Source organism: Manduca sexta, chromosome 10, assembly GCF_014839805.1.
Source record: "Manduca sexta isolate Smith_Timp_Sample1 chromosome 10, JHU_Msex_v1.0, whole genome shotgun sequence".
Classification (NCBI taxonomy): domain Eukaryota; kingdom Metazoa; phylum Arthropoda; class Insecta; order Lepidoptera; family Sphingidae; genus Manduca; species Manduca sexta.
Genome location: NC_051124.1, coordinates 10471420 through 10543508, shown reverse-complemented (window position 1 = coordinate 10543508; position 72089 = coordinate 10471420). Strand labels below are relative to the sequence as shown.

Sequence of the window (72089 nt, the reverse complement as noted above, 5' to 3'; positions counted from 1 at the left end):
AGAATCGTAACAAATGGACAACGCCGGTTGATCCACCTAAAGTAGGGGACCTCGTTTTAATAAAAGAGGAGAATGTCTCCTGTCCTTTTTTAAATGGAAGAGAGGGAGAGTTTTAGAACTCTTACCCTGGGATTGGATGGGTTATTCGAATTGTCAGGTTAAAGACTGCCTCAGGAATTTACTGAGGCCTGTAGTAAAATTGCGAAGTTGCCGCTGGATTAGTTTCCAGTGATAAAGTTTTTTCTTACCATTCCGATGTTTCTTGTAATGGTTAATTACTTATTATATTTATATTGCGTCCTTATGTTTTAGAATGGTAGTATAACTTTCAAAGAAAGGGGCTTGTTGTGTTATTTGATAAAGGCTTTTCACAGCCTTTCTCGGGCGGCTGGATGTTTAATTTTTATTAGTTCATTATTTGGAAGCGCGGACAGATTCGGCCAAATTAATTTACACACAACACAACACACATAAATATATATATAGTATGTATTCGAATATAAAATCTTTTCGGTGGGGGTAAAAGAAACTGTCAAATATTATTAAAAAAGAAGAATGACATTACTTTTGTTGAAGAAAAAATTACTGTCGGCAAAGAGAATTATAATTTATAAATCGGAACAAAAGGGGCTCCCGGGAGCACATGCATTAAGAACAAGGAAATTGGGGTGAGTTTGTTTAGCTATATATTAGTATGTATGTATAAGACCACACAGGATCGAGAAGTCCGCACGTTGGCCGAAGAAAAATTTATGTATTAACATCTATTACATAACAAAACACTTGAAAATACTTACCATAAAAAGATTCATACGTTGTGCAGTTCGGGCATTCTGTATGAGAAAATAATATTGGTACAATATCGAGTTACCGTGTGATACTTTAACAGAGACAAATATGTATCAGAAGTATCGACAAACGACTAATATATATTGTAATTTATTTAAATAATTATATTCTTAAAGAAGCTTTAAAAAGGGTCTTCAAATCTCTGAATTAGTAGCATTTTATTAGTAAGCAAAGGTTATGTAAAATATAAAAAAAACTCACCCGTCTTTCCGAATGTAATGTGTTTAAAAAAACTGGATTTGTGATATCTATACGAAGATGTATTGTAGTAAAATTGTAGCCCTAATAGCATAATTATAACAACTGGACACAAAGTGCATAAAATCTTGCTATGATGCGTATCCATTTGCAAGTAAATTGTTATTCTTCATGGCATCCCCTCAAGCATCTATTTGTGGGAAGGAACTTCATGTAAATCAATACATCAATGATGTAGTTTCTTTACTGCACACACACACTTAACATCGTTGTTCCCGAAGGGGTAAGCAGAGGTGAAACCAGGGCACCCACTTTTTGCCTGTAGGTATGTTCCGTCTCATGATGTGATAGAGGGGGAGACTATAATCATCATATCGGGCACGAATTCCTGACTCCGTGCTGACTCATCATACAAATCCAAAATTACTATCCTATCCGGGATTCGAACCCAGGACCTCAGGGTCGATATAACTGTACAACTAAGCCACCGAGGCAGTTTTATTATTGTAATTATATGTAAGTTCATTTACAACTTACAAGTAAAAAAAACGTATTGTAATGACCAAATATTTACCTCCTTTTACTTAACTCTATTCAATTTAGTTAATTTTCCATGTAACTCAATGCACAGGCTTTTAGTGGATACATAGAAAATATTATTTTTAAAATCTTTCTAAACAATTTACAGATGTACAAACAAATTGATATGCAATTTTCACGAATGCATCTACTTATTATTCAAGATTCGAGTAAATTTGAAGATAGATATGTGTTTAGACTTCAGATTGAAATGAATTATTATTCACAAACATTAAATCCACTATCGGTATATCGGGAAAGCTGGTGTATTTAGTAAAATGTTTGTTAATACTACGTGCAAATTGTATTGAAAACGTTTCCAAGTTAAAGTGATACAAAGTTATTCCGTTAATTCAAACTTGCTTAACTGACGCCTCGGTAAAATGACGATCGACTGCATAAATTATAACAATGATGCCTATTTGTTATTAAATATATCGGATGAACAGTTTTGATATTGTTTTACGTTACTTCCGATATTGTATATATATTACCAAACTTACGATTTTAGGGTTCCATTTACTGATTACTTATTTCGATATATGTTTTAATTTTATACAATAGATTTAATCATACAGGTATCAGATCTTTATTGCTTAGTTATACCTAGATAGGTAAAGCAGTTTGATAGATTACCCTATTACCTATTAAGTAATCCATAAAAATGTAGTCTACTTCTGAGCTGAGTTATCCCATCTTGCGAACTATTTATAAATAAAAGAGCAGAACTCTATTTGTAGTTTTGGTCTTGAAATTATTTATGCAACAACATTTAAATATTAAAACCATGGTTATAAAACAAAGAACTTAATTTGTAACTTAATATGAATCAAATTTAATAACAGTTAAATTATAATTGCGAATCTCGTCAGAAACAAATGACAGGATTATGGCGCCTCTCGCTGAACATCTAAAATTGTATGGTTCGTTTGTTTACACAATAAATTCTTAGTAATTATACCATTTTCCTCCTTCCCAACATTGGCTTTAACAATAAAAAGGGATTAATATTTAAGATGCTCGAAATTATATTACGGGGCCAATAAAGAATTGCTTGTTTTATTTTAAGAAAATTTGATGTAATAAATTCTATTTATATTCAAGATTATTTTTCCTGTCTACTTTGTTTATTCATGTTTAAAATTGGATGGTTTTTTCCACAACGAGACACGTCCCATTACTTCGACGATGAATATATAGAATTCCATAATTGGCCTTTTTCATTATGGGCAGCAAAAACTGGAAAAATAATGTCCTAGCGTTTGTCGCTATTTGCAACAATAAAACGATGATAGCATTGGAATACGAGACGAATTCCTCCATTTCCGTCCGACGTCCCGATTCCCGGACGTTGGTTCCTGTGCCGGGAATTAATTCGGAGAACAATCGCCCTGACACAATGCTGACGACTGCGCCTTGAGATAATTCCGATGGACAAAGCTATTTGTACCTTTGTACTTGCAGACGATTTATTATGAACATTATAACTTGTTTTTCTATTACAACTTATTTTTGAGTTGCAATTGGTATTTTATAAAGTCGAGCTGTATACTGTTTTGTCTACAGAATGAATTTGATATTGGACCCGCTGTTTCACAGTTGAAATTGTGTAAATGAGATTACAAGAGGGTCATATCTGTAATTATTTGACTTATTTTTACAGTTGCAAGTAGGATCTTGATGAAAATTTAAAGAAATTGTTATATCTATTTACATTATTTTCATATGTTAGTTTAATTTTTCATATTTGTAGTGAACTGCGGAGACGACATGAATCATATTTAAAAATTTGTCAACATTTACATTGGAACCTTGTTTTACTAACATCCTCCGGCGAAAGAAACATTGTCGCTGTTGTAATTTATTAATATTTGTTATAACTTAACTCATCATGTGCTTTGTACCTTTTCGAAAATTATTAAAAACATTATTTGTACGCACTGTTTCTACAAGTGAGTTATTTTCAAGATATAATTCTTGTTTGTATTAGATATCTTGAGGTTATTTTTTTACTTTTAAATAGACGATAATTTACGTAACATTCCCAAGAGCATTTAAGTCTAAAAAATCGTCTTCCGAGAAATCTTCCATAATTCCTACAATTTACATTTTAACATTTACTGTCAATCTCTTTTAATTGTCTTCGTTTGTATTCTTTGCTTCTTCTCTTTTGTTTGTTATTATCATTATTTTCACATCGCCTACATCATGTTTTAACTTATTCTTGATTTTTTCTACTGATGCGTTATATTCCTAATTCCCAATACTAATCAGCGGTATTTATTTGTATTATTATAGATAGAGAACGAATACCCCTATCATTTCATGAATGCTTGGACACAGTCCCGGAGTCCCGCCGTAAACCCAGGAGGTGGATTATATTAATAATTAGTATATTAATATGTTTTTTCATTATCATCTATCATACGAGTATCCAAAATAAATTATTTCTTAAGCATATTGTAAGGTCAAATGAAGATTTAACGACTGATTTTCGTAAGTAACTTTTATGTACACTATTGTAATATTGCACTATTGCATTGACCATATATTCTTGAAAGGTCAGTATAAAGCAGAAACTATTGTTTGCACTACATCAATAGCGGACCATGATATGGTCATTACAGGGATCACACCCTCAGTAAATTGCATTCCTAACATATCAAGACAAAGATTACAAATTCGTTATGACTCTATAATAGAAGAGCTCTCTAATTTTGACTGGTCAATACTGGAATCCGTTCAAAACGTAAATACACAAACAACTATGTTTATAGACATGCTAAGTAAATTCATTGACCAACACTCAAAGCACATTAAAATTAGCCGATCTAAAGTGATATTAAAACCCTGGATGACCCAAGGTCTAATACGATGTTCACAAGTCCGAGATAAACTACATCTCGAATGTAGAAAGTTTCCAAATGATGAGACTAAAAAGACTATATACAAGCGATATCGGAATTTTTACAGTGACTTAATAAGAAAGCTTAAAAACCAACATGAATCTGAACTATTAAAACAACATATAAAAAAATCCTAAGAAACTATGGCAAACAATTAACAACATAACTCATAGAGCTAAGAAAACCCATACTACATCTTCCGATCTACTCAATACTAGAAATACTCCAAAGGAGTCTATAAATTTCTGCAACCACTACTTTGCTACAGTAGGAAATGAGCTGGCGGAAAAAACATTAAAGGATCTAAACACAACCGAAAGACAATTGGCCTCCTTTGTTAAAATTAACAGCAGGCATCCCGGCTCGTTTTTCATGGAGCTAACGGACTATAACGAAGTATCAACAATAATTATGAGCTTGAAGACTGATAGTGCTCCAGGCATAGACGGTATTTCAAATAAAGTCCTAAAGTCGATTATCAATCTCATCACAAAACCCCTTACTGATCTAATAAACCTAAGTCTGTCCACTGGTGTAGTTCCAGAAGCGTGGAAAACTGCCATTATTAGCCCAATCTACAAAGGAGGTGACTCTGACAAACCTATCAACTATCGCCCAATATCTCTGTTACCAAGTTTCTCAAAAGTCCTTGAGAAAGTTGTCAGCAAAAGACTTGTTAAGTATTTGGATGAATGTAATATCCTTAATAGATCCCAATTCGGTTTTCGGCGCAATAAATCAACAGAAAATGCCGTAGTTCTACTAACAGATACAGTCGGTAGCATCCTTGACCGCGGTGATTCGTGTATTGGAGTCTTTCTAGACCTGGCTAAAGCCTTTGATACAGTATCTACTAAAATACTTTTAAGAAAACTTGAGAATATTGGTATCAGAGGTGTTCCTTTAGATTGGTTCAGGAGCTACTTAACAGGAAGGAAGCAGTCCGTTAGGATTGGCGAATGGACCAGTGACACTGCTGACATATCTTTCGGGGTCCCCCAAGGTAGTGTTCTTGGTCCTACCTTATTTCTTATCTACCTTAATGATATTGCATCACTAAAACTTAATAATGCTGAAATCATATGCTACGCTGATGATACAGCTATACTGTTTCACGACAAGAATGGGAGGCAATGTTATGAAACTGCGACGGCTGGTATGGCAGTAGTAGCCAATTGGCTCCATCACAACCTTTTAACCTTGAACATCGACAAAACAGGGTATATATACTTCCACAAAACATCAGCCTCGGATTATGGTAGCCATTCTGCTATCACTGTGCACACATGTACCAGCGGCTTCGATTCCTCTAGAACAAATTGCAACTGTGCAGGTGTACGTAGGCTGCAGGCCGTAAAATATCTTGGAGTCTTATTAGACGAAAAGCTTACGTTTAAGGAGCATATCCGAAGCATGTCAGTGCGAACAAGAAAACTTATCAATGTTTTCAGACAATTGAGAGAAGTTGCAGATCAAACTCTCTTGAAAAATATTTACACTTCACTTTGTGAATCCGTTTTAATTTACTGTATGCAAGCATGGGGAGGGGCTGCCATGTCGACATTAATTGTATTAGAAAGAGCCCAGCGGTCACTTCTGAAGGTAATGTTGAAAAAGCCGTATCGTTTCCCAACCTCCCAACTGTACGCAGATGCACAGGTTCTTAGTGTCAGACAACTGTACATACTGAAAATAGCTCTCACAACTCACAAATTTGTTCTTAACCAACCCAACTATAAAGAATTGCTGAAACGCAGACAGTTTAAGGCGCATGTACCAAAACTCAAAACTACCTTTGCCAGGCGTTTTTCTCTTTTTCTATCTCCATATGTTTACAATAGAATTCAGAAATCTTGCTGCATTAAAACAAAAACTATACGAGAAGCGAAAAAAACAGTCAAAAGAATGCTTCTGAATTTGAATCATGATGATACTGAGAGACTTTTGAAAGTTGAGATTTAAACGATTGCGTTTTTCACATAAATACATACATATACCTACACACACTCACACATACACTTACACTCACACTTACACACACGCACACACCCCGAGGCTCCTACTTCTGCACGTCGTCCACTTTAAATTTTTCAACTGTGTTTTTAGTTTTAAATTTCTGTATAATTATTTATTTGTGTTAGAATTTTTATTGTTTTTGTTTTCCTTTTTAATTTTATTCAAATGTATGTTCTACAATTTAGATGGTATATGGTTTGTCCTATTAAACTTTGTTTTTGATGTCCACGATACAGGCATAGCCTAGTGTGGACATCGTTGCTAATTGGTATAATTTGTGTAACTTTTTGGAAAATAAATTTATTTCTTATTTCTTTATTTCTTATAATAATAATTTTTAGGCAGTATTGAAGGGACTGGAATATATATTGCAAATATATAGGTTATATTGGACAATTAATAGTTTTAAATAATTTAACTAAGGAGTAAGGACCTCAATAATTTTAATACCGCTAATATTTGGAGAATGCTGTTTTTAGATTTGAGAAAAGTATGAGTAAAAGTGTGCTAAACACGAAATCTAACTATTCTGTTTTATGAGGTAGCGTGACCGAATAAAGTATTGTTTTTAACAAGGCCCACCACTCATGTCTTTTAATTTCTTTTTTGTGTTATAGTGCAAAAACCTACTACGATTTTCCCATAAAAAGATTATAAGAATATTTTAAAATTAGGTGGACCTTCTAGGTTTCCGTTACATCATTATATTTATTCAACTTTCGGAACAAAATACCATAGAATCTTCTAGAAAAGAAATTGACTCAAGGCGATTTCCTTTTCTAAGTTTATTCACTGCAGCCACGGAACAAGCCCGATCTAGTTACATGGAATGGGAAATCAATGCATCGGTAATGAAGCAGCGATTCACTGGAAATTCCAGCTCCTGGTGAACTCGGCCTTCGTCGGGGACAAAAGCGCGCATATTAAATTCTCCAAATCTTACATTGAAAATTCTATGTTAGAGCTTGATTGTGTTTGCGGTTGAATCATTCGGTTCGGCGTTTATTAGTCAGTTTTAAAAGATTCTTTGGGAATTTGAAATTCATTCTCTATTATCGCTGTGCTTTCAATTTCCCATATATCTATTGTTACTGGGTGTTGTTGGACTGAAAGTATTTCACAATGTTGGGTACCTATGCCACTAGAAATATACTACTATACGGTTAGCCATCAAAAGTCACAGTGCCTTTAGCTATCGGTTAGGTTGTTAATTGAAAATCTCGTAGGCCAGCTAAGTGAGAGCCTTTTTTCTCGTCACCGGTAAGGATCGCGACGTGTTCTTTTCATAGAAAATATTTGTAAATTCTTTTTTATTTTTTCCTTGCCTACCAGCCCGAGCTGGCTATTTTTAATTAATTTTATTCTCAATATAAAAGTTTGTAGTCATGTTAATGGCTTGTTATAATAATAATTATACTATGTTAATTATTATGTTATGAAGTGTTTGCTTCATGTTTGTGATATTAACTTAAAATAATGGCGATGATTAACAAAATAATAATTTACACAATTTATTTTTAGCCATAAAAAGACACGTAGGCAAGAATATTTCGACGTTAGATGTTAACAATGGGTTAGTTGCTGACAATTTGAAACATATTGCCGAGGATATCCAAGAAAAGAATATAACTATGACAACAACAACACCTAGGATAGTTTATCTAAATACAGACAACATAAAATATAATACAGATGCTACATCACCTGCCGCGAATAATTTTATTGACGGTAGGTAAAGTTAGTGAAGAATTGTGGATAAGAATTTGGAGATATGTTTTAATTTTAATGGAAAACTTTTGTTTTAGAGGAACTAAAATTGTTAATGGAGCAAAACCAACAATTGCCTGTTTGTGGGCCATTCTTAGAAAAAAATGGTAAGATATATATCTTTGACGAATAAAATCTATGTTAGGCTAGGATTAAAAACTCAGAACAATGACAAACTGAGCAGTACGGGCAGTCCTCGTACTTACGGCATGTTAGGTTCTCGAAATACGCGACGTAAGTCGAGACATAATTTTTTCATACGTTTACATGGGTTAGGGCTAAGTTCCACAAGGACTCAAAATAAAAATAAAACTGCATTTTCAAAAGCAAGTTCTTTAAATAATTATGCACTTCTGATATCAGTAGTTATTTTTGGTATATGTGTGTAACTTTGTTAATAAGCGACAAATGAATTCTCCTATGCCAGAAATCAAAACAATTGACGTATTCTTGAGGAATAGTGTCAAAACATAGTTCGACATAACTCGATACGACGTAAATCGAAACGAAGTAAGTCGAGGAGAACGAACAAAATTAGGTCGACAATACTATCAGTGATGAGATATAAGATTTTAGTAAATAGACGATTTTATAATTTCCGATACCCACAAGTCGTCTCTCCTTTTATAACTGTATTATTCTCATTTGGAATATAAAATTATCAGTCCTGTATACTGCTACTGTCCTATTGCTGGGCACGGGTCTCCTTTATTACTCAGAAGTCCACCACGTTGGCCTGGTGAGGATTGGCAAACTTTACATACCCTCAAAATTCTTCATTTCAAATGAGAGAACTTTCCAGTTGTGGAAATTTCTTCATGCTGTTTTTCTCCAACGTGAAGGCACGCGATTATTCTCAAAGAATACACACAACAACAACAACTTACAACTTTATAAAAGTCAGAGGTGCGTGCCCTTAGGTTTCGAACCTGCGGTCTCAGCATTTTGTTTCACTCCCAACTAGGTTATCAGCGCTCATTAAATATATTATTACCTTATTATTATATGTATATGATTAATGTTTTAGATTTTTTTTACTGACTACATTCGTCCCATTTTTAGAAAACGATGAAATGAAAAACCTCAAAAGAAGATTAGCGCATAACTTGTTTTCGGAAGTCAAAATGGGAGGGTATTTTTTTCCGAAAAAATGTCGTTCGAACCATAAAGTCGCAATATTAGTGCCTTACCGGTAAGTATTAATAATATAATGTATCTAATTACTTTTTTATATTAACCTAGTTTAATAACTTAGTCAGTTATAGGAGAGTCCGCCTCTATAAGTACCATCGCAATGACTATTTCGGGCGCCAAGCAGCAGCGTGTAGTCCCTGTTGTGTTCCGGCATGAATGACATTGTTGCCAGTGTAGCTACTGGACATAATAAGACTTAAGGCTTAATGTCTTAGGATGGCGAGCGCAGTGGAATACCAAACAATACTTTGTAATTCAAGGTGTTGGATGGTGTTTCTACTGTTTATGGACGGTCGTATCGCATTCGCTTACCATCAGGCAAACGGCAAGCTCGTCTTGTCATTCAAAACAATAAAAAAAGTATAGTAACTAGCAACTCATAATCAAAAGATCCAAGATTAAAGGACATTAAAATTTCTTTTCAGAAATCGCGAAAGGAATCTAGCGGTGTTCGTTTACTATATGCATACATTTCTGATGAAACAAGATCTGGAATACAGGATATTTGTTATTGAACAAGCTGGTATGATTGCCGTACTATACCTATTTATCCAATCCTTAATTTTGGATCGGCATAGCCGTGGGCATGTTACGACAAATCTCCTTAAAACAGTATGGAAAAAAAAATATTACTGGTTCGGTAGATAGATATTATTATTGGTCTTTTATCGAATCTGTAGTGAATGGACACTGGCTTCGGAAAAACATATTTTTTAATAAGCTCAATATTACTAAAAATAAATGCAACAACAAATATTACGTCCTAGCTAATATATTAGGTGTAAAATATATTTAAAATCATCTAAGTTCACAATTCACTATTCAAAGTTAGGCTCTACACCTTGCAAATAAATTAAACGAAAAGTCAAACATAACACCATTTACGTACGCAAACAGAATATACAATAATAATGTACTGCAGTATATAAGTACATATCAGTGGGTACTATGGGCGTAGCCAGCGGAAGGTTTAGCCGCTCACTCTTCCGAAATAAAGTCTATTCATCTAACGATTGATTGATGTTAGACTAACAAACTTCTGTTATGTTTTTTTAAATATGAATGACATTTAATGCACATTTTTAACGACTTTAAAAAAGGCAGGAGGTTATCAATTCGGCGTGTATTTTTTTGATTTATTTCTTGTACCCTGCGTTACTAAAACCTAGCTACGCCCGTGATAGGTACGTATTCTATCTCCTTAGGTCAGACACAGTTCAGATAAAAGGTATCACATTCACAAGTTTATCAAGCTAATGGAAAAAGCGACGTGCTCCAAGTTCCATTATCAGTATTACTTCGACAACTGATATCCATCAGAATATGGCGATAAAATCCGTTAAATACGAATGTGTGTCGATCTGTTCGTATTAAGGTATTGATAGAGCACTTTGCTCTCTGTTGGTATTGACAGAGCTTAATACATGGTGTTTGTTGCTGACTAAAATATATATTTTTTTAATAATTACGACAGGAATGTTTTTTTTTATAAAAATAAAGAAGGCTAAATTAGGATACCGCTGTAGATTTATAGGGTTATGGAGTGTTTAAAGTTAATATAAATTAAACTAGTTGTTAAAGCGGCGATAGCCTAGCAAAAAGCGGCGATAGCCTAGTTGGGTGTGGAACGGACTGCCGAGACGAATGTCCGCAGGTTCAAATCCCCAAGGGCACACACCTCTGACTTTTCTAAAAAAATCATGTGTGTATTCTTTGTGAATTTATCGTTCGCTTTAACGGTGAAGGAAAACATTGTGAGGAAACCTGCACATCTGAGAAGTTCTCTATAGGAATTTCGAAGGTGTGTGAAGTCTACCAATCCGCACTAGGCCAGCGTGGTAGACTAAGGCCTAATCCCTCTCAGTAGTAGAGGAGGCCCGTGCTCAGCAGTGGGCAAGTATATAATACAGGGCTGATATTATAAACTAATTGTTAACAGAAATTTGTTGGTGGTAGGATATATTTTATATCCGCCCGGATAGCGATCTTCGTACAGAAGGTGTTAAAACCCGCCATAGTGGCCGACGCGTAACGCGTTCCGAGATCAGCATGTGTTATACGGTTCCAAAAGGCCGGCATAATTGTGTCGACTGTCGAGGGTAATCATCTCTCGTCAGTCGACATTCTATTGAACCCTAATCCACTTACCATCAGGTGCAGTGAGGTTACTACCCTACCCATATAAAAAAACTAACCTAACCTAACTTAACCTAACCATGTAGTGCTATTTTATTTTTGCCGTAAAAAGGAAAATATGCTCCAGTGGTATAAATAAACTTCTATTTTTTAAGGTGGTGAGTTATTCAACAGAGGGAAGCTGTTTAATATCGGATTTACAGAGATGATGAAATATAATGACTGGCATTGCGTGGTGCTGCACGACGTGGACATCTTGCCTCTTAATAAAGGCATTCTTTACACGTGTCCGCCATACCCGCGGCATATGGTCGGCACTGTTTTTGAGAAGTCTAATCTGTTAGTAAATGTGTTTTTATTGTTTATATTTCTTGCTTACATATGCCATATAAATGGTCTACCTACAGCACGACATTAGGAAGAAAGAAAAAATATTTTATTGGTCACGGACATAAGACACATACAAAAGAATTAAATAAAAAAAAGAACACTTTAAAATTATAAACATTATCCAATTAAATCATTTTATATACTTAAGTAGGTAATATGTAATACAATGTGATGCAGCATGCTGTGGCCGTGACGGGTAGGTGGACACTCAGCACAATGCTGTGCTACGGCTTGGGCACACAGCAGATTTACACACTATTTTTGACTACTACAGATTGCATTGTAATAGAGTCGTGGTGTAGGCAGGACATTTTGTCTACATTACTATTGGGCTGGCCAATTCGGACTTTACAATTACTGTTCGACAAATAAATAATATGATGTAAATAACAGATTTACTGTTGCGTTAAAACTATAGAAAAAATATTGACAAAGTTTCCATTTCGATTTAGAGATGACATGATAATATAATACAATATAATACCAGTCCTATACCACGTACTGCCCACTGATGGAGACTTGCCTCGTTAATTACTGAGGGTTTTATTCCATAGTCCACCACGCTGACCTAGCATAGACTGGCAGACTTCACATACCTTAAAAAATATTTTCGGGGAATACTCATGTATGTTTCCTCAAGATGTTTTCCCTCATCGTTAAAGCGAACGATAATTGATAAACAACATCGAAAAGTTAGAGGTGTGTGCCTTGGGTTTTAAACCTGTGGTTATGCGTCTCGGAAGACGTGTTATCTTACATAAGTACCTACAATTTATTGTTAAATGACATAAATTCCTTTGTTTCAGTACTTATGGTCAATACCGTAATTTTTTCGGTGGAGCATCGGTTTTGTCTGTGCAGCATTATAAGCAAATAAACGGCTACTCGAATCTGTACTGGGGATGGGGCGGCGAGGACAACGATATGTACTGGAGGTGCGGTTCATGGAGTTCTTAGATTATTCACCAATATTATTATTTTCTGCGGCTGGTTTACAAAACTGTCCTAGCCGCTAACTACACGTAAATAATAATATCAGCCCTGTATCATATACTGTCTCACTAGTGGGCACGGGCCGTCTCTACTACTGGGAGGGATTAGGCCTTATTCCATCACACTGGTCTGGTGTGGCTTGGTAGATTTCAAAATTCCTATAGTCTTATTGTACTTCTAAGGTATGCAGGTTTCCTCACGATGTTTTCCTTCACCATTTAAGTGAGCGATAATTCACGAAGATTACAAACATAATTTTAGAAAAGTCAGACGAGTGTGCCCTTGTGATTTGATTTGTCCATTCCACACCTAACTAGGCTATCGCCGCGTTAATCGTGAGAATAAACTTACAAAAATAAATCAGCTGTAAGCATGTTTCAAAAATATTTTGATTGGTCAATTTTTGCTAGGTTGTGGTTCCAACGTAGCATTCAAAAACCTTTGTAGGAACCAGCCATTAAAATCAATATAAGAGTTCGTACGGATTTTGTGAGATAATTAATTGTTCTTTAATTGTCAACAAAAGCTGCTCGCCCTTGAGAGTGAGTTTAATTGGTACGAAATAAAGACTATATTTGTTAAGTAAGCTTATGACAGCCCTACAATAAATGATCTTACTCGTATCACGGGGCATTTTATGTATTTATATTTGGTCTACAGAATTCTCTCTGAAAAACTGCAAATAGTTAGCTACAGCAAGAATTTGGCGCGGTACACATCTTTGCCACGTCCTGAATCGCCCAGGAATATTTACAGGTATGTATTGTACCTACATCTCTATTACGTAACCTAAAAGTTACGTAATAGAGATGTGACATAAGCAACAAGTAAGTAGTAGCATCTTATTTCTAAAATTTTTATTAAATTTTAATTAATATCTCGTATTTTACCATACATACTTATATTTTATAAATACAAAATTTGCTTATATACTTTAATTAATTTATGTAAGTATGTGTTAAGATTTAAGTGCGATGAATTAAACACAATAAATTTTTGATAAATGTATTTCATAAAAAGTCAAGTACCCAATTGAAAAATCAACCATAAGAAAACTTAAGATAGTTGTAAAACATGATAACTGTTTACAGATTTCAACTATTAAAATTTGCTGTGGCGCGGCTAAAGACAGACGGTCTCTCAAACCTGGTGTATAAAGTGATTTGGACAAAGCATCGCCATCTCTACACTCATATTCTGGCTGATGTGAACCCTTTGAAGGAAAACATTATGGATGTGTACCGAAAAATGTTTAATTAAATAAATTTAATAACACAATATAAACTCACGTAATAGGCCAATGAAACAGGCGCCTAAATCATTTTATCAAAGTATTTTATCGTGAAAATCGGAAACTTCTTAGGATTACTATATTAATCAAAAGAGTCATAAATGATTAATTTTACACGTAAATCTAAATATAAATATATGACAAAAGTTGTTTTTTGTTTTATTAAACCCCGTTAAAGATTTGGGAACGAAGTGCCTACAAAAATGTTAAATTAAATCTTATTAAAATTCTATATATTTTCAACACCTATCAATAATAAAATAAAAACTGTCTTATAATGTCAATACGATTTTAAATTTGATAAGTTTAGTAATTACTAATTCATTCTTGTTTTCATAGATACGTTTAGTCGTTAAATTCTTTGGAAGTCTGTAAATATTTACAAATGTTTACTAACATCTTTTGACGCGAACATATTGTTAGCACCAGTAAAATGTATTCACAGTAGTGTCATCATGTATTTTGTGCCTGTTAGAAAATTTATGAAAATAATTATACACCGTGGTTCTACAAGTAAGTATTTATAATTTTTTTTCTGATCAGGTCTTCAGACATGTTATACTGCTTCAATAAATATTCTCTTATTTATTTTTATTAGAGATACTATTAGATAATACATATAGTACATTTTTTAATACAAAGGTATTCTGTATTAAAGCGTACCTTTTGAAGATATAATAGCTTGCATAAAGTTATAGATCGACATAAAAATAGGTTGTTAAGAGTAATTATTGTAACCAAAAAACATTAAATAAAGTAAATAATTCAAGGATACATAGATAGGTTCTTTTTATAAGAGAGTTAATATGATATTGTGAATTTATGAACTCCAGACTCCTTATACAACGTTGCTCAAATAGTTCTGTAGAAAAAAATATTTTGATAACAACCCTTTCTTCACTGTAATACATCTACGGGTATAATGTGCAAATGCCACAGGTCCAGGGTTCAACGGCCCTTAAAACCTTATATTTACTAAGTATTTCGTGTATTGTGACCTAAAAAAAACTGTCACCAGAAAAAATCTATACAGCTAGGTGTTGATTTTTTGTGTTGCCCTATTCGTTTTGCCACGAGCCATTTACGATGTATGTCTATGTGTAGTACATCTTTTAATAATTAGATCTATCATCTATATCCAACTCTTATCTAACTTTTATGTAACTCTAGTACATTAATAAATTGTGAAGCCGTTTTATACACGTCGATCAAAAAAAAGTTTTTATCAATAAAATTTTAAATTTCCGTTCATGTTTTAGAGAGAGAACGAATCTCTATTCCGCCAAACGGATGCCTGGAACCAGACCCGGAATCCCTTCGTAGATATCCTCGGAGATGGCAGTTGCTAATCATCATGATATTAGCATTTCTGTACATTGTATTTTACCGCAATAGTACTCCAAATACTCTATTTATAATACAAAATATGTCCACAAATATTATTAATCGTAAGTATTTAATTGATAAATGAATCACTATCCTTCTAATACTATAAATGCAAAAGTTTTTGAGGATGGATGTATGTATGTTTGTTCCTCATTCAAGAAAAAACTACTGAACGGATTTGGATTAAACTTTACAGTAATATTGTTTATACATCAGAATAACATATAGGCTACAATTTATAATGATTTTTGTAATTTGGTCATAAAATAACGATACATATCAAGTAAGTCGGAAAAAAAAGAATCGTAGAAACCTCCTTCACGCGCGCGAAGCCGCGAGCACAAGTTAGTAGAATATATTTTTCTGTGTATACAACTGCTCTATAGTCCTTAGACGTAGTTTTACATATTCTATATACATAGTGTATGTACATTATTTTATTTTCAATACGAATGATATTTCCAGCCTATCTCTATTCTTTTTAGGAAACAAAGGACAGGTAGTTAAGGAGTCAAACGCAAAGATGGATAGTGGGAATGGATCAACTGTCGATATTCTGAAAAATATAGGTGAGACCATAAAATATGTAAATAAAAGAAGCTATTATTACAACAACGAAAAGATTTTTTGCTGTTAAATAGAAATCTATATCTATACTATTATATAAAGCTGAAGAGTTTGTTTGTTTGTTTGAACGCGCTAATCTCAGGAACTACCGGTCCAAACTGAAAAATTCTTTTTGCATTGGATAGCCCTTTGTTCGTGGAGTGCTATAGGCTATATATCATCACGCTATACCCAATAGGAGCGGAGCAGTAATGGCTAATCTCAGGAACTACCGGTCCAAACTGAAAAATTCTTTTTGCGTTGGATAGCCCTTTGTTCGTGGAGTGCTATAGGCCATATATCATCATGCTATACTCAATAGGAGCGGAGCAGTAATGGCTAATCTCAGGAACTACCGGTCCAAACTGAAAAAATATTTTTGCGTTGGATAGCCTTTTGTTCGTGAAGTGCTATAGGCTATATATCATCACGCTATACCCAATAGGAGCGGAGCAGTAATGGCTTATCTCAGGAACTACCGATTAGAACTGAAAAATTCTTTTTGTGTTGAATAGCCCTTTGTTTGTGGAATGCTCTAAGTTATATATCATCACGTTATGACCAATAGGAGCGGAGCAGTAATGGCTAATCTCAGGAACTACCAGTTTGAACTGAAAAAATCGTTTTGTGTTGGATAGCCCTTTATTTGTGGAGTGCTATAGGCTATATATCATCACGCTATGACCAATAGGAGCGGAGCAGTAATGAAACATGTTGCAAAATAGGGGACAATTTATTAGTTTTGAGAGCTTCCGTTGCGTGCGCTGCGTAAACGGTTAAAGTTATGCAACAATGAAGTATGACGGGATTGTTCCTCTTAAAAAGTTCTAAAAAATATATTATAGAACAAAGTCCCCCGCTGCATCTGTCTGCCTGAACGTGTTAAACTCAAAAACTACCCAACGTATTAAGATGAAAGGACATTGTCGAAAACGGCCCCAGAACCAACAAAGGTGTGACTAGCACCCTAATTATTTATGTATTTTTGTATACTATTTGCAAATATGAGTATAAAACGGACAAGCTGCTACATCCAAAATGAATATATAAAAATATTGTAACGACTTAAAGTCAAAGTCGCCGACATGTTTACAACTAATTGTGTATAGAGATGTACCGGTTCGACAAAACGATAAATCTAATTACCGATAATTAATTATTGAAACATTTTAATATATTTGATTGGTGAGGCGATATGTTCTTTAATTATTATAATAATATTTAATCGAGCAGCGGATGCGTCTCAAATAAATAAGTAGTTAGTTTTAGGACTAAATTGATTATAGATCAAGTCGTCTATGAAAAAAGGTTTTATTTTAGTTTTTAATTCATATTGATTTACTTTGTTTATTTATATTCTATATTAGCGATCCGCCCTGGCTTCGTACAGATAGCAGAGCATAATATATTATGCGAACATTTATTTTTATGTCGTACAAAATATTTATGAATTATACATATAAAAGTAGTGTTCTTCTCTCCCCCTCCATCCGGGGGCCTCAAACTCTCTCCATATTAAATTACTATCGGATCCGCCCGTGTGAAAGATTTTCCGGGATAAGAGTCCCACTAAATATTTTTCCGAACAAAAATAACTCTATGTTGAATAAAATCGATTTTTGTATAAATGATCGATTTAATCGATCCAGAATCTAGTCGAGTAGTATCCCTAATTCTTACTTCATTTTTAAATTCAATTTAATGTCACTTACACTTCACTCATCAGAGAAAAATAAACTAGACTCTCACATTCCATATAATATATTATAATTCTCTGACTCTCACTATATCATTGACGATTCGGCTATTATAAAGACTCTGTGCGATTGATTACGATATCGACATACACTGGCTGTGATTTCTGGACTTTGTGAACTGATGTAACAATTTACCTGGCATTGATAACGGATACGAAATGGAAATTGCTTTTTGCATTAATTGCGGCTCTGCTGGCGGATCCATGGTGTTGGAGAACGAGCAGATTCGCCATTGTATACAACAATGGACAGCGCCTTGTTTGGTAAGCACATTTTTCTTTAATCGTACAAGTTTAACTGCCGCCAAACTTCTAGTTCGCTCCTCAGTTCCTGTTCTTGGTAACTGCGTGGAGACAGCGAACAGAGTCTGTATACTACCTTCTACACACTTTAGCATGTGGCTGTGGCAACTCAAGAGCAAACTAGCAAGTATATTGTTGATTAAAAAATGTGTGTCATATGCTTGAAGGTTTCTTACATTTAATTCAGCTGGAAGATTTGAATACATAAATCTGCTTTCCGTATGACACAATATTAATATATTGCCATTATAATTTGAGCATAATGCGTTTGTTTTTTTTTTCAGGTTGTGTAGCCCTTGATCTTATATGTACAGCATGTTGGACCACGGCACAAGAGCCTATACATACTTCAGCTGTAACAATGTTAGTAGAAGCTGCGTGCTCTGTAATAGAATGTTGGAGCTCCGGACTCGGTGATTGTAATTGGCAAAACTGAAATGATAAATAATACCATAACAACCCTCCTGCACAATACTCAGATAATATTTTATAAAACAATGTAGGTGATGAGGAAATAAATAATATGAACTAAAAATATTTTTTTATTTGTTTAATTTAATCCTACATGCCCTAAGAGTCTACCAAAAGTGTGTAAAATATGCCATGCTTCTGATAAAGCGTGAATGCTCAACAGTGCGCCTCTGTCTGTCTCTTCGGGGAATACGTACGACGTACGTATGTATAGAAAATACATAAAATCTGAAGGGTACTCTTAGAGGATGTAAATACTATAACTTCATAATTAGGTACCTTTTTACTTATAAAAAATTATACGAATCAAGTCTTAAAATAGCCTGATTTAAGTAAAAAATAATCAAGATACCTACATAGTGATGAATCTTTAGGGCTTATATATCTTTAGGGCTTATATATGATAGGTACTTATGTCAATAAAAAGCATATTTAAAGCGTAAATGATAGGACTATAAATCTACCTTGAACATTGAAAAGCTTTCAATGTTTACTATCAATTATAACCTCAAAATCTCATCGTTTTTGGATTGATGCGATATCGCAGCTTGTCCGTTTTATAAATAATATGTCATGAGAATTTATTAATGATTCTAAATATTACAAACATTTTTCCATTGCTGTTGGTTCCAGGGCGAATTATGTATGGGCACAGAACAATGTCCTTTGGTATGGAGACAGTTTGAGACCCCGGGAAGAACATAGGCTCCCGGGAAACTACTACTTTTATAACGGAAAACATTAGCCTGAAAAACTTTATAACGCGGGTGGAGCCGCGGGCAAAAGCTAGTATATAGATATAAATAATATAGATGATAGAGTTACAAAAAATCGGTTACGTATATTTAAATAAAATTGGATTATTTTATTCAGGATCCAATGTCGAATTTAATCTTTTTCTCAGAGCCAGAGCGATTCATTATGGTAAATAAAGGATTTCCAGTATGCGGGTCTATGATGGAACAAAATAGTAAGGAAAAATAAAATCATATGTATTAATTTATGTACTTATAATATCTTAATCAGACAGATATGCATTTTGAGGCTTGAAGGAACCAAATTTTTTTTGTACTGTAGAACATTATTGTAAATTAATTAGGCAATGTTATTAAGAACCTATCTTGAACCTAGAATGCCTCTAGAGTCTAGACTCTACTGAATCTAGATTCAGTATAGTAGATTTGCAAATAGTTAAAAGTATTAAGTACTAAAAAGCTTGTGTGCTAACTGCTACAAGTAATGCGCAAAATGCATATGCTCTTGAAGTAAGAGATGGATATCGTCGTGTCGTCAACATAATTCACTTTAAACTATCTTCTTTTTAGATACAAACGAATATAACAAAACCGATAACAGAGTAAAAGACAATTGGATCTCTAAAGTGGCGTTAGGAGGTTATTACAACCCGAAAAAATGTCGTTCAAGACATAAAGTTGCTATTTTGGTGCCTTACCGGTATGAAATTATACTTTTGATTCTAAAGCCTTCATGTTTGTTTTTTCTATATTATTTGCTAAAAAATCCTTTATAAAGCTACCACCAACTAATAAGTTCAGTAACATTTTTAACTATCTGATCCAAACTTAATAAATAAATAAAATAAAAAAAAATAAAAAGCCTTTTATTTCTTGCTAATTCACTAATAAAATTACAATAAAATACCATTAGAATTTAGAAAAACTTAACAATTACATTATTATTATTTAGTAAATAAATTATTAATTTATAAAACTAAACTTCACTTATTAAATAAATATTATTATCATTATTCCAAACTTAGTAGGCTATTTATTATATGAGCACGGGATTGTGACTCCACTACGCCTGATGGTGGCAGTGGTGAGGGTCGAAAGGTAACCCGAGACAAAAAAACTGCCTTAGCCAACATATCGTGGCCAATTTCACAGAAAACAAAAACTAAGACAAACCTAAATAAATCGAAAAGGGAAGCCGGTAGGAATCGGACTGTAAGAACGCTTCGCCACTGGTAATTGGAGTGGAGGCCAGTAGAATGTCGACTGACGCGAGATGATTACTCATCGGCAGTATACACAATTATGCCGGCCTATTGGAACCGCATATACGAAAAATTAACAGTATTAATAACGACTTCAGAAATATGTGTAAGTGCTGTTCCAGGAATCGAGAAAAGAATCTAGCGGTATTCACGAATCACATGCATCCGTTTCTTATAAAACAGCAACTGGAATACAGAATATTTATTATCGAACAAGCTGGTATGTATAACATGTAACCTATGCTCACTGATGTAGAGACAATAGGGTAACTAACTACTTTTTTGAAATACATTTGTCAAAAATGTATGTAATCAAAAGCATTTTCATAATCAACGCAATAATAAATAAGTTAAGCTTTGAAGTTTAATGGAAGGGGTAGCTGTCAAATAAATGTTATAGCAAACTGTGACGTCACCGAGTGTCACCGTTTACAACGCTGTGTCCGGGAAAAGATATAGCGCGATAAGCCTACAACACCCCCATTTATGGTCACAACAATATTCAATGAAAAGCTGCTTTATTTTCCATCATATTAATGTTGATTTCACAGAAGAATTTCTTTTATTTTTGTATTATTTTCTGTTACAAATAAAATAATTTACCAAATGACACATATCAACTTTACTTTTAAGGAAAAGGAGTATATATAGTAGGTAATTTACTAATTACCAAATCATTAATTCGTTTATTTTTGAAGGTAAGGAGGTATTCAACAGGGGGAAGCTGTTCAACATCGCCTTCGTGGAGATGATGAAGTACAACGACTGGCATTGCGTGGTGCTGCACGACGTGGACTTGTTGCCTCAGGGCGACAGGATCCTGTACACGTGCCCGACATTTCCTCGGCATATGTGCGGCACAGTTCTTGAGAAGGCTAAACTGTTTGTATATTTAAAAAAGAATTCATCTCGATAGATCTGTAATAATTCGTATTTAAGAACAATGTTATGTTCGATCCCCTATCACATCATGGAACGGAATGCACAGGGCGGAAAGTAGGTGTATCTGTTGCGTCTCTGTCTATCCCTTCAGGGATAAAAGGCATGTGTGCGTTCAATTTTTTTATAATCGACCCAAGAAAATATATTTTTATGGCTATTATTAAATTTATCTTTCATAACTGGCTGTACCATTCTCAAATGTATTTTTAAAGCCGACTATGGAAAAAAGGCCATGAATCCTAGGATATAGTAATAGTGTATTTCTACGAAATTCGAGCGATCGTAGATGCTAGTAGGTATCTACATAGTTGCAAATGGCGTTTTATTTATTTGGTTACAGAACATACCAACAGTATCACACGTTGTTCGGTGGTGTGTCGGCTTTGTCTGTACAACATTACAAGCAAATAAACGGCTTCTCGAACCTGTATTGGGGATGGGGCGGTGAGGACAACGATATGTTTTGGAGGTATGTATTACATTTTAATATAAAGATTTGATTATTTTTTTTTATTTTGAAAGATTTTTTCTTTTTAATTTTTATATATTATAAATTCAAAACCATATACATACATATGAAAGCTAACATATAAAAGTATACAACATATAAAAGTCTTACTTCCGATGGCGAGGCTCAAGACGCAAACAACCGGTGGTTACGGATTCAAAGTGAGAAATATCCTTACAATTCGTTTTGTGTCCAGCAATACTGCCTTCTTCATCTGGCCCAACGGCCAATTCAGAGCTTCTTAGACGAAGTTATTATTATTACAATCATTATTCAACATTGATTGATTGACCGTTACAAAATTATCTTCAAGTATATCTATATACACCTCCTAGCATCATAAAGAGGTCTGTAAGTTTAGGTTACTTACAAAACAAATATTTGTCTGATTAAAAATTAGTATATTAAGTTTTTTTTTAAGAACATTTTGTTCTACAGGCTCCAGATATCACAGATTCCAATCGTCAGATACAACAAGACCGTCGCTTTATACAAATCTTTACCACATCGGGGACAGCCGAAAAATAAATACAGGTAATTTAAACGAATTATTTTTGTAGTTCGTACGTAATTTTATACTTAATAAATAATTGTAAAGACGATGCGGCAATTATTCTTTTCACAGTTTATGCATACAGGCGAAAACACTATTAATTTGTTGTCAAGAACAACATTTCTATGAATTATGAAACTAATAGTTGCATTAGCAATATCATTATATCACTTCGATGATTGTGTAGTTTTTTCCGGGAACTAATTGCTAGGGTTTACGCGATGTCACCCTAATGTTATTTCTTCTGATGGCATTTTTAAAATTAAATGTTAAACTTGTCAGATTAAATATATACACAAACCGATATGTTCTCAAAGTGAGATATGGTAAATTTCCAATCAAAATAAGTGAGATATCAAGCTAGAGTCCACATGCCAATCGCAGTCGCTCCGAAATCTAATCAGAGATAACTGTCCCACGAAGCATATAGCTTTGTTTGATATAATGGTTAAATATAATCGGTAGGTTCGTGCTTATTAGCAGATAAGATAGTAGAAGTATTTATATTACCTATCACACGATAGTTATTAGTTTAACTAACTAAAACACGTCTATTTAAAAAAAATCTTCATGAATATAAGGACTGTAATGGCTGTTTCCATATTTCGCAAACGTATTGCAAGGCAATCTTTAGTTGTTAACGTGTATTTGCATATTGTTGGATCGGAAAGTTTTACTATAATTGATGATGTGCCAGTGTCCGAGAATTGGGCCGTGTTTTGAGAAAATAGAAATTAAGTTTATAATGCCTCAGAGATTTTTTAAGTTATATGACACTATACCTATACATATAAATGGTTAACTATGTTGTAACTAAATAAATTTGCTGATAACGGTTTTGTCACGGGAGCTTACCAAGTTCACCGAGGACATCTTACAATAATTTATAATTTCTGTCAACAGATACAAACTATTGGCGTTTACTATGGCAAAGTATAAGACGGACGGTCTCTCAAGCCTGGTTTATAAAGTGATTTGGACTAAACTTCGCCCTCTCTACACTCACATACTCGCTGATGTGAACCCTTTGAGAGAGAAAATTACGGATGTGTACAGCAACATGTTTGGTTTTGTTCTGTGATACTTGTCTAGTTTATAAGTTTTTAGGTTATTAAGTGTACTTAAATATACGATAATGCGTCTAAAGATAGCAGTGGCAAAGGATGATTTTTTTATAAGGTAACCCGACAAAACTTATAGGTAGTAATATGCATAAATACGATCCGCAAATAATTGATAATAAATTACGAAAGGAAAGCAGGAATCGGGTTGTATTGAACCTTCGTCACTAAAAGATAGTTTACATTATAGGCCTTCGATATTTAAGTACCTTTGCGTTACACATTAGTATGAAAGAGGAGGCGATAATTGTAACGTCTCTGTCGTTATTATAAAATATACAACTAACAAAACTGTGAACAAAATTGATCTGGAAAATATCTTGATTAAATTATAACTCAATTATAAGTACTACTTAGGTATATAATAGAATAGAGAATAGAATAGAATAAATAATTTCCCGGGATGAAAAGTAGTCTATAGCACACAGGAGTAATGTATCTCCATATTAGTGAAAAAAAAAATCAAATTCAATTTAGTAAGTTCCTGAGATTAACTCGTTCAAACAAACACTTCAGGGTTATGTAATAGTATGGTTGAAACGTTTTTTTGAAAAGATATACATTACAACTACCAAGAAGCCTTTTTGGAAAAACCTTTTTAACTTCCTAATCAATACATTTTGTCTTTGATTTGTAATTATTTGTTACTAATGTCAAGATCATGATAATTATTGTTCTTCTTTTATAATAAACTTTACTTTTTACAACATGTTTTGATACTATGTTTTTGTCGCTTTTGTAGTTTATTTATTGCTTACAATATAGTATTAACACCATGTATTTTGTGCCCGTTAGAAAATTATCGAAGGTGTTATTAGTTCGTCGTGTTTCACCAGGTACCCTAGTTTATATTCAACATTATCTATTAAAATAAAACTATTTTGCGGATTTTATATTTTAGTTTTCTGCCGAATTTAAATTATAATATAAAAAGAAAAGGGAAATAACTATAATACAAAAAGCGGGATTAAATCGGCAAAATAAAAGAAATCAATATTATATATTCATTTCTGTGTCACATTGGCTAATTATTTCTATTACATGAATGCAGTACAGGAATCTCATAGGACGAACTTTCAAAGATGGCTTTTCTTAATCACTGCAGTACTAATATGTTTGTACATTGCGTTTTATCACAATACGCAAGTCGTCTTTATAAGGCGACGGGTACCAGCAAATTATTCAAATATTGATAATCGTGAGTATACTTATCTTTAAATACTAATATTATAAATGCGATAGTTTGTGATAATGTTTGAAAGTTTGTTAGAAGTAAAATTAGAAACTACTAAAAGGATTTAAATGAAATTTGGCACACGGGTAGACTATGTCCTAGATTAACATATAGACTACTTTTTATCCTGGTAATTTGTTCCCATGAGAAATAATAGATTCATTAATGTGATTTTTAGATAGATGGCGCTTGCGTCGTACATGAAGCTATGAATCGTTTTAGAGTTTTAGGGGCTTTGATAGCGGGAAGGGTTTACACGCGACTGCTGTCGTAAACCTAGTATTATTATAAAAGTGATTTTGCAGGCAATAAAGGTCACGTGGTCAAAAAGGATTCTCCAAAGTTTGATGAGGAAAACACAGAAGTGGACGATATTCTAAAATATGTAGATGATAATTTAATAAAAGAAGGAAATATAACTCCTATTGCGACGGTAACAATGACTATTGTCAAAAACACGAAAATCGAAGTAGAGAATGAATCATATAAAAATAAAAGGAAAGGTTCGTTAACTATGTTTAGAAAAAAAAATGTTTTCATTATGGAGCTAGTGAAAAAGGTTTTAAATTTCAGGACCAATGCTGCACAATGTGAGAGACAATGGATTACCAATTTGTGAATCAATCATAAAACAAAATGGTAAAAGAAAAATTGTTGGTTTAGTCATATTTCTTCTATTCTATTATTTCTATTCTCTCCATATAAGATCGATTTGATTTGATATAGATAGCCATCGTAGTAGGTATATAGATCAGCATTATCACCATCATCATCAGCCTTAGGAAGTTCACTACTAAACGTAGGCTAAAGATAAACAACAATAAAAAATAAAGGCTTTATAATGATTGTTTCTGTTGAAATATTAACAGGGAAAGAGAAACAGAGGAATGTCAAAAAGAGACGAACGAAGGATATGTTGTCTGAGATACAGATGGGAGGCTATTACTACCCGAAAGATTGTCGTTCAAGACATAAGGTTGCTATTTTGGTGCCTTATCGGTAAGGATATAACTAATGTAGAGCTTTGAGAATGGTATATTAAGTCGTAAACTATTGCTGTATCCAATAGTTTTTAGTAACGAAAATAATAATTAGGGTATGTAAAAGAGTTAACACTTCAGGTTGGCGTTCATTAATGATTAATGAATACTATATAAAGGTGGAAAAGAGACAAATATTTAATAAATTACAATAAGACATAGTCGCTGTCAACTATCAAGATGCGTGAATTATCTAATTCACGTTAGAAACTCAGAATTACGAATCAATTTAACTTTTGACCTAAATTTTCCTTTTATTGGGATAATTTTATGATGTAGTATTGGTAATAATAATAAATAATAATATCAGTATTTGTCCCACTGTTGGGCACGGGCCTTCTCTATTACTGAGAGGGATTAGGCCTTAGTCTATCACGCTGGCCTAGTGCGGATTTGTAGACTTCACACACCCTCGAAAATTCCTATAGAGAATTTCTCGTTAAAGCAAGCGATAATTGAAAAAGAATATACACATAATTTTTTTAGAAAAGTCAGAGGTGTGTGCCCTTGGGATTTGAACCTGCGGACATTCGTCTCGGCAGTCCGTTCCACAACCAACTAGGCTATCGCCGCTTTTTTGTTAAAAATAGTGGTGCATATATACTGTTTAATATTGTAAAAATCCGTTATTTTTACTTATTTTTCGAGAATTTTATAGAGCAAATTTCTTTTATTACGGTGTCGTAACTTAATGTTTAATGTTTCAGAAACCGGAAAAGAAATCTAGAAATATTTATGTACCATATGCATCCATTTTTGATAAAACAAAAGCTGGAATATAGAATATTTGTTATCGAACAGGATGGTATGTATAACGAAGAAGCCAGTGTGTTTAAAAATAATGAAAATGAGTCTCTATTCGTACTCTCCACTTACATTTTAGACAACGGTCTACTTTTATGTATCATTCATAAGAATTATAAAAATGTTTTACTTGGCGAAAAGTGTGTACCCTAGTTGCGCCTCTGCATACCCCTTCGGGGATAAATGTGTGATGTTATGTATAAAAATGTTTTGTGATTTGCATAAATAGTAATTGTTGGGTAAGGATTTTTATAGTTTTATGCAGTTCAAGATGATATAAGTAACAATGTAGTGTTACGACTTTTTCGTTTCATATTTATAGGTAATTAAAAAATATAACAACTCATCGGTGGCACCAAACTGTTAAAAAAAAGAATTAATAAAACTGTTTATGGATATTCTCCCGGTTATTTATATTATTATTTTCTACCGAAGTATCGAAGGCTTGGCAGCCTTCATGGTCACAGGGCGGTGTGAGGTGTTCATCCGCAAGTAAAAGTTACAATATCTACTAACATTTTACAATTATACAATTGTTTAAAAAAAATGTAGCTGTTGACGGTCCGATATAATAATATAAATAACCGCGATAATATCCGTCAATAGTTTTATATCAATGTCTACCATTCGCGTAAACATAAGATATCATCAACATTTTAACAATTTCATTTTGAGGTAATGAGAGATTCAACAGAGGGAGGCTGTTGAACATCGGCTTCACGGAGATGTTGAGGTACAACGACTTTCGCTGCGTGGTGTTGCACGACGTGGATTTCTTGCCTCTGAGCGACAACATTCTGTACACATGTCCAATATTTCCACGACACATGCTCGGCCTTGTTGTTGAAAAAGCTGATTTGTTAGTTTATCATGTGTTGTGCACATAAGTATCTAATTTCCTTGCGAGAAATATTGTTTGTATCGACTTATTTAGACTTACCTACTCATTTTGGCAACTGATTGCTTGCCTGTTTGGAAGTTAGCTCATATTCCCCAAAATACTTTTGTGAGTGGTGAACCAAATTATTGTTGACATTTTAACCCCCAATTAAATTAAGTTGTATCTCTTATTATCTTATTGGGAAGACATGGGTAACAATGATACACTGGATTACCTAAGCAAAACAAGGATGGGCTGCAATACGGACTGTTATACTCTATAAATACTTAGCAAAACAAATTAATTATTGTGTTTTTAATTCATGTTCGTACTTTTTAGAACTTATAATCAGTACCATGTTTTATTTGGCGGAGTAACGGCTTTATCTGTGCAGCATTATAAGCAAATAAACGGCTTCTCGAATCTGTATTGGGGATGGGGCGGCGAGGACAACGATATGTACTGGAGGTGCTGTTCATAGAGCTTTTAATTATGCTTTATTTATTAGTCGTGTGTACTCAATGCGTACGCTCACTGTAAGCATTTAGAAAATAGTTGGGCATGTCATGGATGACATTCTTTATCCTTAGTTGGAAGTACATGTTATATAAAGATTTACTCACGGGATTTACTAATGATAGTGTGGGAGAAATGTTGGTTTTCAAATTCGAACGCTATAAATAAATTTGCTTCATTTTTGTTTTTCATTCCTGGGGTTTAGACCCATTTATATATAGATATATTTAGATTTGTGGTGTGGTGAAGTAGCAAATTTGGAGAGTTATAATATTCCCGTTTGCATTTTTAATCCATAAATTCCATAGTAGGATTCCAAGCCACAAAGCAGACGTCTGCGTTAATCGGAAAAGGCTTCGTATTCCGTTAAGCAAGGTGTTAATTGACAATTTAGAATACAATAGAAAAATAATATCATGCACTACTAAAATCTGCATTCGCAGAATAAAAAGTGTATTTTTCTATCGGATTTACAGAATCCTCTTTGCAAGGATGCCAATGATTAGATATCACAGAAGTGTCGCACATTATAAATCATTACCGCATGAGGAACAGCCTAAGAATAATTTCAGGTAGTTTTCAAGATTTAAATATGCTTGTGTGGCAATGTCGAAGTCTGAAGTTATTTGAAAAGTAATCCGATACAATATATAGCAACTAATATGCATAAATGCGGTTTACATATCGTTCTAATAATAATAATATCATTTAACTTCAATTAAAAAGTGAAGCCGGTAGAAATCGGGTTATATGGAAGCTTCCCCACTGTTGTGTGGCCTATTTCAGTATCGTAGTCGTATCTAATTCAACGATGAAAGAATACGCGTATTTTTTATCTTAACTCTATCTGAGACTCAAACACATTGCAGATTCGAACAAAAAAAGAAGCCGATATAAATTTTCACTGATGTGTAGATTTTTTTTTATTACAGATATCAATTATTGAAATTTGCTGTGACGCGGTATCAGAGGGATGGTCTTTCAAACCTGGTGTATAAAGTAATTTGGATCAAGCATCGCCCTCTTTACACGCACATTCTGGCTGATGTGAACCCTTTGAGGGAAAACATTACGAATTTATACAGAAAAATGTTTTTATAATTAAATGTATATTTTACAAAAAACTACAGTAATTTTAATAAATATAATTATTATTGAAAGAGTTTGTGAAGGTGATGGTATATTAAATTTTTTATTGGAAGTAAAGGCAAAAATCAGTTAATATGGACAAAAGACATACAAATAGTTCGACCGAGTCTTGGATTAACAGATAAGATCGTTTTAATATTAAGAAAAAAGTTGATAGTGGGACGTTTATTCGCATAAAATGTTGGCTACCTAAATTCACTTTTTTCAAATTTCTATAGAGTTCATGAAATCTTTTATTACGACCTACTTTCTTAAACTTTCTTTTCAATAGTATGAAAATCACATTTACTTTATGGTGCAAAGAGAATACAAATACCTGAGACAAATACTACGTAAGATTATGGTGTTTAATGTCATGTTCGGCTAGAAAATGAATTAATAATAATTCAAAGATTTGTTAAAATGTTTATGTTTACCGACATAATTTGAAGTCAACATTTTAGTCGATGTGGTTAGAATAGTACCTAAGTATGTTTCCAGTATCTATAAGAAAACTATTGAAGATGTTATATCTACGAGGTGTTTTTACAAGTGAGTCCTTTAAAAACGTTTGGTTTTTTCACGACTCTTATTCTTCTGTTTTCCTCTCACTGCATATTATTTAATTCATATCTATCCAAAATACTTTATAAAAATTATGTAGCAACAATTAACAAGATAGTACCACTACTATAATACTACCACCACTACCCTTCGCCACCAAAGGGTGAAATTTTCCGAAAGGGCACGACACAGCATATAGGTACTTATATGCATAAATGCGGTCTGCAAATCGTTCTAATGATAGACTTTAAATAAGATACTAAAGGGAAGCCGGTAGGAATCGGGTTGAATGGACGCTTCGCTACTACAAGATAACTTTTTAATACATCTATTATTTGTTTGGGTTCCTTATACACATGTGTTGGTTATATAAATGGCTTATCGTTTAGTCTACAATCTGGCTTTAAAATTTCAGAATGCGAAGGAATACCCCTATCACTGAATGAGTGTTTAGACTCGGTCCCAGATTCGCGTTGGAGATATAGAAGATTGATATTATTAATGACTACAATACTAGTATGCCTCTACATAATTGTCTATCACAAAAATAATCAAGATATTGTAGGACAACGTCTATTCTCAATGATAATTATTAATCGTAAGTATATTTTCGTACCTTGTACATTTCGGACAAGATTTTAGTAGAACAATAGCTTGATTGATCTTCTGAAGTTATAGCGGGTGCCTTTTGTATGAAAGTGTAAACAATATAATATTTTTTATCCTTACATTACCGTTTCTGTCTGTATGTATTGATTGATTTTAGGACAGAAAGGCAACATGGTCAAGAGCACTACTTTCAACATTAATGTTGGCAAAGTATTAACTCCTAATGTTCTATACTCTCAATCCGTCGACGAAAGCAAAAATGAAAGCAATTTCATTCCTATTACGATATCAATAAAGTCTGAAGATGTATTTCAGATGACTAATAAAGCTAGAAATACATCGGCTGTTAATTTAGACGTACCTCATAAAAACAATGGTTGAGTATTTATATTTGGGAAATTATTTACTTTTCTTAGTTCAAGGTGAAAATAATATTCTTTTTTTAGAAATACAATTATTCACTATAACAAACAACGATTTGCCTGTTTGTCGAGGAATAGTAAAACGAAATGGTGAGCAAATTATCATCCTTTTATTGTTTATTATACCCGTATATCGGTTAGTTATGACAGCTGCCGCCTGCATCAAATAGGGTCTTGATAGGTTCGCATTTCTTAAAGATGGGTCAAAGGGACTGAACATTTTATTCACAAATATTTAGAATTCGGATTTGATAACCTGTCAATTTATGTTTACCGTATTTACCATATATCACGATCTCAATCTAAGTTTTCCATTTTTATTTTTTTATATTCATTGTTTTTTTTATTTTTTGGGTTTTAACTTCAGCGATGGCAAGGTTGGTAATACCGGTTATAAACAAGTCAGAATTAGTGTAATGAATATCAGGTATATATTGGTAAAATAAAAATAAAATAATTTATCATTTTGAAGGAAAGGAGGAGCAGAAAAAAAATTCAAAGAAATCAATAGACAAATTGTTCTCTGCAGTGCAAATGGGTGGGTATTTCTATCCGAAAAAATGTCATTCAAGACACAAGGTTGCGATTTTAGTACCTTATCGGTAAGAAATGAATTTCGAGGTTGTCGAGAATACTTTCTATAATTTATCAAATAATTAATAAAGAAATAAATTTTAGAATTCAGATTTAAGTTAATTTTTGTAGCGATGCCAAGGCGTCATTTGCTATATTAATTGACAACGTAAGATTTGATAGAAATGCCGATTCTACAATCCATTTTTAAAAAAATAATGCTGTTTCAGAAATCGCGAAAGAAATTTATATATATTCACACACTATATGCATCCATTTTTGATAAAACAAGAGCTGGAATATAGAATATTTATTATTGAACAGGCTGGTATGTGTATTATAATTTTAACAGACTATATCGTAATGTATAATTCGATAGATTTAAAATGGCGCTGCAAATATTCATAAACAGCGTACATTTTAGTGACCATTGTCGATTTAATACTAGTACAATCATTTGAAAATTGTACAAAACATCTGTGATGAGAAATATGGGATCATTTCATTTACAACATTCGAAATTTTAGACCAATATAACTCTGATATCACTTATTATAATGACCTGTATCACATTGTAAAGTTTGTATGCGAATGTAAAGGCGCGTGCTGCAAAACCATTACCAATATTAGTTCGACAACTGATACCATCAGGCTATGCGGTAATCTCGAATGCGTGTTTCTATGTTTGCTATTTACAGAGCATTTGGCATTCAGTTTGTCGCTTTTAAATGGATTGGTGATCAATAATGAGAAATCATACTATATGGTTAGGCCGGCATATAGGAGTATAGTCAATGCCTGTTTTTAATCAGATTATAGATGCTTCATAGATGCAGGGGTGTAGCTATCGCTGTATGAGTCGTATTAGTGATACGGGGCCCCTGAGCTTTGGGGCCTCTCTTGGCCCATCCCTACATTAAACTAAGCAGGTCCCAAAAGTTCGCACTGCCCTGAAGAGCTCCCAACAAATATAGATATATGGCCCCTCTACGGCAAGCTACGCTACTGCATAGATGTGAGGATTTGGAAGGAGCTATCCTTATTCTATGAGACATTCTTTACTTATATATTCTTTGCTATAATAACTTATAGTTGTTCCTCCACCTACTCGCAGCAGGGGATGAAGTCATTTATCATTGAATAGTGTTGGCACAGCGCGGCAGGGGAGTGCAGTCAGTATAAATCGATAGCTTCATGGACTTGATTCACTCGACACAGATGCTTGAATACGCGAATGTTATACAGTTTTAAGTATAGAGATTTTGGACATCCAGTCGCATATATATAGAGATCAGGCTTAGCTTTACGGAAAAAGTCGAATAATACCTAAAGACCCAAATGATTTCGGGAAAGCAAAGAGCTTATAAGAATACTTCTCAAATCTAACTGCATTAAAATTCCTACTAACGTGTCCATTAGTGCAAAAACCATGATTTTTATAATCATCAGGGTGGGAGTCATTCAATAGAGGGAAGTTGTTCAACATCGCCTTTGTGGAGGTTATGAAGTACAACGACTGGCACTGCGTAGTGCTACACGACGTGGACTTACTGCCGCAGAGCGATGCGATTTTCTACACATGTCCAACGTATCCCCGGCACATGGTCGGCACTGTTGTTGAGAAAGCCCATCTGTAAGTATTGAAATTGTTAGATTTTCAAGTAATCTTTAGTAATATATATTACTTGCGGGAAAAAATATGGTCAATTTACTTCGATTTACTTTGAACCCTTTTATGAAACTGGTTTTCACTGTTTTAAACGTGCTATGTAAGTTCGTATTCTAAATCTTTAGATACATATTTCGAATCCCTCAGCAGAAATATATCTTGCGATATGAATGTAAGTATTTTAAGAATGACCTGACGTATATATTTTTATATTTCCAGAACATACGCTCAATACCACACTTTCTTCGGTGGTGTGTCGGCTTTATCTGTGCAGCATTATAGACAAATAAACGGCTTCTCGAATCTGTATTGGGGATGGGGCGGCGAGGACAACGATATGTACTGGAGGTGTGTTTCATAGAATCTGGTGACTAAGTATAAATTTTGCTTTACATCAGCTTGATGTAAACTTAAGTTGAGTGTGGGGAGTCTTCCCTGACTAAAGGATGCTTGAAAGTAGGTGCTAGTGTATACAGTATATTTTGTAAAGTATATTCATGGAGCCAAAGATTATGTGTACACTCCATACATGTTTGCTATATTGTTTAGAAAAGTTAACAAAATCACGATGGCGAAATGGATAGAAAGCTACCACGACATCGATCCATTAAGAACTAGATTTACTCGTTACTGGCAGTGTGTGAAAGAGCTAAGGAAAACAATAGCAAAAAAATTAGGAACTCCACGTATAAAAGACGTCTAATCTAGTTTTTGTATTTGATCAACAGAATTCTTTCTGCAAGGCTGCCCATGGTAAGATATAACAAGACAGTCGCTCAATACAAATCTTTACCGCATGCGGGGCAACCCAGGAATCATTATAGGTAATTACACACTAAGCTCTTTTTTATATATCTTTATTAGATGTATTAATAGTTACATTTTTGGGTTTTGGTAGAGCTACATGAGTTTTATTTAAATAAAAGACTGACCGAGTGTAGGCTAGTAGCTTGTATAATATTTTAGAGCCCAGAAGCATGAGCTTGCAATTCAGCCAGCGTAAAAGCATTTCAACGAATAATATAGTAAAATCATAAACTTATTAAACTGTAAAAAGATAGCTCGTGTTTTTTTTTATAATCGATTATGAAGTTCAGAAACCTATCATCTAGAAACAGAAGCTTTATTTATGTAGATCATTATCAGAACAAACATGTTTGCCGAGCGAGATATGCTAAACGTTCGATAGTAACGCGCGGCTGTCGGCAGTACATGTGCCAATCGCAGCCCTGCGATATCTAATCAGAGATAACTCGCCGCCCATAGATCTGTGGGTAGCTGCAATTTATGTTTAATATCGCCGAGTGTCTATTGGCAGGTATTTATTAGGTAGGTACGTAACATACGTACATAATATCTAATCCAGTACTTAGTCAGTGATATACTACTGATTGTAATCGATTTTTTCGGAGCTAAAATGGACTAATAAGTTTTTTTTTTAGTTTTTACAATGGCATTATGATTAGTTTTTTTTTGGTATCACATCGATAGTCGGGATCGTTTATTTAAATCGGCCGATAGCTGCGTTCAGGTTAATTGAATTCTATATTTTATGGGGCTGAGTTTTATTGAGGTATTTTTAGCTCGTGTTTTGGAGCTCCTATCACGATGGGGCGAGAGCTGGTGCGGCAGACGGGAATGGTTTTGATGTAATTAATTGTAAGTGGTTAAGACTACGCAATAGTCTTTTGTTTACGGCCTGAACCAGCTGCTTAATCGAGGAGTAGATGTCCCCTAATTTACTTTATTCATCATCTAATTTACTTCAGTACTAATCTAGTATTTTTTTTGTAGATATCACCTATTAAAATTTGCTGCGTCGAGATACAAAAAGGACGGTCTATCGAACCTAGTGTATAAAGTGATTTGGACCAGGTATCACCATCTCTACACTCATATTCTGGCTGATGTGAATCCTTTGAAGGAAAACATTACTAAAGTATACAGAAAAATGTTTCATTCATTTAAATTAACGTAACCATTGATCTTTTGATACGGATATTATATGCCAATACTCCATTTAATAGTAAATAATATATATAAGTGATTTCTTAAGCAATCAATCTTTCTTTTATCACCTTTAAATAAATAATACATGACCGTCATATTAGATATCTGTAACTTGTAAATGGATAGTGTGACAATATAAATATGAAGGTATTTAGATACGTAAGTAAATATTCTTATATTAGTAATTTTTTAAAGGTAAGTACTCAATTGTACCCAGCCCACTTAACTATAATTTCGAACAATTCAAACAGAAAATAGACAATTGGATTTACCCTTGATGTAACCGATACAATATAAAAAAAAATATATATTTTATTTTTAAACATTTATTACACGGCAACATCAAAAACAAACGCGGAATAAAATAGTATATTTTGACATAAAGTTTCGCGGACATTTTGTCGGAATTTTCATTTTACGCGTGCTTTCCCGCCATTATAGCAAAAAGAACAATGGAGTCGGTTGTGTGGAGGTGCCTTGTTGAGCCTTTCGGCTGTATATCATTGGAATTGCTTGCACTCAGCTTGTTTAGTGGAAATTTTCTTTAAGATATTGAACACTGCGATGCGGAATATGAAATATTTCCAATTCTATTGTTTGGTTTCCTTTGACAAAATGTATTAAGTTTTTATAATATCAGCCTTGTATTATATACTGTCCCACTGCTGGGCACGGGCCTCCTGTACTACTGAGAGAGATTAGATCTAGTAGTCCACCACGCTGGCCTAGTGCGAGTTTATAGACTTCACTCACTCTCAAAATTCGTATAGAGAATTCCTATAGTTTCCTTACGATGTTTTTCGTCATCGTTAAAGCAAGCGATAATTCTCAAAGAATTCACACATAATCTTTAGAAAAGTCAGTGGTGTGTGCCCTTGGGATTTGAACCTACGGACATACTTCTCTGCAGATCGTTCCACACCCAACTGCGCTATCGATGCTTCATTAAGTTTTTGCCTTGAATCAAAAACAAAAGTAACGCATTTTACTAAAAAAAAAAATACTATATAACAGCTAATGTGTATAATGCCTGCTCATTTTAATACCATTTATTTGGGAGCATAGATTGGATTGAGACGTTTGTATTTGGTCCGTTTATAATATGACGACGGACGTTTACTCAGAAGTAGAGGCTAGAGAAACAAACCCTTAATGAATTTCATCCCAAAAAAGGTTTTGACTCTTCAGCGTATCTCAGCCGCGAATATCAGAATATTTTATTTATTTTTATTTTATTTATTTATCATATTTATTGTAAATAGTAAGTAAAATCTCCACAAATGGAAGAAACAACAAATTGGAAATCCGTAAGTAGATCCATATTAAAGGTTTATCAAGCTGATTAATAAAAAAATGTCTAAAACATAATATTATTACATAAATGATGTATCTGTTGATGGATCATTTTATTAATATGGAGATTAATTTGGGATTAATCACTAAACGACAGGCATACCTAATAATTCCTAATAAAGTAAAGGTATAATGTAGAAATATGATGTTTATAATATGGTGAAATTTGTAGGTAAGTATTAAACATTTCAATAGATACTTAGCTTCTTAAAATATTTTTTCTATGGGTAGCACATACTTAGAGGTATTAAGTAAGTAGCCTGCATGAAAGGTTCAACTAGCACGCTCTGATCGTTGTTTTTAATCCTTAGAAAATGATTTTACATCCCTGTGTCCTGCACCTAAAGCACATTGTTTTTGTTCTTGTTTTCCAAATGACCAACAGATGCCGTTGTCAAGTAATTAACTATAGATGAAAATTTTACATTAAACAAATGGTAAAGTTTGATTTTATTGAAAATAATAATATAGTGTATATTTAAAGTAGCTTAAATTGATTAAAATGCTTTATTTAAAGGTCTAATCAAATTTATCTTAGTGAATAACGGAACGGGTCTTCAGTGTTGCAACTTTTTATGTTCTCCACAAAGTACAGGTAAATTGTGAACTTATTCGAACGTGTCTAGATTTCATTATAATGTAATATGGATTTTATTTTAATTTATAATATTACAATCTCCAAATATGAGTAAAACTACAGTGAAAATTACATTAAAATGTTAAATCTTTTAAATAAGTAAACATTTAAAATATATCACGGAATCAATATTGTATGTTGAATACAAATAAAATAGAGTTAAAGAGTTCATGTATAAAAAAATATATATTTAGTCTGTCATGGGATGTATGGAAATCAGCACTCTGTGCTGGCAATATTCAACGATAATTTTCGGTAAAATGTCAGTTGTGTAGGTATTGCGGTTTACAGCAGTTCGTGCTTTTATCTCGTAGATATTCCGCAATTACAATAATATTTGATTACCGCACTTTCACTAAACTATCTTATTACGACTGTGTTACGTGCGGGTTTTGTTAAAACATCATTCTTTGAATGATATCGAATACGAAACGTCAAAACGGGACAGCCAGTGTGTTTTTCTACATAAACTTGTTTTTTAGTGCAAATTCCATCTCGTGTTTGTTAAAACTTGTTACAAATACAACTGGTCGATGATATAAAAGGTGAGTGTGTTCTTCATTCATAACTTAAATCTGTTTTAGAGTTTATAACCACGACTCGCGCGGATTTTATTCCGTGCAGTAAGATTTCTAAATTTGGAACGTTGTCTCTAATGATAGGCTGTTTTATGTTTATTAATATTTAACGTAGGTGCTTCGGAGTGTTTTCCCTTATGAATGAAGCGGTAAAAATAATATAATGTTCTAAGAATACGTGCAATAAGGAAGGTATACAATCACTTTGACTCATGTTTATATTATGTTCAAACATGCATAAGTCTTACGTATTATATAAAATGCGGTCATAAGATTTCAAGAACATGCATTATTGGGAAATTTTAAATCATAGTTTACAAGTTACTTTGAAAAGAAATATATCTTAAATATTACACAACATGATGTATTGTGTTATAAAAAAATGAAATAAATTCTATGAATTATTTAAGTTAATTCTTAGATGAAGTTTTAATAAAACATTGGAATTGAACTAAATAACGTGAAACCCTCTCATAGTCAAATTTCTTTTACATTATTTAATTTGATTATTTTATTATTTTGTTTAATATAAACAAAGAAGTAAAGTGAATTAGCATTTAAATCCAAAATCATTATCTAAATAAATTTATTTTTTACACTCATTTAAAGAACAATACAATAGAGATATTTCAAAATTTGTTGCAACATTAGCTAAATTACTTATACTGGAGTATTGAAGTTTACTATTAATTTAATACTTTAAGAGCCACTACATTTTATTCAAAATCAATTATTTCAAAATTTTTAAATCTCTACAAAATATAAGTTAAGGATCAAGTAGTAGTTTGTCAGACTATTCTATTAAGATGATAATATTAAGTAGACAGATATTCTTTAAATTAATACACAGCACTTATGATAGCTCTCAAATAAGTTGAGTACTCAAGTGTTGAAGATTGTATTTGTATGTAAGTGTAGCTACTCAGAAAATCCCTCACCATGCAGTATTATCCTCTAATTGTTTGCCATCTATTATAAAAAAAAACAAATTTGTATCTTCAATAACACACTTGTCTGTATCCGAAGAGGCTAAGGATTTATTAAAAAAATATTTCAATTTCATCAAAATTTAATAGGCACGGGTAAAAGTGGACATACGGAGCGACATAGTCGCAAAATAACGACCAAGCTCCTTAAATAAAGATTTAAAAAAGAAAAAAAACCATGCTTGTCTTTATTGAACTGGCCTTTGTAATCTCTACTGTTTTGAGGACATAATTTATTGTGTATTCTTATAGAATACATTGTCAAATGTGTCCAATATATTTCTTATTCACTTTTCAATATCATTGGCATTATTATTGTTTAGTCATTTTGTTTCTTACGCCTTATTTGTAAAATGTATATTTTATTTAGTAAATATGTGTAAGTCGCTGACTTAAAATGTTTGTTGTTATGGCTGATTTTGTTGAAATATTAATTAATTGTATGAATAAATTTGCAAATTCAAATGAAACCTATGTCTATCAATTAATATTAGTAAATTAGATAAAAATATAGGTTTCTTAAGATCACCCAAATCAAATAAGAATGTTTAACTCTAAAAGTGTTGGTTGATTGAATTTGTATTGAGACCAATATTCTGTTTCCTAATTTCCTGTAAACATCTCATTTTCTATTAACATTCCTATGCATTATGTTAACTTTGTTTTCACAGAAAATTTTTATGAGATGATATAAATGTTATTTAAATTTATACGAAATATTTTGATTTTATAGTTCTATGGATTATAATATAATAAAAAAATAATTCATTCAAAATTATATTTATGTAATAGCCTAATAAGTTGAATAAATTAATCCTTCCTAGACAAATTTCGGCCATGGTAGCCAACAAGGATCAGCATGGTATGCAGGAAATATTATAGTGCACAAGCCTGTGCACAATTCATAGGTGTACTCTTTTTTCATTCACTTTCATAGTCCGGTGAGATGGCCATCCAACATGACTGAAGAGAGATCAGGTGCAGAACCAACGGCTTTATGTGCTTACATTTATCTCATAAATTATTCTCTATCAGATTCTAATCAGATCTACTGTAATGTAGTTAACTACTTTTTTAAATACATCTATCAAAAATATATATTGTTTACAATCTAATGGAAGAATATTTTTTGAAATCCATGCAATAATAAATAAGTTGTAAAGCTTGAAAATTTGGTTGAAGGGGTGGTTAGCAGTCGAATAACAGTAATTGCGAATTATGACGTCACCGAGTGTCACCAGCTATAAAGCTGCTTACGTGAGAAAGAGATAGCACAATAACCCTAATCTTGCTCACAATAATATTTCAAATATGAATAGCTGCTTTAAATTTTAAATCAATTTTGCTACAAGTTACACAGAAGATTTTTTTTTGTATAATTTTCTGTCATTAAAAAATGTTCGCAACCAAATATGGGAAAACTACCATATTGGTAGGTTATTTGTCACAATTTTTCTAACATGCAAAAAATTGCCTAGAGTTTATTACACACATTTTTTTTAGACACAGTAAGCTAAGTTTGGGCAAATTTATATTGGACTATTCCGTTTAGTATCAGCCCGGAGTCTGATGCCCGATTTGGCGATACATTTGCTTCCTATGACGTCATGGGACAGAACACACATGGCGAAAAGTGAGAGTCCTGGTTTGCAATCGGGAACCGGGGCTCAATCTCTACGAGTTTGTCTTTGTTAAAGCACCTAACTGGCGGTTAGTTAACAAGCGGTTACGTAATTTGTTTGCAATGGAATTTTAGTGATACTTTTCAACACTTACATTGCACTGCGAATCTGGAGTTCTGTAAATTGCTTCCTGGTTTTAATGTATTCTGGTTAACCGCAGTTATTAGAAGCGGTATAAGAATACATTTTACCGGTATTTCAGAGCAAACAGTTTTTCTTAATAAGGGATAGATATCCAAGTACAAATAGTTTTCAGAGAACATTGTATAATTTTCTTCCTTTTTTGCCAGTAAATTCCGAGTCGACACGTTCAAACTTATCGCTTACCTAGTAAATAACCGTTTTTTATTTTTGCAGTTCACGATCCCGAGATCCATTCCCTCCTGAAGAACGAACCTATATCCATATCCAAGATCCTTATGGCCAGTTATAGATATAAGCTCCTATCTATAATAATATTTTTTGTAGCATGTGTACTTACTTACAGCATGTATTTATATGCGTTTGAGAGGTTAAATAGCAGGAATAATTTAATTTTCGGCAGCGTCTTCACTTACTAATATATTCATTAGAATGTAAAAGACAATACAATAAAAAAAGTCATTCCCTTCCTTGATTTGAATTTAGAAGACGGTAAACAATGTGAAGTCAGCCAAGTTGAAAATTAACAAGCAATTGAAGCGAATTGAATCTTTCAAGATCCAATGAAGGAGGCGTTTTGATTTCGCGCCTCCAGGCTTATGACGTCACAGTACTACATTTAATTAAATAGTAAAAATACGAATAAAAATACTATAAATATTTAGATGTTTCTTGTTGGCAGTTGTATCATAAAACGATTTATTTGTGTCGTTAACCTTTTTTGTATTTTATTCTTTTTGTGCTTTTTTATAAAGTTTCTTTTTTAATGACGACAGATTATTTTTGAACGATCAGCCCGTCAATACAAAGTATTCTGTATTCGGAATGGGGATAAAATTTGCTATTGTGAGCACTTTTATAGAAATCGGATTTGCGATTTTTGTTATCGTCAGCTTTTCAGAAATAAGGGATAATTTTTATTTGTGAGAATCGTTTCTGGTAACATTTGTAATGCCTGATCATGAATGTAAAAATGTTTGCTCTGATTTCCTTTCGTTTTATTTGAAATACTATTATCATTTTACTCCGCCCGTGTTTTTAAAGTAGCCCATATGTAGGAATTAGATGAAGAAACCTTAATGTTGATGTGGTAGAAGCCGTTAGCAAAGGATAAGGTATAGAAGAAAGGTTTTGTAAAAATCTACGAAACTCAATAGCATGTTGGTTTTCTGTGAGAGATGAATACGCGGATCAAGTTGGCTCTTTCAAGGTTTAGATAAAATTGATATTTTTACGACATATTCCAGTTTTAGAGCCTTCTACTATTTAATTTTAGCGTAAAACAGCTATTTTTAGCAGTGCGATTCGGAAGTTCGCAACCCAGTTGGAATGTATTTGCGTGATCAGTTTGTTTTTGTTAGTATTAGGTGTTAGCCTTGCGGGGATCGTTACGTTGTGTATAAACGTTCGCTAATGAGGTAAGCATTGTTATATTAGCATTTTAAAAACGTTACTTAATTCTATACCTATAGACTACATTTGTAAGTTTAATTAAAAATATTGTTATGGTAGTCGTTTATTTAAACACTAGCTTCTGCCTATAACTCCGAACGTGTTAACAAGTTTTTCTGGGATAAATATCATCCCGGTATAATAAGTAGTCGTTGCTATAAGAGAAAAAAATCAAAGTTGGTTTAGTATTTCCTGAGATTAGCGCGTTCAAAAATATATTTTTCAGCTAGTATATTAGATGATCTCCATTGTAGATTGTTTTACTAAATAAGTTCTATGGTAATTGGATAAGAAAAAAGAAATTCAGTCCGTCGGTCCATAAAGAGCCGATAACCTATTAGATCGCGCATTATCGTAGGTCTTGCTTATTGTATCAAGACAATGTGTAAGGAATGTATGTAGTATACGAACCCTATATTATATACTGCTCGCTGCTGAGCACGGGTCTCTACTTTTGGTAGGGTTTAGGTCCTAGTACATAGTAAATCTAATAATCGGCGGGCCTCTACCTCTGAGAACTTAATATATAGTGAATTCTAATACAATTGTCTGGCTGTACAATCTTGCGTCATGGACAGTTTTCACTTATTAAAAAAGTATCGTGAATTTTCTTGTAAATTGCGTCGTACAATCGTGAATATTCTTGTAAATTGCGTCGTACAACAAGCCTTGACATTGTAATGCAATAAATAAAAATCACGTGCAGAAGAATGTACAGCGAATGAGATTCAATTCTGCCATTCGACAAATTGCATTGCGTAATGATTTGTGTCCGTGTTGGGACGTCGGTACAACTCAATGATTTTAATATAATTAAATTTGTTAAGCACTATACGGCAGCGGTAAAGTATGCGTAGATACTTTGTTAAGTATTATAATAATCGATGGTTGAAAGGCTAATTGACTTAGGGTTTTTTTTTTAAAAACTTGGCATGATTGAAGTTCAAATAGGCGAGTGCAGAAAAATAAATTTATGTGTATCTAATGCGTGTTACAAATATACAAAGACATTAAAGTTATAAATATTTTAGATCTCTTTGCAAATACATATATATCAAATGTATCAGTCGAATTTGGACCACTGGAGAACTAGTTTCTATTACTAGGTGAATTCTAGCATGAACACGACGGATGACGGTCGCTTTCGACAGGTTCGTCTGGAAATCTTTAGTGGAGCTCTATGTTTAGCAGTGGACATCTGGCTGATCATAACGATCGCGGTTAGCCTGTTTTAGTATTTTTTCGGAATAAAAATCTTATTATACCTATATTTTCAAGGATAAAAAGTAAATAATCAAAATATTAATTCAGGACATGACTATTCGTGTGCCAATTTTCATTTCATTTCTAACAATCATGCAAATATCTTCACAAATCTACATTTGAAAGTAAAGTAAATATAAATAACTCTGTATTTTGGATTCTTCCAAAAACACAATACAAAAATTATTGAACTTTGTATACTATATTAACAACTAGCTTCCGCTCGCAGCTTCGCCCGCGTGGATTTCGGACTTCAAAAATGGAGCCGGTCGCGAACGTTCGAGAATGTTCGTTTTACGAAGCTACTCGCTAGGTGATTCGCTAGCCTCTAGGTGCTAAGCAAGCCGCCTGCCTGTGCGTTCGCGACCTTATATATATACAAAAATAATCCTTATAGAATGATTCAGTATTCACGCATGATGGCATATTATTAGCGTATTTCATGTATAACTTTGGTGTTTCTATACCGATTTCTATGATTCTTTTTTATGGAATATTTTATAATGCTAACTTTTATAATTAGGGATGACTGAGAGTGTTATAAACGTAAGAGTAGACAAATATAATGAGAAAGCTTCGAACTGCTAAGCTATCGGGAGTTACACGTGTTATTGTGAGTCAACCATAAAAGATACGTGAAACCATATGCTGTGGTGGGATATTTTTTACATAATTTTAAATTTCCGTCATACATGATTTCTGTGTCGTTTTAACCATTAAGCTTGCACACGCGACGGAAGCTTAAAAAATGGAGTAACTTCTCCCGTTTTCCCAACATTTCCCTTCACTGCTCTGCTCCTATTAATTGTAGCGTGATGAAAAGTATTCTATAACCAGCACAGGAGTATGACAAATAATTGTACCAAGTTTCGTTAAAATCCGTCGAGTAGTTTTTGTTTCTATAACGGTTATACAGACAGACAGACAGACAGACAGACAAAAAAAATTTTAATTGCATTTTTGGCATCAGTATCGATCCCTAATCACCCCCTGATAGTTATTTTGGAAATATATTTCATGTACAGAATTGACCTCTCTACAGATTTATTATAAGTATAGATATAGATAAGATTTTATTAAAACACTAGCTTTTGCTCGCGGCTCCGCCCGCGTTATAAAGTTTTTCAGGCTAAAGTTTTCCATTATAAAAGTAGTAGTTTCCCGGGAGCCTATGTTCTTCCCAGGGTTTCAAACTGTCTCAATACCAAATTTTATCTTAATACGTTGGGTAGTTTTTGAGTTTAAGACGTTCAGGCAAACGGATGCAGCGGGGGACTTTGTTTTATAATATATTTTTTAGAACTTTTTAAGAGGAATAATCCCGACATACATCATTGTTGCATAACTTTAACCGTTTACGCAGCGCACGCAACGGAAGCTCTCAAAACTAATAAATTGTCCCCGTATTTGTAACATGTTTCATTACTGCTCCGCTCCTATTGGTCATAGCGTGATGATATACAGCCTATAGCACCCCACAAATAAAGGGCTATCCAACACAAAACGAATTTTTCAGTTCAAACTGGTAGGTCCTAAGATTAGCCATTACTGCTCCGCTCCTATTGGTCATAGCGTGATGATATATAACTTAGAGCACTCCACGAACAAAGGGCTATCCAACGCAAAAAGAATTTTTCAGTTTGGACCGATAGTTCCAGAGATTAGCCATTGCTGCTCCGCTCCTATTGGGTATAGCGTGATGATATATAGCCTATAGCAATCCACAAATAAAGGGCTATCCAACGCAAACAGAATTTTTCAGTTTGGACCGATAGTTCCTAAGATTAGTAAACAAATATAATGAGGAAGCTTCGAACTGCTAAGCTATCGGGAGTTACACGTGTCATTGTGAGTCAACCATAAAAGATAGACATATGCTGTCGTGGGATATTTTTTACATAATTTTAAGGAGAACATTTCCGTCATACATGATTTCTATGTAGCTTTAACCATTAAGGTTGCACACGCGACGGAAGCTTAAAAAATGGAGTAACTTCTCCCGTTTTCCCAACATTTCCCTTCACTGCTCTGCTCCTATTAATTGTAGCGTGATGAAAAGTATACTATAACCAGCACAGGAGTATGACAAATAATTGTACCAAGTTTCGTTAAAATCCGTCGAGTAGTTTTTGTTTCTATAACGGTTATACAGACAGACAGACAGACAGACAGACAGACAGACAGACAGACAAAAATTTTACTAATTGCATTTTTGGCATCAGTATCGATCCCTAATCACCCCCTGATAGTTATTTTGGAAATATATTTCATGTACAGAATTGACCTCTCTACAGATTTATTATAAGTATAGATATAGATAAACAATGTAATCTTTCTAATTCATGCTTTTATATTTATATTCACTTTAAATAATTTTCGAAGGCAGTGCCTAATTTAAAGCGAATATTAGCTTATTTAGCAGTTTAAATTATCGTGTCTACTGTCTAGATCCCAAAGACCAACAAGAGATTTATATTACTTCTAAAAAGAACTATCGCTGAAAGGAAAAGCAATTAAACCGTAATTTATATAGTCCATTTTTAGATACCGATATTACGAGATGAAAATTGCTTGAGGACGATCTTTAATCTCGCAAATGACTTCGTGATCGGTGTCTGGGACACGGCAATTGCGGAAGCAGCGTGTTTCCATTCAAGAAGATTTGTTATGGAACTACGAACAATGTACAATAGTATTGTTTATTGATGGCCGTAGGTTAACACAGATTTTTATAAAAATAATAATATTAGACCTGTATTATATTCTGTCCCACTGTTGGGCACGGGCCTCCTCTAGTACTGAGAGGAATTAGGCTTTAGTCCACCACGCTGGCCTAGTGCGGATTGGTAGAATTCACACACCCTCGAAATCCCTATAGAAAACATCTCAGGTATGCAGGTTTCCTAACGATGTTTTCCTTCATCGTTAAAGTAAGCGATAATTCACAAAGAATACACACATAATATTTACAAAAGTCAGAGGTGTGTGCCCTTGGGTTTCGAATCTGCGGACATTCGTCTCGGCAGTCCGTTCCACAACGAACTAGGCTATCGCCGCCCTTAAGTGACTTATATTATAAGAAAATTAATACGCAATTTAAAAACGTACATACATTTTCTGCTTGTTTAACACGTAACTGTCCCTAACATAACCGCATATTGTGTGCTCGTAACAAAGTTAAACAGTCTACGGAATTTTAATAAGTAAAATCTATTGGTGTGGATTTTGCCTGACGTGTCGACCTTGAGCCTAATGGAGATGTGAATAAGGATAACGAATCTGACACGACGCGAGGCGAGGCCGAGTGCATCTGTAATCTGAAACATTTACGTATGACCAAGTGCAAGCGGGTCAGGTTACTGGATTTAATTCTATTGTATGCTGTTTACTTCCTTAATAAATATACACGTGCACACATTCACGCATTTTAGCCCCGAAGGGGTAGGCAGAGGCGTAACTAATTCATTCACTTTTTGCTGTGTGTATTCCGTTTTATGCAAAAGTGGGTGAGCGTATTGGTTATCAGGGATAAATTCCAGAATATGGGTTGGCAGGAAGCAGGAAAAAACCATCAGTTTCCCCGATCCAGGATTGGAACAGAGACCTTAGAGCGTAATTCATATCGCGAATGTAATACAACAGCCACCGCGGCAGCTTCAATTAGTAGAAGTTAGTAGATACAACACATTTTTTTTTTCATAAATATTTAAGGAATAAACAAGAAAAAATGCATTTTATATATCCTAAACCTTTACTTATATTACTTATATTTTAATTATAAAGGCAATTATTGTTGGAAACATTTTGCTATGAAGTAATTCATTGTTTAATAGACATACGGATAAATGCACCTATGTAAATAATATTTGAATACAATGTTTTAGATATTGAAGAGCGTTTACGTGCCGCGCGTGAAGTCAACTATAGGTAATTCTTCGCAAAATTCACTCACACAGAGCCGTTGCGTAGCTGTGTGCGTAGAGTTAGCGCGTCGGCTATCTTTATAGTCAGACCAACCAATTTTGATCTTTTCGCTTTAATTATCTAATTGGAATGTAACTTATGATTTATGAATTTATGATAAATGAAGAATTCTATTATTAAATATATAAGAATTCATCATGAAATAGTTTATATGTATCATTTTGTAATTATAAAAGAAAATAAACATTTTTAACAAATTTTAACGGCAATTTTACAAATTGTTATTTTCACTTTTTAAATGTAAATGCTTAAAAATTTAAGCATTTGCATTTAGAAAGTACCCTTTAGTAAAGTGGAGCTCATCATGAAGCCGAAAGATAGGCACCAGAACTCCGTAATCAGACAATAAATCAGGAAAATTACTGTGCTACGATGTTTATAATGGACCACATAATTACTTCATAGATCTGCAGTTTTTAATATTTAGCGTATTGAAAGTTTAAATTAAGTCATTAGAAATTACATATTGGAATTTATATTTTGAGTCAGAAGGTGTATGTAATGAGATGTCATTTTTAGATGTATAACTAAAAAGTGAGAAATAAAAGATTTCTTTTTTTGGAAGTTGGTTATATTTTTTTGGATAGTTTTTTTTTAATAGGTATTGCTTCTCAGTGACATCGATCATCAATCGACCGATTGTACATCCATGTACAACAATTTACCAGTTTTGTATCCATAGTTTTGCATAATATTTGCGACACACGACGAAGCAAAATAGTTGGTTCTGTACTTTTTTTTTACCAACAGCAGTCAGCTTTGACTGTAAGTATGGGAATACCGTCTTTTACATCGCTACAGGCAACATCTTTATCAGTTTCTTCTCTAGCGGCCTCTTGCATCCTGTCCTCTGCAGCTAATTTCAATCATTTAGCTAACTCGTCGTAACATTTAACGTCTTACAAAAATTTTGTAAAGCCATAATTTGTAGCAAATTATTTTGCCTGCAAATATGTTTTTTTTTCTCCTTTATCCTCAAATGGTAACTCATACCTTTTCTACCTGCATAACATTCGATAAGTTAAATTTGGTAAGTTCTATGGCAAAGAAAAGAGTTAGGAATAAATAAGTAAAGTTGTACGAATTTAACAAAAAAATTGTAATAATATATTTACAATAAAAAAAAAAAACAAAAAATAAGTTAAACATTTTGTTTCGACCGGATTCTCATGAGCATTGACGAACCCGGTAAACTTTTGGAGCGCTATAACAGCGTTTTAAATGAATGAAATAAAAAAAAATTATAGGGAACAATTTTCCTCAAAAGATCATTTACAAGTTACTTTGAGGTAATTTTATTGTAAAATGTAAAAAAAAAGTTATAGAGCAAAAAAGAAAACTTTTATAAACATTTTCTCACATTTTTGCTTATAACTTCTTTAATTTTTAATTTATGGCAAAAAGTTATATAAACATATTTGTAGGCAAAACAATTTGCTACAAATTATGACTTTACAAAATTTATGTAAGACGCATAGTTTCCGAGATATCGCGAAAAAAGTGTTTTCACCCCTTTTTCCATGATGGCGCCAGGGGACAAGGAGGGCGACCTCACAAACTTGAGATTAAGCTTCTATTGACCCCCCACACATGTTCTAAAAATAATATTGGGTCCTCTAAAAAATACAAAGCTCATGTAACATTTCAATGGGCTAATTGTTTTTAGCTTAAGGTTCCATTTTTTTCCTTCGAGTAACTGTTGCTCAAGTGTTTAATGAGTAAAAAAGCAACAACCATAACTACTGACGCATGTTATAACATTAGTACATCAATCTTTTAGCTTTTGCTTTAGCCGAAGTTTCAGCGTTGTTGCGTTTCTTTTTCTTGCCTAGAAATAGCTTTACTTCCCATTGTGTCTGAAACATAATAATATAATAATAATTTATAGTAACTACTAAAATTATTGTCACTCATTAAAGAAAAAAAATATTTTACTTACTAAAGTACTAAGATGTGGCAATCACTGTATACACGTGACTATTTTTTCTACGCACAGCAAAGGCCAACTGGAGTCTGGCCGGAGCGACGAGCGATACGTCCTCTCTCTAGAAAGCCTCAAGGCGGACTAATTTGAAACGATTTGCGCTTTGCGTTTTATAGCGGTATTTAAAATATTTATAGAAAAATAACAGAACTAATTTTGTTGAATTTTTAAATTGTATGTTTTTAAGGAGATGTTCTTCTATTATAGTAATCCAATATTATATTCAATTAAGTAAGATATAGTGATAAAAAAATCATTTAAATGACCAACATTTCTGAAATTTTCGAATTCTTTGAATTTTTATTTCTCATGAATTAAACATAAAAAGATATTTTTTCTCTACTAACTTTTTTCTTCAGGATCTTTTTAGTTAGATAAAAATAATATATTGTTATGTTCCTTAGTGGTTTAAGATAATTTGAGCTTCGAAATAGACGTTCGAAGCGCAAATTTGAAAACCTCTGTTCAGTAATCATTAAACAATTTACAAATACTCAATAAATCTAAAAATTTTCTCTACTAACTTTTTAGACAACAAAATTTTCTATAGTAATTACTAATTCATATGTTATTAAAATAATGTTTTGATGGATATTATCTCCTTCGAAAAGTGCTGTTTTTGAGACATACGGCGCGCGGATGCGTAAACGCTCTGAACAATAAGTCTGTTCTATTTATAAATAAAATGGTTATTTAAATAACCTGTTTGAAATGTATTTCTATTTAAACATCTATTTTTATTGTATTAGATATCAGATTTTTAGAGATATAAGTCCCGCTTCATAGTCAGCGTTTAGGAGTGATGTAGCTTCCTATCAGTGAAAGAATTTACCAAATATGTTTAATAGTTCCGGAGACGTTCCCCTCCAAACTTTTTCTCTTTTTAATATTAGTGTAGACAACGAACATATTCTTTTAAATAGGGCGGCGTTAAGTGAATCGTTGGTTGATTTTTAATAATTATATGATGGACATAACAAACTCCGAGGGTGAATTATTTTGAATCTCCAAAAAGCAAATAAAAATTGTCACTTTACCTTTTTTATTGCCTATTGTAACTGATTAATAAATACAAATAGTAACAGAATGATCTGCTTTGTTATTGAGACGAGACAATTATCATGTTTCCAAACGATATGTACGAATACCTACTTCAATCATAGCTATGAACATTTATTAATTGTTTGTAACAACTTGGAACGTTAAGTTTTCGTATCTTTTTATTCTCATACAATTTCACCTGGTTCGTTAACTTTGCTTGCGATCTTGATAGATCTCCGCCTTACTACGTTGATAACAAATGTGAAACAAAATCAATTACAAATTATTTTTTAAGCTCACTCATTCTGAATGCGTCACTTTGTCTATCTTAAGACGTATTTACCTTTTATGTATTTTGAATATAGATGCTGAATATCGATATTTGATGCTTGGTTCGGTAAACTTTCAAAGCTGTTATTTTTATTCAAAACGACATGTGTTTCGTTGATCTATTTTTATATCACTCCCACGGCCATGTGTGAGGTCAACAGTCAACACCCCTTATTAGCGGGGGCCGATATTATCAATTAGTTCTGTACTTTTGGTGCGTTTCATATTTCAAGTAACTGCTTTTTATTATGAATTCTTATGCTAAATCAGAGGGTCTCAAACTACTTTCTCATAGACTATTTCCAAAATTTTGCTGGTTCTGTTGGATTTTTTTTTTGGTTTCGTAGAGAAAGTCATTACCACTATTGCCCAGGCTGCGCGGGAGGCGGTTGGGCAGTTATGTTTGGGTCACTGTGCCTTACGATCTCTATCAATATCTGCATACAATTCAAGTTTTATTTTAGTTCTTTACGATCAAGCCAGATAAATTTTCGTGAACCCCTGCTTGCGAATTGAATGAACAACCCATTTTTTGGTCACGTCAACGTCAGACCACCATCAAGTCTTCCGTTGATCCCTGGGGGTCTACCTCGAACACATTGGGAATCCAGGCACTAACATCTAAAATCTAATCTTGTGACACCAATTGGTGACAATTTGTACACCCATTTGTAACAAGTGTGTATTGTGTGACGCATAAATGTGCCGTTGCGAATGGCCGCATCCGCCGCGTAAAATCACACTTGCTTTGTAGGTACGAGTGGCTATTAATATGCGGGGTGAGGACCGTCTGCGTAAGGACTTATTCATTTTAAACCTTTTTTTTATTCTGGTAACGCTGTGACTATAATGGATCTTCGTATAGTGTAGGTAAAGGAAAATTTTCAAAAAAATGGAGGTGGATATTGTAATGTTACCTTTCTGACGACTTACATCTCAGTCTTTCTTGTGAGCATGTAGGGTGCAGTCTTCGAACGTTGAGAGAATATTATAAAAAAAACTGCAGTAAAATTCGAAAGCTAGTTTTATTTCGATGTCTAACATTCGCGTAAATATAGGAGATCATTAAGAATTGGGAAAATGATGTATTTCAGCAATTTATGCTGCGTCAAGCATTTATTCCATACTGAGCCTTAAAAACTAGTGTCTAGAGGCTTAGATGGAAACATGTCACCTCACCTATTAATACCCTGGCTTAAGGATCATTCTGTTCTGGTTTAAATCATGTACCTAAAGTACATACTTAACATAATAAATGAAGTACATTATTTATTGTCAGTAACGCGAAGTCTGACACCATTACCCGTGTGATTATTCTCAAGAACGGTTTTTGTAAACCTTACTGTTACGAATCTGAAGCAGATGTATTCATGTACACAATTGTTATGTTCAACACAAGCTGCTCCCATGCCCCACAATAGTGCTGTATTATAAATATAAATTTGAGTAGAATTCATACTTTACATAGTAGTATAGAAATATTAATTTTGTATAAAACTGACTGACGAAACATTATCGCACGTCTGACGGGATATAGGAATTTCCTAATAGTATATATTTCTGTGAATTGTAAAGTACCTACCTATCTACCTACATTATACTTACAAACAAGGCACTATCCCATAACGAACTTCAAAATCTCGCAAGCCACGTCCCAAAGCTTCCGCTTTTAGTTCCACTTAAAACAAATACGGATATCTATTTCACTATTCTCCATTTCAACTTCGCAAACAGCTTACTGATATCACTCTTCTTGTATAAAGATAGAATATCTTCACCGAACAAATGTAAGTAAATATTTACGGTTAGATAACAATCTCGGTATGCATTCGACGCGTATACTGAAGCATTCGGTCGCTTGATACTGATGTTATCTCTATACAAACATATTCACGGTCATTTGTGTTTATTGAAAAAAATATATTTGTACTAGAAACGTTTATTTGCTTATATATATGTTGGTAAACATTTTGGTGGTAGGCCACCAGTATGAATATTTATCGCGCCTTACTTTGAGAGGTGCGAAATGCTACCGCGTTTTCCATATCGGGGCGAACGGCTAAATATAAAGAGAATACGGTATAATATCACGTAATAATTTTCATAAACTACGTTATTAATGGTAAATTTATAATGGAATGAATCATAATTAGTTCCAGTGATTTTCTTTGTAATCATTATTTTTATACACTTGTGGTTTGTTAAGGAAAAGTAGGAGGAAAGATCTTACGCCCTAATGCTAGGTAATATATTTTATGTTTATGTGGTCGGGAATACTTACGTAGGAGCCTTTTCGTTATGTTTACGAGTTCTAAGATAGCGATCTTTATTTCTTCCAACGGAATTACTAGTGGAAGCTAAGAAAGTCAGATGTTTTGCAAACACGCAAAGTCCGCAATTAATTATTACTGAATTTTATTATTATGACACTATAGCTTAATCTTAATAGTTTAGGATTATACGAAACTATATTTCTCACGTGGCCACGCCCGTGTAAATGTTCGGGTAGGATAGGAATTCAAAATTCCTTTACTTATTAATTTTCTCTTTTTGCGTTTTCCGTTACATATTTAACTTCTATATAAAACGGGGGACGTTTAAGTATTACTTAATCAGAATTGTAGTATTTTTAGCGCACTTGTTTCCTTGTCCGCAAAAGCGAGCAAAGTAATCCCGTGCTTATGTAAGCAATAAGCATAGGTAAAATGATTACAAAATCTGTTTAATATTATTTTCTATTTATTTATTAAAAAAAAAACATATTGCTAATGTAATCACAGTTCAGAAACCCCCCGCGACACCGTGCCATGGAAAATAAGCAAACCATAGACCCCCACTCTCCTTTAGTGTTTACGTAATACTTAATCGGCCCTACATACCTATTTTACCCTAAAACAACCTCATTTTGTACTACAGCGATCTCGAACATTTATTTCAATGAGTCGCGGCTGTGTTACATGTCCCGCTTTAATCCCATTCGGGTTTAATCCCTTAAAGTAACGCATGGAGCCCGTTTATTTGTAGCAAATCTTATTACGCGGCGACAGCGCGCTCAAGCGAAATTGAAGATTTTGTCAAAGCGACTTGTGTTAACTGCAGAGACATCTATTCTTTTTGGACTTTGGAGAAAGTATTAAAAAAAATGTGGCGTTCCGAATTATGCAGAATAGTTGCAATTATCTCCGCGCATGTTATTAAGTAATGTTGGTAGTGTGATAAACTCCGTTGGTCAATGTTACGTATTTGCATGTTATCAATTTGTACCTAGAGTTTTTATGCGACATGTGCACTGCACTGTGTGCTCGGCCCGCGACAAATCTTAAAAAACAATTGCCTCGGGGCGGACTACTAAAGGTATTATTTTTTTAGGCCTATAGCTGTTGGAGAGTGGGGAGGTATGGGAACATTCCAGGATGATGGATGGTCCCATTCCATCGGAGTGCATTTGGTGGGAAGACCGAGCTCACAAGAATTGCTTCGGAGGGGGGGGGGGAGGGGGTGGGGGGCTATAAACATATTGGGTAGTAAAATAATAGTATTTTATAGGTACTGTATACTGATTCGTTGATGTGCAAGGGCCTCCTCTATAACTCAGATGGTTTGGGCCTTAGTTCACCACGATCGCCGGGTTAAATAATAGTTATACTATGCTAGACCACCATTATGACCAACAATATATTGGTGACAAACAATAAGTATGTTAGTAACAGGGAATTTGTTATAGTTATTAAAATAACAATGATTTATGTAAGTATACGTTTGCAACACTAGCAACGTTGAATCCTTATATACTCGTGGCAATTCTCACAAATAGCGCAAACGAGAGAATCTAACAACTGCTTCTCTAAGAAGCCTTTCCTTTGTCGACTTTCTTCATGACAATATAAACCTTGAAGCTTGAGAGTTGAGATATGTTTCACGCTTGACTGGGAAGTTGTGTGGTGTTGAGTTATTTACTTGTAACCTTTCAATTAATGAAAAAAATCTGCTTTCAAAATGGATTTACGGTAATTAATTTTCGATTTATAATCAAACATAATAATATGGTGTGTGTATATTCAAAGGGATAACCCAAGTGGTGTCGAATAATTTATTTGTAAAGTTTCAAATAATGAAAAAATCTTTAAAATGAATTTATGGTAATTATATTTACGGTTTACAATCTGGTACAATGTAGTACTCTCAGGACAAAAAAGTAATGTTATAACAAAGATAAAATTGACGCAATGGATGTTTTTATCTCATTTTCCGGTATAATTATAGTCTAGGCTAATTGACTATTTATTGATAAACCCTTCCGTAGTCAACGCTTCATTTGATCGGTGAATTAGTTCTAACTTCTTGTGGGAAGTGTTCTATACTGCGCTATTGAAGCTGCTTCAAAAATTTTAAACGCTCAGCATTTGGGCTACCTGCTTAGTTTATCTATTTTGTAGTTCCATTTTTATTAACTAACGGGTTCTTAATGCGGCTAGGCATATATAAACGTGTAGTGATTAGGAAAACAGCACCTATTAGTAAAATAATTTTCATAACGCATTGGAAAGAACAAAATATAATTTTTATAATATAGATGTAGATTATATGAGCTCATTTATCTATGTAAATATGTAATACAAAATGAACAATCAATCTGCGTGTCGTTAAGCAATTAAGGTGCTAGACCACGTGATGGGTGGCAATTGTTCAGTCTGCCGTCACGTCACAATGTAATTAAATTGAACTCTTTATCATTTGTTTTATTGTGCGCGTCCGACAGAATGACCATTACGAACCCATGTTAAGTTCGGTATTAAATACATTTTGCACGTAAAGTAAAATGTCAATGACTCGCAAATCAGGTGAAATAAGTATCTACTAATGTTTCTATTCTAAATAAGGTAAGTGTGCGTTCCAAGGTCAGCCTGTGTATATCCGGTTTCGATAGGCCAGCATAATTGTGTCGACTGCCGAAGGGTAATCATCTCTTGTCAGTCGACCTTCTCTTGGACCCCACTCCATTTACCATCAAGTTCAGAGGGGTCACATTGCTATGCTCGTATAAAAAAACCTATAAAATTATAGTAATTATAAATAATAGATAGTCAAATGTCGTATACTATAATATAATTAGTAGTGGTATTTTTTTGGCTTCGCCTGTACCCAATGCTTGGTTCAATAAAAAAAAAACATATCCCGCCATAGCTAAGATGAATGTTACTCGATCCTTTGCGCATTTGTAAAAAAGTTTGACACATTATCGTTGCAAACACGCTACATAAGCGCAAGGTATTCCGCCATAGACACAACTTTTGTCACGAGAACGGCGCCATATTTACTCGTAAAATAAAAATAAAATATGTTTTAAGTCACAATGCGCAGCCTTGTGAGTTTATCAGCACATCCGTGATGTTTGTTAAAATTTTTATCGCCTCAAATCCATCAAGGCTGAACAATGAAAGTGTTTTTATGACTGTCATACGTATGTTTCGTAAACATAAAAAGCGTAATCTTTTAATCTACATCTTACGTTATCAAAATCAATATTCACACTTTTGTTTTGGTAATCATATTTAGAAGTAACATTTAGGAGTAAAACTATAAGCATTACGATATGTGATGGGTACATATGAGTCGACGCATTTTAGCCTTTCATACAAACTTTTCTTTGATTTTTCTTTGTTGAATTACCAAAAAGAGTAAGTTAACAGCCACGTCGAGTACAACTTCGACTTCGATGCATCGACAAACGCCTAAACCTAGATTTGTAGAAGTAAATTTTGCCAGCTTCGGTGAAGTTGCCGATCGTTTTTTTTTTTTTTTGGGAACTTTAGTTCGTGCCAGGCTTTAAAGGATAAGTTTGCTGAAAATGTGTGTAAAGTGGCTTGTTAATGGTTTCACACGTATTTCAAAATATTAATTATATCTTAGACTGAGATTTGCATATTGTATTATAGATTTTATATTTCATGTTTCAAACGTGACTTTGTGTGACACTTTTATTTTTGGAGTAGGTATCACTAAACATTAAGGTTCACGCGAATTTGCCAAGAAACACTTTTCAAAGGTTTGTTAAATGTTTTGACTATTTAATAGAAATATATGGTCAATGGTGGTTATCGAAAATACTTAAATATTACCTGCTAAGGTTCTTAATATACAAAGACTACCGATTGTACCTATTAAAAAAAAACGTTGTTATTACCCCCAAAGAGTGCCAATTGGTATAACAATATTGTAAGAACTGTAAACGAGGCCACTATTTCGTTTCGGTTTTGTATGGCCGTGCTGTGTCAGTTTATACAAATCCTAATTATACATTGATTTTAGATTTTGTCAAATGAACAGGTCTGGCAACAACCATTCGACTATAGAACACAATATGCCCAACACTAAATTCTTTAGAATATAATGAGGTTCGACCTGAATGCCGTTTTTCGTAAAATCGTTAGGATTGATTTACAAACCGATATTAAAATAATAGGTATACGAAAGCAGGCTCTATTCAAAATGTCCTATTAAACATCTTATTGATTGCCTAAATTTCCTTTTATCTCCGGCTATTAAGGAGTATCCTATTCAATTTGCATAAATTTTAGTAATGGATTTGCCATTTTTTATAAAGCGCGGTGTTCATGGAGACCTAAGTATCTTAAAGTTTTCGTGTCTACTTAACAATTTATTTATACAATAAAATATGGAAAGAGGTTGACTATAATAATAAAATGATGACCTGTTAGAGGTGGTTGTGTGTTTTTTTCATCGTCTAAGCGGAAAATAAGTGTAGATAATTATTAGTCAAATCATATGTTCGAATTGAATTCAGTCAATTTGTATAATATGTGGTTGTTAATAATGGAAAGCAGTACATGTTAACGAAACTTTTCATCTTCGGCCTTGTTATATTTTTTAAATATCTTCAGCAAAAGGACAGGCGTGTACTTTTCTTCGAAGTTTGTCGGCCCGAGTTGATGTCGCTTTGAGAATATTTCCTGAAGTTGTACGCGATTTCAAACTCGTTTTAACGAAGTATCTTTAAGTTTACTCTTTCCCTAAATATTTTCTTTGACAATATCAGCGGCATGTTCGCGGATATTTTTAATAAAATGCAAAATGGAACGTAACTTACAGTCGGAGAATAATGCGATTATGCATATTACAAAGTTATGTAAACATTCTTGTAACGACTGGGGTTTGTGTATACGTGTAATAAGTAGTGTAAAACAGAATCCTACAAGAGTTACATAAAACTACTACGAATGGTCTTCAACTAACCTATATCTGATATGTTTATAAGTAAACTAGTAGCTTCTGGCCAATAGCCCATACAGGCTGACATTTTCGATACTTATGTCACGTATTCAGCACTTAAATACATAAAAATTCACGTCGAATTGATAACCTCCTCCTTTTTTTGAAGTCGGTTAAAAAATAAGATTTCACAGTTTGAAACAGCGACCCCTCACTTAACTAGAGCAATACAGTCGAGAATCAAGTGACAAGCATTTGAAAATGGAACTCGCGACTTGTCGATGACACAAGTGAAGTGGGCAACAAAACCTCTTCTAACCTAACCCACTAGCGTATTCAGCTGCATTCAAGAGCGTCATTTTTCACGTTGCACCCCGTTTATGAGTCCAATTTCCGACGCGAGCCACTTTCAGTTGTATAATAGACGGTTTAAGGCGGGAAGTGTCCTGGTCTATAGGTTTTTAACGCGGTTTGTGATAATATTATTTTTTATGCATTGTGTGTAGTGCGGTAATAATCTATATAATATGTTATTTCAATATTTTGTATTTGTATTCTTTTTAAATAAAAGCAATATGTTGTTGCTCTGAAAGAGATATTTTTATTATAATAATTTTCATACTTTACATGTATAGATCTTACTACCATACTAATAAATAAAACTAATCTTACCTGAAAGAGAAACAACACTTAAAACTATTACTTCACATTCATAAATATCTTAAATCTTTATTTATAAGACTTAAATTGAAATGTCATTTGTCAATATTGTCTATTAAAAAAAACCATAGATATAATTAAGAATAATAAAATTAAATGAAGTGTTAAGAACTTCATTTACATCTATATAAATAAAAATGAATCGAAATGTTTGTACGCGCATAAATTCTAAACGACTGCACCTAATTAGATAAATCTTTCTGTTATGTGTTCGTTATTGTCAGGAGAAGGTTTCTATGAAAGTAAAATTAAGGAAATTGAGCGGAAAATTAGAAAATTAAAAAAAACTTAACGATAATATTAATTTTACATCATTGTCAGTTGTTTGAATAAATTCATAGTTAAGAAAATACAACGTCTGTCGGGTCAGCTATTCTTGTATATAAATTTAGTATTACAATGGTGCATAAGCAGTAAATATATAACCATTTGTACAACAGTAGCTAGTTATGAGGAAATATATTACGATAACTAACTTATCACTTCTACAAAAAACAGCTTACATTATATTCAATGTATTAATATTATCATATGAGTAAGCCTTATACGTTTAAATTTAATAAATACGAACTACATCGAAACAATACAATTGATGAAAGTTATTTTTATTTTATTTATGTATTACTTTATTGAAACCAATTTATTAATGTACATCAAAGCCTATCTTTGCATAATGTATGAGGCTATTTGACAAAGTACGTAACGGCAAGTGTAATTTTATAAATTGATTGGAAATTGTTATAGAATTAGGTACGACATAAAATGTCAGGAATGGACTGTCAATATTTCCTTATATAAAATTTCTACGAAAATTAATGTTGTTTCAGGTAATTTGTCAGTTAATCAACAGTTGACATGTATCCGTCTGGCTGGCTTTCCCTTCCCTAGAGGAGCACTATCCATTCATCCCTCTACAAGCCATAATTATTGTGTTAACGGAATAGCAATATATTCAAGACCACGTGAATGATTTATGAGTTAGAATTCGTCACATTGAATTATTATTCAGCAGCGTTCTGTGAGGTATTTTGATTACTGGCATCAAAATGAATTTTAACGTGCTTTGTATGTCGAAGTTGCGTTATCGTTTAATTTTTTGTTTCATTTATTATTTTTATTAGAAATTGATAAGTCATTATCACGTGTCCTGGCTATTGTCACTATAGTTTAAGTGCTGTTAGGACAGAATTTTAACAATCAGCTGCGTGCTATAAAATAAAGATATTTTGTTGTCCTGTCATGCAAGCATGACATACGAACTGATGGCCCGCTGACAGCCTTTTATCGATTAATTAGTGACATAATATGTCAAACGAAAAGCGTTCTTTTTTCAAAACTGTAAGGTTTAGAAAAAAATAGGGGCTCGCAAATTCCATGCATCTTTTGTGGTATACATTCGGTTAGAATGGGGCTAGGATTAATCAAAGGCCGATCACGTGACTCTGTTGGAATCACGGCGGAATGAATTCGGAATGAAATGCGATCGAAGGCATTTCTCGTGGCACGCGCGCTGTTGCCAATTTTAACTTTGACTAGTTTTGAATTTGGAACTTCATTACGAGTTATCATAATATGAATTCTTTTATAGAAACAAAGTACCTAAGTATATTAATTTGTTAATGTGTGTCTTAACCCTGTTATCCCTAGTCCACTGTGAAATTAGTTAAGTTAAGCGTTTGATGTATTTTTTGACAAAAAGTTCTAAGATTATATAGAGCGGACATTGGGAATATTGTCATACAAAAATTTTGTGCCTATGCAACGGTTACGCAATCTACAATGAAATAGCAAAACACCAAGGTAAAATACTTCATATATTTTCCATATCGTGATTTGTACGTTTTAAATGCGCATTAGCATCATTTCTGTAAATATGTTACATTTGTATTTATACCTAAGGACGCTGTTACATCTTGTCACACGGACATTTCGAATAAAACAACGAGGTAATAACTTTTGGAACACAGATTTGGTCCTGATGTCCTTTCTTTAACTAACTATACTGTTTAATGTCTTTCTCCCTTACTCATAGACGATATTTATCTAAGCTCTATCTTTGCCGTGATAACTAGTCTGTTTCTCAGTGCTGACGGCATGGCAGCCGTCGCAGTGCATAGACATAGGGCCGTTGTGATTGGCTAATATTGAGGTACAACTTGAATCTAGCTGGCTGTCAGATAAACAAAGCTGAGAAACAGACTTGTGATCACAGCAATGCTCCGTAGATAAATAACGTCTATGAATAAGGGGGTTTGTTTTTAACTATCAAACATACAAGTTTATCGAAGTTTGTGTAGAGTTCACAGCTGCACACGACCACGTGTCCATGCCCCCATTGCGTTAGGAACTCACATTTTTATGTTCTGCGTGTTCGGCGTTATGCAATCATACTATGATTTGTAATGAGGATGGGAACGGGGTGTTTGTACTGAGATTGTCACTTTGCAGATTGCTTGTTCTAGTTACTGAGTAAATGGTACTAATGATAGTTTATATTCCATTTTCTCATCGACAATTACGCGAGTTCCATAATAAGACTAGTCTAGTTTTAACAGAGCATGCTAAGAGGTTTACTTTCTTTGAAACTAATAATGAATTTTCTAATTATAGTTTATGGTTCAGTTTTAAGTATGAGAGCTCTTTTTAACGTGATTGTTAAAGTTGATTGCCTTTTACTAAATTGAATAAGGTCGTGAAATAATGAAAGGGTCCATCTTTGTTAAGGTATTCTTGTTTTAATTTTTACATCTTTGCTATAACTAATATTTGAAACGCGCTTTACAGTATTAAACATATTCGCAATAAATACAGAACAATTTTAGATAATTTTTGACTACGTGTAACCAGAGAGAATAATATAATTGCGGCGTGACATAGCTTATCTTCTGCAGACTGCCTGCGCAGACGAATATATCCGGAAACACCCGATGTCATCGGCTAGGGCAGCGGCGCGTAACAACTATTTAACTGATTGTTTTGTTTCTTTAAATTACTAATTTTTTAATTATTTACTAATAGAAAGATTGGTAACTCTGATTGCTAAATACTCTTTATTCTAGTATCAGATTTTCATACAGGCGGAACCTGGAGCAGATTCTAGTACAGTAATTTGCCAGGGTCAATAGAGATCGAGGTTAATACAACGAATAGCGAATACCGAAAATTTTATCTGTAAATTAATTATTTGCAAAATATAACAAAGCGTCGGAACATAACAGATTAAAGTAATTATGTGGAAGTTATTTAATGTGGAACTGCAGCACAAATGAAATATTGAAATTGTTTACATGTTCCGGCTTACTATGTGGTTATTGGAAATGCGATTGTTAAATAGATAAACAGTATTAACATAATAATATATTTTTCATTTTTTTTCTTTATTTTCTAAGTTAACGCAAAGAGGATTTATCTGGAAAATGTTACTAAAAATATTTTACTTCCATTACATATTATATTTTACTCGTGGTTGATACTGAGAAGAAGAACCCAATATCGTTGTTCGACCGGCGATTCGAACTTGAGACCTTATAGCAGAAGCACCGGGCACACAATATAACCACGTCACTGAGGCAGTGTCAGACTATCCCGGAATAATAGTATCATTATGTGTTTCTCCAAGATAAAAAGTAAGGTGAAGGCACCCTTGAAGGTACACTTAATTTAAAAACCAACATGAAATCTTAAAACAAAACCTTTGATTACATTGCCACATCTCACTACATATTATAAAATTTAATAATCAAAGAACTAATAAAAATCTTAATATGTTTTTGCATTATAAAAATACAAAACATTAATGGTGGGCCTTGTTAGGAACCGGGCTTTCTTCGGGTACAATAATATATACAACCAAGAATTAGCCTATAATCTATTCGCGCGCCATTATTCATACAAATACTGTTAGCAGGTTATGAACTTCTTAACATGTTAACTTACTTTTCCATTGATGATAATTATAAGACAATTAGAAAGAACTTTATGTCACGTGGTCTATTCTATGATTGAATGGAATAATATAACTGAAATGAGAAAATCAATATTGACATAAGTTGCACTTGAGTCCAAGCGCCTATGTCCACTTGGCAGTGGTTTACTCAAGTTATCACTGATAAGATAACTCTCAAGTGGCTAAAAATGATAAATTAAATGTTCACTTTCTATATCGTATATTGACAAAGTAAATATTTAATATTAAATTATTTGAACATTAGGTAGGTAAAAAATTATAATACAGTAAAACCCGTTTAAGACGATTTCACAGGGACTTAACCAAAAACGCGTCTTAAGCGGGAAAGCGTATTATGCGGGATATAGGGAAATAAAAAACGGACCTACTACATACGTATCTATACTATTATATAAAGCTGAAGAGTTTGTTTGTTTGTTTGTTTTTTTGAACGCGCTAATCTCAGGAACTACCGGTCCAAACAGAAAAAAATCTTTTTGCGTTGGATAGCCCTTTGTTCGTGGAGTGCTATAAGCTATATATCATCACGCTATACCCAATAGGAGCTGAGTAGTAATGGCTAATCTCAGGAACTACCGGTCCAAACTGAAAAAATCTTTTTGCGTTGGATAGCCCTTTGTTCGTGGAGTGCTATAAGCTATATATCATCACGCTATACCCAATAGGAGCTGAGTAGTAATGGCTAATCTCAGGAACTACCGGATCGAACTGAAAAATTCTTTTTGTGTTGAATAGTCCTTTGTTTGTGGAGTGCTCAAAGTTATATATCATCACGCTATGACCAATAGGAGCGGAGCAGTAATGGCTAATCTCAGGAACTATCGGTTTTAACTGAAAAATTCGTTTTATGTTGCATATCTCTTTATTTGTGGAGCGCTATAGGCTATATATCATCACGCTATGACCAATAGGAGTGGAGCAGTAATGGCTAATCTCAGGAACTAACGGTTTGAACTGAAAAAATCTTTTTGTGTTGGATAGCCCTTTGTTCCTGGAGTGCTATAGGCTATATATCATCACGCTATGACCAATAGGAGCGGAGCAATTATGAAACATTGCAAAAACGGGGAAAATTATTAGTTTTGAGAGCTTCCGTTGCGTGCGCTGCGTAAACGGTTAAAGTTATTCAACAATGACGTATGACGGGATTGTTCCTCTTAAAAAGTTCTAAAAATATATATTATAAAATAAAGTCCCCTGCTACATCTGTCTGCCTGAACGTGTTAAACTCAAAAACTATCCAACGTATTAAGATGAAATTTGGTATGGAGACAGTTTGTGACCCTGGGAAGAACATAGGCTCCCGGGAAACTACTACTTTTATAACGGAAAACTTTAGCCTGAAAAACTTTATAACGCGGGCGGAGCCGCGGGCAAAAGCTAGTGTATTAATATTAGGTATTGAATTGTACATTTAAAAATTATGTACGTTATATAAAATGCCGTGTATCTATCACGTTATTTAAAATAATCACTTATTTTAGTTTGACAAAAAGATTTTGAGGCATTAGCAATTACAAGATTTTCAACGTAATTTAACTTTTGTAGTGCATCTTCGCTCTGATTCAAAGAAGTTACATAGCGTCTTAAATCATTGACTGCTGATAATGTCTGGGCGTGTGACAAAATCGGAGTTGACTCACCGCAGAGGTAATATGAGTTGGCGTTAGGGCGTATTAAACGGGATGACGAATCGTATTATGCGTTAAAGAATGTATGAAAACATGTCTCAAGTTGCAGGGACTGATGCAAAATGGCGTATTATGCGAGAAATTGTATTAAGCGTGATCGTATTAAACGGGTTCTACTGTAGTTGTTTTGCTAGATCCATGCATACTTACATATTGTAAACAAGGCCCGCCCGTCATTCCGCGACAAACTCAAATACTATTAAACGGATTTTTAATAGTTTTCGACAAAAGAGGGAAGGATTCTGTAGTATAGTTAGCTTTATAGATGTATAAGTATAAATATTACCTTAATGAGGGTAATCTGGCAGTCCGCAATAGATGGTCGAATTGAACACACGCGTTCCATTGTACTCCTTGCATAGTGAATCCCGTATATAAACATAATATTTTACAGATTCAAGAGAAAGGTTTATTATGAATCAGAAGAAATAGGCATATATTATGCTCTACTAGAGTACTCTGGGTTGTTAGTATTGAATAATTTCAGTTCCGTAAATTTTTAATAAAATAATAATTCAACATTCAATTAGCCTTATTTTTTAAAGATTTGATATGTTTAATTAGTACTTGTTATGTGCTAGCACATCCGTCTAGTGTATTAATTGGCAAGAATGTAGGTACAAAATGGTTATTATTAATATGTAACTTTGTTTGCGACAAACATAACGAGGTGTATTGTTACCAATTATTAATTAAAGTTGCGGTAGATTTTTCACAGGAAAATATAATTAAAGGCGAATAAGATCATTCTTTATGTATTGTGCATGATTAATGTTAATGTTACATAATAGAGTGTATTAGCTAAAACATAAATATGGAATATGTTAAAAATGTTTTATAACTAAATAGAGATGAGGTCATATTGTATACAAATATTATAGAACTATTGCAATAGAAACTCTTTTGTTTTTGATAAAAATAACGTAAATTACTGTTGCATGTTGGCTGTATATCACTTTCGAAATGACTATTGTCTAGTCACGTATCTCATCAATGCTCGCGATTCACAAAATTTACTTGTGACAATCGGATTTTGCTGACAACATGCATATTTCGTATACGCCCTGACAATCGGAACGTGCCTCACATTTATATAAGTCATCTAGAAATCGATATTCTACGACTTACGAAAGCAAGGGGTGCGCTCAAAAGCGTTGCCGACTTTTTATTTAATATACTTGGCTATAATATATTTACTGAGTTTTCATGGACGACATTTTTCGGGCAAACAGCTGATCAAAATGAATAAATGCATTGAATTGAGATATTCTTGTCACTACCTTTAGGTTATAGTAGCTTTAGCTCGCGGCTTCACCCGCGTGGAAGAGTTTTCCGGGATAAAAGTCCCTCTAAATATTTTGCCGGGATAGATAGTAGCCTATGCTCTTCGTATGCTCTCAAATTATCTTCATACTAAGTTTCCGCGAAATCCGTTGGGTAGCTTTTAAATTTATTGCGTTCAGACTACTTCAGACAGGCAAAAATGCGGCGGGGGACTTTTTCTTACCAAATATATTTTTTAGAACATTTTAGAGGATCAATACTGTATTCCGTCATACATGACTATTGCGTAACTTTAATCTTTTACGCAGCGCACGCAACGGAAGCTCTCAAAAGGAATAAATTTTCCCCGGATTTGCAACAATTTTCATTGAGCTTTGAGCGTGATGTTATATAGCCTAAAGCCTTCGTCGAAAATTGGTCTATCGAACACTAAAACTTTCTTTCAATTTGAAACAGTAGTTCCTGACATTAATGCGTTAAAAAAAACCAACTCATCAACTTTATGTAATAGATGTCTACCTACAAACATATATAGTAACGTTACATTGAGATTCTTTTTTTATTACTTTGATTGACGCGACGAGCTTGCCGTTCGCCTGATGGTAAGTGAAACGACTGCCCATACAGTAGAAACACCATCCAACACCTTGAATTACGAAGTATTGTTTGGTATTGCACTGCGCTCGCCATCCTGAGACGTGAGAAGTCTCATTATGTCCAGTAGTTACACTGGCTACAATGTCATACAATTACAATCAAAATGTTATACAATTTCAATATCATCTTAAATTGTAGCAACACAGGTGTATGTTCAAGAGTCATCGGTTCCCAGCCACGCTGTTATTAGTTATGTCGGTATATCCAGACCGAATTGCTTTCTATTAGTCTCGGGCACTACCGCACAACAAATTGAACAATATTTCTCAAGGCAAATAAACACGTACATAACCTGCCGCTTCAGTTTGTTTAGGCCTTTATCTGGTTAAATTATCTGCTTTAGGGTTTAAATAAACACTTTAAGGTAAGCGCCGACGGCAAACGCGATTGTCTCCAAAGGTCTAAGGTAATTTGGTTGAGCTTATTTATTATATAAATATTCGCGGTTTAACTAGTAATTTAGTTTCGGGTTCATTGCAGGAGGTACTGTTAAGAAAAGCGATTACATTATTAAACATTGAACTAGTGTTTTGAAGCGAATTGTTTGAAGATATTTTTGGATGTCATAAAACACGTTTTAGCTGAGGTTATTTGCAGATCTATACTAATTATAACATTTAAAGTCACAATGATTTCTTATATACATATACCATGAAGGCTGCAAAGTCTTCGAAATGTCGGGAGAATATTATAATATGTCAATGACTGAGGAAATAAAGAATTCTGTTCAAGAAAACGTAAAATATCTCATATAAAATTTAGGTACTCGCTCGCACGTCAGGAGTTATAAAATTAATTTCTTTCACATCACGAGCTCCGAACTTGATGTCCCTGTTTTTTTAATTTCGTATATGTACAAGGAAAATGACTGAACTACTTAGTCATGCTAAAATTCTATGAAAAACCTAATATGGTCAAATACCAATGATATATTGGTTTTATTACAGAAATTATTTATTGTATATATGTACCTACTACCTACATCCATATTTATTAGGTAATCGTATTAAGGTCAGTATTTCAAAAGGATTAAAGTTGAGTCTGCGTCCTGATTTACCCGTATTCATAAACAATACTATGAGGAAACTCAGTGCGCCTGCTCCGGTACGCATTGTGTTGACAATTTCAGTTTCTTTGGCTTTATTTAAACAGCCAACTGAAGCAAGTTGTACCTCAATATTACCCAATCACAGCGCCTCTTTACCCATGCACCGCGAAGGCTGCCATGCTGAAAACACTGACAAACAGACTTATATAATTAACATTACGTACTTACCTAAGTAATGTTTGTTAATACTGGCATAAGTCCTTCATACTTAAAAATACATTTTTTTATTGTGGATTCCAATTTTGGGTCGCAGCTCTATAGAGATCGAATTAGTGGCCTCTCGCGTCACAGCCGCTTCTACATATAGTATACACAAAAGAGGCTGTCATAAACATTAAACAATAGTGAGATATTATTTTTTGGAGGCCCCCCTGTTTATGTGGGGATAGGGAAGGAAGTGTGGGAAGAGGAGAATGAACTATATTAGATGGACGAATTGGAAAGGGAAGTGAAACTTCGCGAGCCCTCATTGGCCTCAATGTGAATTGGTAACCATGAGGTATACACACTTAACTGAGCCTAGGTCCACGAAAAATTTACCCCCATGCATGGGCGTGCATTCGGTGTGGAGACCGAGGGCACAATTGCCTTGGGGGGAAATAGTGAGATATTGCAAACTACGTGGTCTAGTACTAAGGCAATAATTAACAGCATCGATAGTTAGTCAAAAACTACACGTTTTTACTCACGTACAATGTAGTCGGAAGAGCCGCCCAATTTAGTATTACCGATCTATTAAGTAAGTCATCTTCAGGGACGAGTGCTAAGTGACGCGACGTCGTCTTCGGTCGGCAATTCCAACTATATAGTACACCCCACCGAGGCAAATCTTGTACGCTCCGTCTCCACAGCGAATGCACGCCCATGCACGGGGGGACATTTGTCGCGGCCCTAGGCACACAATGAATGTGTGTATACCCCATGGTTGCAATTTCACATTGGGGTCTAAGAGGGACTCGTGAACATTTCTTCTCCTGTTCACTTCGCCCATCCTTATACTTCCTCTTCCTTCCCCTTCTTTCCTCCCCTGTTTCTCCTCTTCCTCTCTTCCTCCAGGGCCCCACAGTCGCTAAGGCCCTGGCGGAACCAGTATACCGTTCGCAGGATCCTCTCGGTGTGGACTGCGGTGTATGTACTTAAAAAAAACAACTACATAGTACGTGAGTAAAACCGTGTTGTTTTCGACTAATTTAATATGTCGCGCGTAAGTTTTAATAATATTATTGCTTACATCGATAGTATTTAACTTTTCTTATTAAACACGATGTCCGGGACCCGTTAATAAAGTTAATCTAACTTTTCTCGTTTGTGTAAAGATATTTTTAGAGCGATGGTGTTGAATATTAAGATGGATGTCGGTTTGATGATTGATGCTCCTTGTTGATAAATTTTAATATGAAAGTGTTATGTTTAAACAATTGCTTCATTGTTTACAATTGAAGACAATTTCGGTCGTGCCGTCTCATACTAAATATGTAGATACTAGAAATAATATTCTGAATATTTTTTTTTTTCTTTGTTTAGAGACTTTGAGTCTCTTAGGAGACTATGCCAGCCCTATAGTAAAAGAAACAATAGTACAAATCATTTTAAATCAATTACAACTTAGTATATAAAAGGACAGCTGCGTCAGATTGAGGCTCTGAGAGAATACTCTGGAAGATGCTAATGTCCTTAAAGTTTATGTTATGAGTTCTCAGAGCCACACAGACATCTCTTGATTTGACACATTCCAGCAACAAATGATATACATCTTCAACACTACCACACTTTTGACAGTTGGGGCTAGCACTTAAACCGTCTGAATAATAATTGCAAGAGAAATGCAATTCGTAAATACTATTAAGGAAATTTAAAAGAAGAGAGGTATGTGGACACATTTAGTTTTTTTCCCTGGATCTGGTTTAGGTGGCGGGCAGACGTGACTGTAGTCACTATCAGTTCTATAGTTTTTGTACATTTTCGGCATCTTAACAGCGTCTGCGCCGCGCCTAAATCTTTCATTCACAAATATAGTTAAATGAAAGTGTTATCCGTCAACTTAATCAAGACTCCTACCCATTTGGACCAGTTATCAAGTTTCTACAGTACTTGATCCCGGAGTTATTGGAATTTCAAAGCGTCGTGACGTTCTGTCGAATTTTCAGTTAAATTCTATTAACATTAATGAGAATTCGTCTCTTTACGGGATTAATAAGCTGTAGAAGTGTCGCGTTAACGTTGCCATAGATGTAAGATAATTCAGAAGGTACAAGTAATATTAGTTATATGTTTTGTGAGATGTTCTTACTGTTGTAAATGGTGAATATTTGGTACATAAATAATTGTTTTTGATGGTTCGTGTTGATATCAGTTCTTATATTGACGCGAATTTCAGACATCAAAATAACGGTGGCGCAAATGTTGTCACACTATCGAGAGACTTTTTTTGCAAATGGTGGCAAATGTAAGTTCTGCTTTGACATTTGTGAAGTAAACAGATACAACATACATGTCAATAAGATATGAACCCGCCATATTCCTCAAGAATGCGGAATTATTGTTTCGTCCACAAGGAAGACAACTTTACATCGAAAATAATTTTGAGCGATGAGGCCCATTTCCACCCCTGTAGATACGTGAATGATGTTTCTAAATGTAGATATATTGTAACTCAGTCAGCCTCAAGACCATGAAGGCTGGAAAGTCTTCGAAACGTTGGGAGAAAACTAAAATATTGAAACCGTAAAATAATTAATTTTAACCCATTGGTTTATATAACGCCATATACACGTCGAACCACATAAGAAATAAACATTATTAACAAACATACACGATTGTCTGAGTTCTCTAGCCGTCTCCCGTAGGTGAAACAATTTACCCGAAGGTGTTAAAATAAACACGACGCGAATATTAGTTCACGGTTTAACTGTTACATCGGGGGTGGCTCATAACCTGCGCGGAATTCATTAACCAGTTGGATTACGTGGGCCGAGGCAGCTTCAATCAACACTTAGTATTTTAATCGGAGGTTATTTGGTGGAGACATTGGTTTTATTAGTTTCTAGTGTTTACATGTAATGTTGGTTATTGATGTTTGGCGATTATCACTTGCAAGTTATAATAGTCTTTATTATTAAAGCACGAAAATATAAAATAAATAGGTATCTAGTAAATTGTTAAATGACTATCAATACTAATAACTGTCATGTAAAAACGATATTAATTAAATTGTGTATACAGTGTGAGTATACGTCTCGGTGTAGTTGTACCGCATGTGCGGTTCGGCATCGCTCAGAGGTCCTGGTTTTGAATATCGGGTCGGGTAAAGTGATATTTGGGTTTTTCTGCTCAGTATCAGCCCGGAGTCTGGAATTTGTGCCCAAAATGACATCATGGGACGGAACGCACTTGGCGAAAAGCGAGTGCCCTGTTTGCATCTCTGCATACCCCTTCGAAGATAAATGCGTGATGTGTATGTAGAATGCTATTAGGTAATATATAGATTTAATAATTTTGTCCGGCAAATTTGTCTGCATTGAGGTAAATGTAATGAAATATATCCCGCCGCCATTTCAATCCACTGGCCTTTCAGTGCTTTTAGCTGAGTAACTCATATCCTAGTTTTCATATTACGCAGCATTTTTTCCACAATTCACATTGGGAAACTCATCTTGCCGGGCCGACATTTTTATGCAAATCCTATAGTTATGTTGCTAATAATGCTCGCAAAAACCTCTTAATGAAAACGACTCCCGCGGGATTCATTTGACGGATCTCGTCATCCTTAAATTTTGCTAGACGAGTTAAGGGAGTTTGAGATTTTAATCTTTATTTCACAATCAAGATAATTGTCTTATGGATCTTGCTAATGAAATTAAGATAAGTTATAATAGTCCTACGTGCAGTTTGTGTCCTGATTATAGTCATTATAGGTAAGTACTTACATTGTTATGATCGACATTCTGTTCCACAAGATTTAAAATCGAAACAATCCTTAAAGTTTGTTAAGAATCCCGATCTCAATCTTTAATCCGATTCCGCGAATGAACAACCAATAACTCATTAGTCATCATGTCAAAAAACATTGTTCTGATTGGTTCATTTTTGAGATAGATCGAAAAAAGTGATTAAGATCGTTTATTAAAATGACGGTTAATGATCAAGCTAGTTGTCAAAATAGAATCATAAATTAAACGCACAATAATTAAAAAAGGATTAAACAATTTTTAAAATTTACCGAAGAAGCAAACCCATTACTCACCCAAATAAAAATACACAAACAATATCCCTAATGTTTTATTTAACCATAGACTATGCACATAATTCATGTCCGCTTCACAAGAATGAGGAAATGTTTTACTTACCCGTGTTTTATTAAAGCTTCTTAGGATATCCTTCATGCTTTATTTTAAACTGTGTTCATTTTAAAACGGAGTTAAGTATCATTTTCCAAGCAAGAACGTAGTGTGACGTATATTTTTTTCATTATTATTAAGGCTTTATGTTGATCTTGTTGTCTTTGATATGCTATGTTTTTATACGTCATATAGATAACAATTTAAATTGTCTATTATAAATAAATAGCAAT

The 72089-nt window shown here is 33.8% G+C and overlaps 5 protein-coding genes and 1 long non-coding RNA gene across 10 annotated transcripts in view; 5 read left to right on the top strand and 1 right to left on the bottom strand.

Annotated features, from left to right (window-relative positions):
• Positions 1–1370, bottom strand: part of LOC119188947 (beta-1,4-N-acetylgalactosaminyltransferase bre-4-like) — an 18563-nt gene extending 17193 nt beyond the window's left edge. The window contains exons 1-2 of the mRNA XM_037437234.1: positions 1051–1370; positions 798–833 (exon numbers count right to left, since the gene is read on the bottom strand). Of these exons, the coding sequence (XP_037293131.1) occupies positions 798–833; positions 1051–1195 (181 nt within the window). The 5' untranslated portion in view covers positions 1196–1370. The remainder of the gene's footprint in view (positions 1–797; positions 834–1050) is intronic.
• The window catches only part of LOC115451728 (beta-1,4-N-acetylgalactosaminyltransferase bre-4), a 22470-nt gene extending 7979 nt beyond the window's left edge, over positions 1–14491 (top strand). Inside the window, exons 2-10 of one of the 3 annotated variants that reach the window (XM_037437236.1) lie at positions 628–668; positions 8070–8276; positions 8354–8422; positions 9378–9507; positions 9935–10032; positions 11801–11984; positions 12842–12970; positions 13689–13784; positions 14120–14485. In XM_037437236.1, coding sequence (XP_037293133.1) covers positions 8180–8276; positions 8354–8422; positions 9378–9507; positions 9935–10032; positions 11801–11984; positions 12842–12970; positions 13689–13784; positions 14120–14288 — 972 coding nt within the window. In that variant the 5' untranslated portion in view covers positions 628–668; positions 8070–8179 and the 3' untranslated portion in view covers positions 14289–14485. Of the gene's footprint in view, positions 1–488; positions 669–8069; positions 8277–8353; positions 8423–9377; positions 9508–9934; positions 10033–11800; positions 11985–12841; positions 12971–13688; positions 13785–14119 lie in introns of those variants that run through there. The other 2 variants (XM_037437235.1, XM_037437237.1) reach the window with 2 other exon arrangements.
• A 1737-nt stretch (positions 14492–16228) lies between these two features.
• Positions 16229–24429, top strand: LOC115451729 (beta-1,4-N-acetylgalactosaminyltransferase bre-4). The gene is made up of 7 exons (XM_030180104.2): positions 16229–16274; positions 20167–20296; positions 20981–21078; positions 21557–21744; positions 22154–22269; positions 22747–22842; positions 23765–24429. Exons 1-7 carry the CDS (start codon positions 16229–16231, stop codon positions 23940–23942), a joined length of 852 nt encoding a protein of 283 aa, XP_030035964.2. The 3' UTR covers positions 23943–24429.
• Positions 24430–24596: 167 nt separating this feature from the next.
• Positions 24597–29580, top strand: LOC115451732 (beta-1,4-N-acetylgalactosaminyltransferase bre-4). 3 transcript variants are annotated; one of them, XM_037437108.1, is made up of 10 exons: positions 24597–24818; positions 25034–25180; positions 25522–25719; positions 25790–25855; positions 26086–26215; positions 26964–27061; positions 27736–27793; positions 28280–28408; positions 28933–29028; positions 29389–29580. In XM_037437108.1, exons 1-10 carry the CDS (start codon positions 24758–24760, stop codon positions 29555–29557), a joined length of 1152 nt encoding a protein of 383 aa, XP_037293005.1. In that variant the 5' UTR covers positions 24597–24757; the 3' UTR covers positions 29558–29580. The 3 variants fall into 3 exon arrangements, with proteins under 3 accessions (XP_037293005.1, XP_030035966.1, XP_030035967.1); XM_030180106.2 differs by having other exon boundaries at positions 27736–27919; XM_030180107.2 differs by lacking the exon at positions 28933–29028 and having other exon boundaries at positions 27736–27919.
• A 98-nt stretch (positions 29581–29678) lies between these two features.
• LOC115451733 (beta-1,4-N-acetylgalactosaminyltransferase bre-4) lies at positions 29679–35480 on the top strand. The gene is made up of 10 exons (XM_030180108.2): positions 29679–30136; positions 30564–30746; positions 30915–31133; positions 31204–31269; positions 31652–31781; positions 31983–32080; positions 33202–33385; positions 33641–33769; positions 34150–34245; positions 35216–35480. Exons 1-10 carry the CDS (start codon positions 30076–30078, stop codon positions 35397–35399), a joined length of 1350 nt encoding a protein of 449 aa, XP_030035968.2. The 5' UTR covers positions 29679–30075; the 3' UTR covers positions 35400–35480.
• Positions 35481–37649: 2169 nt separating this feature from the next.
• LOC119188909 lies at positions 37650–41794 on the top strand. Its single transcript, XR_005112158.1, has 2 exons — positions 37650–37966; positions 41025–41794. It is a non-coding gene; the product is annotated as an uncharacterized LOC119188909 (long non-coding RNA).
• Positions 41795–72089: the final 30295 nt, after the last annotated feature.

Excerpts from the sequence above, each read along its gene's own strand:
- LOC115451729 (XM_030180104.2), top strand. The coding sequence starts at position 16,229 with ATGGATAGTGGGAATGGATCAACTGTCGATATTCTGAAAAATATAG. Across the intron at positions 20,297-20,980 it reads GCTATTTTGGTGCCTTACCG|GAATCGAGAAAAGAATCTAG; the intron begins GTATGAAATTAT and ends GTGCTGTTCCAG. Across the intron at positions 21,745-22,153 it reads TTGAGAAGGCTAAACTGTTT|TATCACACGTTGTTCGGTGG; the intron begins GTATATTTAAAA and ends ACATACCAACAG.
- LOC115451732 (XM_030180106.2), top strand. The coding sequence starts at position 24,758 with ATGTATTTTGTGCCCGTTAGAAAATTATCGAAGGTGTTATTAGTTCGT. Across the intron at positions 24,819-25,033 it reads AGTTCGTCGTGTTTCACCAG|TACAGGAATCTCATAGGACG; the intron begins GTACCCTAGTTT and ends ACATGAATGCAG. Across the intron at positions 25,720-25,789 it reads ATATAAAAATAAAAGGAAAG|GACCAATGCTGCACAATGTG; the intron begins GTTCGTTAACTA and ends TTTAAATTTCAG.
- LOC115451733 (XM_030180108.2), top strand. The coding sequence starts at position 30,076 with ATGTTTCCAGTATCTATAAGAAAACTATTGAAGATGTTATATCTACGA. Across the intron at positions 30,137-30,563 it reads TCTACGAGGTGTTTTTACAA|AATGCGAAGGAATACCCCTA; the intron begins GTGAGTCCTTTA and ends TTAAAATTTCAG. Across the intron at positions 33,386-33,640 it reads GTTGTTGAGAAAGCCCATCT|AACATACGCTCAATACCACA; the intron begins GTAAGTATTGAA and ends TTATATTTCCAG.